Raw genomic sequence first — 64,223 nt, forward strand, 5'->3', positions numbered from 1 at the left:
CTTTTCTTTTCTCCTTTTTCTTTCTCCTTCTTCTTTCTTTCTCCCTTTCTTCTTTCTTCTTCCTTCCTCCTTCTCTCTCCTCCCCTTTCTTCCTCCTGGCACCCGGCGCCACCATCCCCTGGCGCCACACCTCCTGGCCGGCCAACACCATTTACTCCGGCGCCCCCATCCCCTGGCGCCATACCGCCCCGTCGCCCGGACCCGCGCCGCCCGCCTGGGGTCCCGCCAGGCACCTCCCGCCGGTCACCTCCGCCGGTCACCTCGGCCCCGGCCCTGCCGGCGCGCCTCGCGCCACGCCGCCTGGCCGCCTTGGCCCGCGCCCGGGGGGCACGTGCCGCCGCTCGACGCCAACTCCCCGGCCGGCCCGCCCGGCCCCTACCCCGCCGTACGCCGCCGCCACTCCACCCGGCGCCTGGTGCCACGCTGCGCCCCGACCCCGCACGCCACCGCCGGCGCCCTCCCCGCCGCCTATAAAAAGCCGCCCGGCCTCCCCACTCTCCACCCACCAGCACCACCATCGCACCCACTACAAGCCGCCGCCGCCGCCGTGAGCCCCGTCGCTGTCGTGAGCCGCCGCCGCCGCCTTCCTTCGCCCGAAGACCGGCGCCCGGTCCACTCCTCCCCAAGGTGAGGGGCAAAACGGGGCCCCCTCCTCTTCCTCCACCACCCGCCGCCCCCGGCTTGCCGCCGGCGACGCCCGGCCGGCCGGCCGCCGGCCACTTCTCTTCCTCCCTCTCTCTCTCCAAGTTCCTGGAGAAGAAGAAGAAAATTACCTTTGATTTTAGATCCGACCCCCAAGTTTCCCCAAATTACACATAGGCCCCTCCACCTCCGAAAGAAATTACAAATAGGTCCCTGGTTTATTATAAATCAGCCCTAAACCCCGTTTAAGCCCCTAATTCGTGTTTAACCCGTCATTTCATGCGCCAAACTTCCTCCAATTAACCCCAAATTTTACCACGTCATCCTCCAGCATACTTTCGCCGATCTATATCCAAATTTCCCAAAAATAATCCTTCCGCCTATTTTCCGTTCGCGTTTCCTGTTCGGAGCTCACGGTTAAAAATCATTTTCCCTTTTATTTATTTGTGTGCCTGTTTGTGTGTGTCGTAGATCGCGGATTGCCCGAGGAGGAGCCCGAGGAGGAGTTTGACCGCGAGCCCGAGCCCGAGGACCGGTACCGCGAGCAGGAACTCCCGGAAGGCTTTGAGGACGGCAAGTCCAATCTCACCCTTTGATGCATACTTAATACCTAGTTTTTCAAACACGACCTATTGGCCTGTTTTACAAAATGCATATTATTTTATCGCAAGACATGGTTGGATAGCCACCCCTTGATTGATATGAACGTTCCTTGATTGTCCTACGCTTATCTCTAAATATGACTCGCTCTGTTTAGTTGATAACCGCTGCTAGAACGCTTAGGAATTTGTTACTCAAATGCAATCATTATTACAATGGTGTATTCGGAAAATAAATGTGTGTGTGAGTCCAAGTAAGAGGAATGGCTTTTGGGTTCGGGGAAAAAGGATGTGTAGACGGGATGGATGGGTGTTCCTTGTGTGGGATGCCACGTTGTTGTGCTCGTACCTTGGTGGTTGAGCGATGTCGGGAGATATCCATCCTGTCGTAATTAAGGACCGAGTTGATGTGTCATCTTGCCTAATTCCACTATCGTGCAACCACTCGACCGTTGTATGGGCAACGGCTTAGCATAAATCCCACTAGCTGGACTGTTAGTCCTCAGGGGTGCTGGTGAGCAACGGGAACCCATGGAAAAGGAGTAAAGATCTTGGTGACTTAGGCCCCGGTTACGGTCTCATGGTTGAGCCGTGAACCCCTTGGGTGCTTCCGCGGGAACTAGCCAGTCCTAGCTAAGGTGGGTAATAGCTTTGTTAGGATCCGTACCGTCACCAAGGTGATCGTGCTACAGTACCCTACTTGTGGGAAAAGTGTACACTCTCTGCAGAGTTACAACCTATCCGGGTAGCCGTGTCCACGGTATTGGACGAGTTACGGCTTGGTCACATAACTAGTGTTTGGGCAAGAATGTCATGTGTGTGTGTGTGTGTGGAATTTCAGAAGAGTCCGGCAGTTGTGCCGTGCGCTATGACGGACGGGGAGTCCGATAGCGATAAAAGCTTGGATCCTTTGTGTAGGATCAACCCCACTCAATGTCCTGGGCACTAGAGGAAAGCTTTACAAAAACCCTTTCAAAACAACCCCCTGCATGTGTTAAAATTTAGCTTTTTCGCCAATAAGCTCTAGCCTATCCTTGTTATACTCGTGCATAAACTTGCTTGTATCCCCTCCGTGGATGGGGTTGGACTTGTGGAGTACGTTAGTACTCACCCTTGCTTCATTGCTACAGAGGAAGACCCCGATTTCATCGCCGAGGACCTCGAGTAGAGGTTGTGTCCGCACCCGACGCTGCCTGTGGTGTTGACCTGCCCAAGATGCTGCTACTGCCGTGTAGTCCCGAGTGCTGTCTTTTGGCAGTCGCTTGGTTAGCCGCCGTTATTTATTTACTGTTTATCGCTGCGTGGCTTTCACGCCCACTCCCTCGGGAGTTGTACGGTAACTGAATTATCTGTCGAATAAATGTGTTATCAGCCTCCTGGGACTGATATTTGTATCACATTTAGTCTCTACTTATGTGGGGACGCTTCAGTTCTCAACCACTTCCAAGGTTTATTATGTAACCAACAACTTGGCTGAGTGCTTCAACAATTGGATTAAGCACCACAAGTCCTTGAACTTGGATGATTTAATGGACAAATTAAGGCAAATGGTTATGATCAAGTGGAACCAAAGGAGAAAAATAGCAATGAAGTTAGATGGCTTGATTCTGCCCCACATAATTAAGAAGCTGAATGAAATGAGTAGAGAATTAAACTTGGAGATGCTTGAATGCTCAGAAGAAGTTGCTGAAGTTCCAGCATTGGGGGTACTGGCTTTAGGTTTGTTGTCAACTTGCAAGATAAGACATGTTCATGCAGATAGTGGCAAGTTTCTGGAATTCCTTGCAAACATGCAGTAGCATTTATCACATCACTTCACAATGCTCCTCTAGAGAAGTATGTAGACATGTATTACTCTATTGATAAGTTTAGGGCAGCATATCAACACTTAATCCCTGCTATGATTGACAAACGCCAGTGGCCTAAATCAACACATGGATTTTTCATGCATCCACCTCTATTGAAAGCAACTGCTGGTAGGCCAAAAACTGAGAGGTACAAAGGCTGTAGTGAGAATAAGAGGAAAAAAGGACAGTACCAGTGCCCTATTTGTACATGCTATGGGCATCATTGGTACAACTGCAAGAAAGGTAATCCAGAGGACATTACTGCTATGATGGCTGTGAGGTACTATACATACTAAGTACTTTATTTTTCATTACATTTTCCTTTTATCAAAATATAGATTCTAACTACTTCCTTCTTTATTATGCAGAGGACCACCTAAGAAAAAGGCAAAGAAAACCAAAACAGCTGAGTCATCTATTGTGCCTTTGGACAATGAAGCACCAGCTACTTCTATGTCTTTTCCACCAAGGTAAGCTCATGATTTTGTCACTTTTTCCAAAACAACCTGCCATGTTAGCTCACTATTTTCTCACTTTACTTTTGCTATGTTAGTCAAAATTTGACCTCCAATATGAACAGTAAGGATAACCAACTCGTTTCAAGTATTGGACCATCAAAAAGCGAGGAGATTACATCCAAGAAAATAGCAAATACGGGCAAATCTAGTTCTGGAGCATCAAAAAGGTAATACACATATTTTTAAAAATTGATCATACTACTGGTGCTATTTTGTTGCTACTGTCATATGTAAAAGTCTAGTTTTGGCATACACAGGTCAATTTTAGATTCAAATGAACCTCTGCCTACTGCTGCTCTAGTCAAGGCAAAGAGCAAAAGGAAAATGAAGACTACTAAAAAGAAAACCCCAACTCCTATGCTACCACTTGACAGCCCTGCAATGGGCACAAGAAGCAAAAGGGTGGATCCTGCTAGCCCTGCAATGAGCACAAGAAGCCTAAGCAAAAGAAGGCTAAGCTTATGATCCTCATGTATTTTGTGAATTTGGATGTGAATTTGAACTCCTGTGAACTTGGATGTGAATTTGAACTCCTGTTAACTTGCATGTGAATGTCAACTCCTGTGAACTTGCATGTGAATTTGAACTCCTGAATTTGAATTAATGTGGTGTCGGTATGTGAACTTTCTATATCATGTGTCATCATCATATTTTGTCAATGTTGAAAAAATATTGTATACATGTGTTACAAATCATGTAAAAATAATATGTTACAAATCATGCAAAAAATATTGTATTTGCAAACCAGCCAGCAGCAAAAATTTTAGAAAAAAAACCTACGCAAAAAACCTACGACAAAAAATCATGCAAATACCATCAGCCATGCACCCAGCCTATATGCATGCACCCCCCTAGTGCATGGCGCCAGCGCCAGCCACCCCCTGCATGCATGCATGGCGCCACCCAGCCTGCATGCATGCACCAGCAGCGCCTAGCCACCCCCTACATGCATGCATGGCGTCAGCATGCGCTTAGGGGCAAAAACATCTTCTTAACAGCGAGTTACACGTATGCATGTGACAGAGCATAGGTGACAAATAGGGAACGAAAGTTGAAGCGAGTGTCAAATAGGGAACGAAGAAAATTTCAGGGCCAAGAAAGGAATGACTCATTTTCCCAGTGTTAAATAAGGAATTTTCTCCTCCCTTATCTCCTCGACTTCATGCTGTTCGATTCGTCGAGGGCGTCGCCGCTCTTTTCCTCAGCGGCGAGGATGGAGGCCTCGCTTCCTTTGTCGGTGTCCGAGCAGCTCGGCAACGGCGGCCCTGTCTTTGCACCCACCTCTCGGATTGGTGAGACGCGCCCACGGCCGTCCAGGCAAATCCGCCTCTCCATCGCTGCCGGGCGCGGCCGCTGTGGGGCAGTGAGGACCTCACGGACTCGAGCAAGAAGAGCGAGAAGGAGGCGACATTGACGACCGCAACCACCTTCTTGCTCCAGACCACGAGGAGCGCGAGGGACACCACGCCGCTAACCGCGAGAAAGCCTAGGCCGAGGGCGAAGCCGCCGCCATGACCTTTGTCGTGGCGGGGGTGCGAGCCCGGTGGGAGGTCAGACCTCGGCCGATCCGACGGCGGCCGCCAGGGGAGGCGGAGGCGGAGAGGCAGGCGGTAGGGATGTCGAGGGCGAAGCAGAAACGGAAGAGGTAGGCGAAGCGGCGGCGGCGGCGGCGCCGCGCTTCCCACGCTTGGAGGACGAGAAAGACTGCTTCTTGAGACGGCCATGGTTCTTGACGACGAGGTCGGCGAGGGAGGTGGGGAAGCCGATCTGGACGCGGAGGGGCTCAGCTTGGGAGGGGCGGAGAGAGGTGAGGAGGCAGCCGTACGGGCATTCCTTCGGCGGGCTGGGCATCGGCGGCCGCGCCCGTCATCGGCGAGCATATGAGGCCGCCGCGCACGGGGGTCGGGGTGGGGCCGCGGGGGTGAGATTGGGAGGGGAGAGGGGGTTCGTGGCTTTCTGGTTGGGTTTGGTGCTCTGGTTTGCCAACTAGAGCTCACGGTACCACCGGAGATTGCGCCGGTATGTATATGCGGAGCGTAGGTCAACGAGCCTTAACAGCCGGGCCAAGTAACTGCCCAAATGGGCCGTGTCGTGCCGAGCCAGCATGATGGCTGAGGGAGCAGCTTAAGCACGACCCGTGGTATGAACCGGGCTGCACGGGCACGATGGACGCCGTGCCGTGCCGTGCCGTGCTTGGATCGGACAAAAACCCGTGCCGTAGATCGGCCCACGTGCCACGGGTCATATGGCCAGCTATAATTGCAGCACCTCGCCGGCCACGCCGCAGTTTTCTGCACCGATGAACTTGTTTTTTTTTCCAGTCTCCAAGCATGCTGAATTTTGCGGCTGGCATTCTGATTTCTGACAAGCACACGCAGTGGTCGCCAGCGAGGCGCGGACACCATGTCTACGTGTCCACCAATGCAAAGAACACCAGGGAAGAAATGACTCTGGCCCAACTGAAATTAACGACGGGCCCCGGAAACCACTATGACGTCCGTCCCAATCTAATGCCAATACGCAGAGGGTCCCAGAGATTCTGACGCCACGGGCCGGGCTTGAGATTCGGCCCACCTTCCCGCGTTCTGGTGGCTCACGCGTCCGGCGTCCTCCAACCGCACCGATATCTTCCTCTGCTAGGGTAAGGGAAGAGCGGCGATCCGTCGGCGGCGGCTAGGTGGAGGCGGTGGAGGAGCATGGCCGACGTGCAGGGCGACGAGGCGGGCCTGGAGGACGACCCTCCCCCCGAGGAAGGGCTTGTGGATCCGGATGAGGGAGTTGAAGCCGATGTCGGCGGCGGAGGCGACGAGGATGAGGAGGACGTCGACGGCCTCGCCAGCTTCCTCGAGTCGGAGATACTGTCCGGATCCAGCGCGGAGGATCCTATTGATGTGAGTGCTTTCTGTCTCTCCTCCCCCTTGATTGTTGCGCGCGAATCGAATCTGTTCATGGGAGTTGGGTTCATAAGAACGAATTGTTCGCCGCAGAAGCAGCAGCAGGAGGAAGGTGATGCGGTGAAGAATAAGCGGAAGCAGGAGTCGGGATCGGACGGAGATGGTGGTAACGGCAGTGGCAGCGGCAGCGGCAGCAGCAGCGATGGGGAGCAGAACAAGAGGGCGAGGAGGGAGGAGAAGAGAAGGCAGGCCAAAGGGAAATTCGTGGCGGTGGCGCCTCAGATCGACACGGGCATGTTCAGCAGTATCCCCCCGGAGCTGTTCCTGCAGATCTTCAAGTTCCTCTCCTCCGAGGACCTCATCTCCTGCGCGCTAGTTTGCCGCTTCATGAACGCTGCTGCATCCGACGAGACCCTCTGGCGCCGCCTGTAAGTTCGCTGATGAAGAGGCTGTGCCTATCGATTTAATTCTATAATTGATGCAATTCAACTCAATGCTTACATATCATGTGCCTTTCTTCTTCTTTTTTCAGGTATTGCATGAGGTGGGGACTGGCCTCCAATGCCAAATTCAGGGAGCGCGCTTGGAAGAACCTCTACATACAGGTAATTTCATCTGTTCATCGTTGCTACTTCTAATTCAATGTAGTCAGGGACATCAAAGATGACATTTTTATTTAGTTTTAGCGCACCCAGACGATTTGGGCACTAGATGCATGCTGTTAATGTGAACCAATGATTTGGGCACTAGGTGCATGCTGTTGAAGTGCAAAGATTGTTTCTTTTCTAGCCATACCCACAGAACAAAAATTATTCCTTTCCAATTTCGTTGCTTAACATTTTTGTTTGATGCTCCAGTTGTAGTGATTAACTCTTGCTAATGTTTTTTTTCGTTCTTAATCCCAGCGAGATAGAGAGGATATGGTTGAATTTGTGAGGAATACACCTACAGAGTTCAGGGAGTACTATATTCAGATGCAAGCGGCAAAAAGGAGTCAAGCTCCCCTTCCTTCAGAAGTAACTACTAAATTCAGGCTGCTGTTTAATCTTTTCTCACATGTCTTATGTCGACGGAGCTTAACTGTTCCACGTATGAATTTGCAGGTCAACGACGACAAGGTTATCCTTGATAAAACAGTAGCTGATCAGGTGTCTACTTGGAAAAGCAGCAGAGGGCTTACTGATGAATCAGTCAAGGGGCACTCTTGTTCTGGAAATACATGCTCTTACACCCAGATTGGTGATGCTTACATTTGTGAGAAGACTGGTCGTGTCCATGGTAATATCTATTTCCTCTCGCTATCTATACACAAATAATTTGCACAGTCCTGAAATATTTGGTTTATACTGTTTTCAGTTTGTGATGATGCTTGCCGTGAATTCGTCTTGGACCAGTCTAGTGGGCTGCTTCTTTGTACGATATCTGGGCACTGCTTTGAGAGGTGGCTGTGTCCTGATGATGAATGGGACGCTGATGATACTGTAAGTCCCATACAAAATGTGTTGCTTTCCTTTATCCATTTATGTACATGACATGGGAAATATCATCCATTGCCTGCATTATGCGATCCATTATTTTTCACCAGTTCAACTAACTTATTAGCAAATGCTACTGAACTTCTTTCTGGTTTTGTCCTCATTAAGAAGATTTGCTTATTTGGAATTTTCAGGATCAGCAACAAGGTGGTGTAGCTGATGAACCAGAGCCGTTCATGGGATCTGGACGATTCGGTAAGTCATTTTTTCTTGTTTGAAACTGAGAAAGACATAATATTGGTTTTTATCCTAGCATCATAGGCCTATTAGAAATTATGAACAATTGGGGTGTTTGGTTTGAGGAATGAGCGGATCCATCGCCATCTCACTCCTTATGTTCTTGTTTGCTTAGGAATGGTGGGTTGATCCATTAGCACTTCATTTGTCATAAGCACATAATTAGTATAGGATGGAATCATCCCACCAAAAATCAGTTTCAACTCATGATGGACCACCCCATTTAGTATGGGTGCATCTATCAACCAAACAGCCCAAAGTAGTCCTTTTACACCTTATGCAGTATATAGTGTCTATTCAATATTCATATTAAGATGCTGACAGGTTAAAATTTGAAATTCCTTATTTCTGAAATGTTGCATAGTGAAAGTGAGGATAGTAGTGTGGGTTACTGGGCCTTGGTCCTGTTTTCTTGAAAGCAACTGCCTTGCACTGTAACCTTCTACATACTTATTATCGTTGTACTCCCTTCGTCCCAGAATATAGCTACGTTTAGACTTTTTCAAAGTCAAATCTTCTCAACTTTGACTGCGAATAGAGAAATAATCATAGAGACTAATGACATAAAAATAATGTTAGTTGATTTATCATGAAACCAACTATTATAATATGTAACCTTTTCTATTTGAAATAAATTATTTTTAGAGATATTGTTGGTCAAAGTTAAAAAGATTTGACTTTTGAAAAAGCTAAACGTAGCTATATTTTGGGACGGAGGGAGTAATTTTCTTTTTTGTGAGCATTGATTTCTTGTAATGAACTGTATAGAAGGCTGTGTGTTGAATTTTTTTTTGCAGTAAAGTGGCCTATTTCATTACACTGACTTACTGACCATGATCATGCTTTGATGTTATGAACAGCCCGGGCGATTATGTTGGGTTACAACTGCAGTGATGAGAAGGAACTCGAGCATGCCTTGCGTTTCTGTTGATATGCCTTTTGTTTCTGTCGGAATGCCCTCCCCTCTTAGGTACTACATGAGGTCAGAGACTTCTACTTGTGAAGAGGAAATAAGCAGAATGCAGCCCTGTGCTGTGCGTTATCATGTTTACCCTCCAGAATGTATCTAAGAATGGAACTCCTGCGCTAGTACCAGTACTTGAGCTAGATTGCTGATCTGTTTTGATCAGCTGAGGGAGCTGTAATGTTGTTGTATAGTTTCCCTTTCCTAAGCTATCGAGATGTATGTCTGTAATAAAATAATGGTTGCAGTAATGAGCCTTTTATTTGTATGATATTGGTATATCGGCATATGCGTGAAGCATACTGGTGCTTCATGAGTTTAACTTCTCACTGGTGATGTGGGAGGGCATGACTTGCTGAAAAATAGCTAAAATGTAGTACATCAAGCACGAATGGCTTCATTTTCCATGACAAAAACCTACGTCTTTCCGTCTCTGTTTGTTTATGTATTGCTGCTAGATGCACGGAGAAGACGAGACCAATCACGTACCGTTCTGAAATTTGTGGTACAAGCAGATCAATTGAGATTCCCGGTGTAATTTTCCCCCGACTAATTTAAACGTAGAAGGAATTGCAAACCGGAGACGCCGAATAATTTGAAAGTGACGGTCACAGCAGAAAGAGCAGCTCACAAAGGTGATTTCTGGAGCTCAATTTTCAATGTGCACAAAATGAGTATAGTTCCGGATGGTTGTTTACAACATCAGACGGCCTATCTAGCAGACTAGCCCTGTTAAGTGTTAATCCTCCCATTCTGGTACAAGGACTCACTGCAGAGCTACTTCTTTGATGGTGCCTGCTTCGCCTGAATCTTGGGCAGAGGCATTCTGAGCTGAAGCATATTCTGGTGCTCGAAACGATTCTCCAGCTCACTCATTTGCTGATTTTTGGCGGACACAACTTCAGCAAATGCCTTCTAAAGCGCAACCATGGTAGCCTTTTACACATCGGGGAACACGGCACCTCTCATTGCGGATGTCAAACCAGTCTGACAAAGATCATTGTACCAAGCAGCTTGAAGCTCAGCGGAGCTAACGCCGGGCTCCAATGACCGATTTACCGCAATACTACCCTCTGAATTCATGGTCCATCGCTTCAATATGTACTCCTCCAATAGATACCAAACCCCATCCATGAAGAAGATCCTAAGCACATGCCTGCACAGCACCCCAGCATACTCAAGCATGCAGCATGTGCATTTCGCTTGCTGGTCTGACCGGTTGAAGGTCACCGTATAGCTCCGGCCATTGTCTTCCTCTCTCGACACAACAAACTTGAAGACCATTCCTTCCTCAAATTTATCGGCGTTATAGCCCAGTGATTCGATGAACTCCTCCTGAAGCACCTCGAAAACGGCTCTTGGTAGACGTTTGCGGCCTGCCTTTCCATTACAGAAGGAGTCTTCAAGTTAGGCTTCAGGTATAGTGTCCCAAAGTCAGCTTCAGCCTCCTCCTTAGAGCGCAATGCCATCTCTTGCTCAAACCTGGAGATGAAGGCAAGCAATGTGATCTTCGTGTTGAAATGTGCCTTGAAGAAGGTTCTCGGATTGTTGTGACTTGAACAGCTCAAGGAAGAAGAACCCCTTTTGATACACCAAGCCCATTACTGCCTGGAATCATACAGTGACTGAAGCCAAGCATTCTCCCGGAGACTGTACTTGTCAAGAACATAATTGTGATGACCCGATAAGCTAGTGGGCTGAGTAATAGACTAGATGGGCCTACATACCGTCACTAGGTAGAGAAAGCCTATGTACTGGTCGGCCTTTGAGGCAGACTATGTAAGCACTACAGTCACTCATGAACGGGTATCGAAGAACAACGTAACTAAAATCCCTAAACCTATCATGTTCATCTTCGTCCTCCCCAAGCCGCCGCTACTGCCGGCGTCGCGATTCCGTCTAAGGCTCACCGGTGCACCACCAGCGTAGTCAAGGATCGTGACGCTTGGTATCAGAGCAGTCGATCTGGCACCTTCCCAAATACCTACCACCTCAAATCGCCGCCAAATTCGCCCGCCACCACACCAAGCACACCACCACCACCACCACCGCCGCCACCGCCACCACAACCTCAACCACAAGGGAAGAAGCCCCGCTCACCAACGCTAACCTAGTGGATGATGACAGCCGAGGAAAAGCTCGACCTCCTGGTCACGGAAGTGAAGAACCTCCAACTGGATCAAGTGAAGCTCCTCACCAAGGTTGACTCCATCAACACCTGGAGCATTACTGCGGAAAAGGGGAGCGGGCCAGCAGCCACAGCTTCGACAAGAGTCACTAGGGTGCCGATCCTGGTACATCCACACCCGATCCCATCCTGATCAAGGGTGCGTACCATAATCCCAAAAACATGAACCTGAATTTTGATTTCTCCTATCCGAATGATAGGAAGTATGGTTTTCATGCTAGTCAAAATGCACCGAGAGAATTCAAACTACCCATAATAGATTTTCCTATATTTGAGGGAGAGCATCCTAAAGTTTGGAGAGAGAAGTGTCAAAAATATTTTGCTATGTATGGTGTCCCTGTCCATCTGTGGGTTCCTTTTGCCACCATAAACTTCACAATGCAGCTCTTTAGCTCCTAACCTATGAAGCTCAACACACAGTTGATAGTTGGCCTGAATTATGCATTGCTGTAGAGCAAAAGTTTGGGAGAGATCTCTACCACAATTATATGAGTGATCTTCTATCTATTAGGCAAATTAGAGATGTGTCAGAATACTCTGAGAGATTTGAACAGGCTAAACATAGAGTGTTGGTCCATAATAGAGAGATTGGAGAAATGTTTTTTTCAAAAAATCATAGATGGCCTTAAATGCAGCATTAGCAATGCCATAACACTGCATAAACCAAGAACAGCTGATGCCACTTTGTCATTGGCTCTAATGCAGGAGGAATTACTGGAAGCATCCAGTAAACAATTCTCCAACAGATCTCGAGAATACAGCAAGAGCACTATCAAGACCTCAAGTCCATACACTGCTGGAAATTCATCTTCTCCAGGGGTGCTTAGGCCTGTTCCTGGAAATGATAAGGCACAAGGGGATAACAGAAGCTATGAACTATATGAAGCTCTCAGGGCAAAGAGACGAGCTAGTGGTTTATGCATGAAGTGCGGGGAACCATAAAGCCCACAACACAGATGTCTGAAGCAGGTGGGTCTTCATCTGGTAGAAGAACTCAGGGAGCTACTTCAACATCAAAATGCTGACAGTGATCATGGCAGCGACAACAGCAGCCAAGATAGTGAGGAAGAACTTCTCACAATATCCATGTGTGCAGTCAATGGGACCTAAGGTGAGAAGACCATACGACTACAAGATCTCATTCAGAATCAAGAAATACTCATCCTAGTGGATTCTGGCAGCTCAGGGACATTCATCAATGGTGATCTAGTTCAAAGGCTAAAGTTGCATACAAAGGCTGTAGATAGAGTACAGGTCACAATAGCTGGGGGCATATGACATGATACTGGGCATGGACTGGTTGGAAGACCACATCCCCATGATACTGGGCATATGACAGATGCTGGAGTATTACCACTGGGGGCATATGACATGATACTGGGCATGGACTGGTTGGAAGACCACATCCCCATGTGGGTACACTGGAAGAGAAAAAGGCTCATATTCACTCATAATGGCAGGAGAATCACACTAAAAGGGGTGAAAGATTGCTTAACACACTACAAGAAAGTAACTATTAAGAAGCTCATATTCACTCATAATGGCAGGAGAATCACACTAAAAGGGGTGAAAGATTGCTTAACACACTACAAGAAAGTAACTATTGCAGTACAATAAGTATTGAGCAAGAACGAAGACCTCTTCAAAGAACCATAACAGCTTCCACCACAAAGGTCCTTTGATCACACAATTCCGCTATTACAAGGTGTTAAACTAGTGAACATCAAGCCATACAGATATTCACTATCACAGAAGGATGAAATAGAGAGATAGATCAAAGAAATGCTTCAACATGGGATCATTTAGCCTATCACAAGTCCCTTTGCATCACTAGTCCTCTTAGTGAAGAAGAAGGACAGAACATGGAGATTTTGTATGGATTCCAGATATTTGAATGATATTGCAGTGAAGAACAAGTCTCCACTATCCATTGTAGATAAGCTGCTGGATGAACTTCATGGAGCATAATGGTTCACAAAGTTAGATCTCAGGTCGGGATATCACCAGATAAGGGTCCTACCAACAGATGAGATTGAAACAACATTCAAGACACACAATGGTCACTGGCAATTCAAAGTCATGCCTTTCTGGATTACCAATGCACCAGCAATGTTCCAGGTCATCATGAATACTATATTTGCTGAACAACTACGAAAATTTGTATGGTGTTTGTAGATGACATACTGATCTACAACAAAAACTTAGAAGAGCATCAACAACACTTGGAAGTGGTGTTTGATATATTGAGGGACAACAAGCTGTATATTAAGAAGTCCAAATGTACATTTGCACAATAGCAGCTTGAGTACTTGGGGCATATAATTGGGGCTGATGGTGTTCAAATAGACCCCACAAAGATCCAGGCAGTACAAAATTGGCCTTCACCAATTGATCAGAAGCAACTTCGAGGATTTCTTAGTCTATCAAGCTATTACAGGAAATTTATCAAGAACTATGGCCTCATCAGCAGGCTACTAATAGATCTGTTAAAGAAGAATACCCCATATATATGGACACCGAAGTTACATGCCAGCTTTGACACACTAAAGAAAGCATTAGTGGAAGCTCCTGTGTTAGCATTACCCAACTTCAAAAAGCAGCTTGTCTTAGAAACAGATGCTTCTGATAAAGGAATCGGTGTTGTCCTGATGCAAGACAATCACCCAATAGCCTATCTTAGTAAGGCATTGGGTAGAAAGCGCAAGCAATGTCAGCTTATGAAAAGGAGTGTTTGGCATTATTGATGGCAGTAAACAAGTGGAAATCATACCTTCAACACCAAGAGTTCACAATTGCCACAAATCACAAAAGTTTAGTCCATCTTGGGGAGCAAAAACTGCAACAAGGGCTATAGCAAAAGGCATTCATCAAGTTGCTAGACCTTAAGTACAAGATTGTGTATAAGAAAGGCAAGGAAAATAAAGCAGCATATGCTTTATCCCAGCAATAAATGACCTCAGAGCAGAAGTTGTTGGCTATCCCTACCTCTACACCAAAATGGCCGGAAATAGTAGTGGAGGGCTATCAACAAGAACCTCAAAGTAAAGCACTACTAACTGAGCTTAGCTTAACAGGAACAAATGACAAAGGGTTTTCTCTCACCGATGGAGTCATCAGATATAAGAATAAAGTATGGCTAGGCAATCATACAGCAACACATAATGCAGTATTACAAGCCTTCCATTCAAGTGGACCGGGAGGCCACAGTGGCATCACCGCAACTTATCACAAGGTGAAGGGCCTATTTGCCTGGCTTGGAATGAAGCAAGGCATCAAGGATTATGTATCAAAGTGCCAAGTATGTCAACAACCCAAAAGCAAGCATTTCAAATTACCTAGTTTATTACAACCATTACCTGTACCTTCACAAGCCCGGCATACCATCAGCATGGATTTCATAGAAGGTCTTCCTAAATCCCAAAAATATGACACCATATTAGTTGTCATTGACAAGTTTACCAGGTATGGCCATTTCCTACCTCTGTCACACCCATTCACAGCACATACTGTAGCTCAAGCATTCTTCAGTAATGTGTACAAATTACATGGTCTACCTATAGTCATCATATCTGATAAAGATATGATTTTCTCAAGCACATTATGGCAAGAATTGTTTAAACTCACCGAAACAACACTCAATATGAGCTCTAGTTACCACCCCAAACTGATGGGCAAACTGAATGCCTTAATTAATCCCTGGAAACATACTTGAGGTGTTTGACTCATGCTTGCCCTACCAAGTGGTCATCTTGGATCAGTCTAGCTGAGTTCTGGTACAGCACAAACTATCACCCTGCTCATAATAAGACACCATTTGAAGTATTATATGGGCACCTACCTTGACACTTTGGAATTGCACATGAAAGCAAATGTACTATGCCAAATCTGGAATAGTGGCTCACTGAAAGAGCTAATATGGGAAAACTAATTCAACAAAATCTGCTAAGAGCATAGGCCAGAATGAAGGCTCAAGCTGATAAGCATCGTCAAGAAAGAGAGTTTAATGTAGGTGACTGGGTGTACTTGAAACTTCAACCTTATGCTCAGCTCTAGACGTTCAAGTCGGAAATTAAGCTACAAGATCTTTGGTCCATATCTCATCATCCAGAAAATTTTACAAGTGGCATTTAAATTGCAATTGTCAGCATCTAGTCAAATACACCCAGTGGTGCATGTCTCCCAGCTAAAGAGGGCATTGCCTCCAACTGTTGAGGTAAGTTCTGACCATGATCTCTAATGCATTTATGAGAATATTACTCCTGTGCCAGATACAATCCTTGACAGTTGTGTGCGCAAAGTGGGCAACACTGCTATACCATATGCATTCATATCTTGGAAAGAGTTACCTACTGCCTAGACAACATGGGAAAACCTTCACTATCTTCATCAGAAGTATCCAGCACTAGCAGCTTGAGGACAAGCTGTTGCTCATGGAGGGGGGCATGTGACGACCCGATAAGCCAATGGACTGAGTAATAGACTAGATGGGCCTACGTGCCATCACTAGGTAGAGAAAGCCGATGCACTATTCAACCTTTGAGGCAGACTATGTAAGCGCTACAGGCACTCGTGAACGCATATCGAAGAACAACGTAACTAAAATACCTAAATCTATCATGTTCATCTTCTTCCTCCCTAAGCCACCGCCGCCACCTGCGTCGCGATTCCGTCCAAGACTCACCGGTACGCCACTAGTGTAGTCAAGGATCGTGACTTATTCAGGTTCTCGGATTGTTGTGACTACAGCTCAGGGAAGAAGAACCCCTTCTGATACACCCAAGCCCATTGCTGCCTGGAATCATACAGTGACTGAAGCCAAGCATTCTCCCAAAGACTGTACTTATCAAGAACATACCCCCACCGGGCCTCAAACTCCTCAACTGTGTCAGCGCCGCAGACACATTCCTTGAGATCAGCTTTCAGACTGGCATGCTTAGCATATAGCTCAGACAACCTCAACTTGCACCGGCATGGCCTAGTCCTAGTCCGTCACCAGCAGGTCGGGGTGGCGACAACTGTCGCCATCCATCACTGCGAGCCATGTGTTGAGTAGCCAGAGGTGGGTGGTCTTGTTCTCGTCCATGAGCAGGCAACAACCGAAGGTGACCCCCTGCAGGTGGTGATTCACACCCCAGAACACCATGAGCGGTGGCATGTACCTTGTCCTCCGATACGTGGTGTCAAGTGCCACAGCGTCGTCGAAGCTGCCGTACGCCGCGCGCGCCCTAGCATCGGCCCAGAACACCGCGGAGATGCGGTTGCCGCTGTCGACCTGCAACACGTGGAAGAACCCGAGGCTATCAACCTGCCGCATCCATAGATGCTCAAGTACACCCTGCACCTCATCGAATTCATCGGAAGGTTCCACTCCAGCAACCTCTCCATTGGGTATTCCGTCGACTGCTCTGGTGGGCATCCTGTTCGGTACTCCCCCTCAAAGGGAACAAATCGCAGAAGGGGACAGATTGCAGAGCATGAAAGATTTGGATTTGGTTGTTCCCTAGCCAACAAAACAAGAAACCAATCCTAGGCCTGATGGATCTGAAGTTCTGAACCCTCTAGGGCGGCAGAGGAGGAGAATTGAGCTGACATGCTTCAGTGGAAGGTGGCTTCGAGATCGGCGGCGCAGTTAGGAGAATAGGGTAGTCGGGTAGTCGTAAGGTGACGAATCGGCTGCAGGCCGTGGCGAGGCACTAGACAAGGGTGAGGTGAAATTGTTTTTTTTTCTGTGGGGGGAGGGGGGTGGAACAGGAGGAAGCCACTTTGCAGTGGAAGAGAAAATGAATTGAATTTCTACCTTTGTTACTGCTTTGCAAAATTAAAATCCGCCCACTAAATTTGTTGGAAATATAGAATCTCGACAACTCTAATTTTATAAAGAAAAATGTTATTTGGATGTGACCAAGTCAAGAATTTTTTTGCAAAAAAAAGTCAAAGGCTTTTTTTTGGACAATGAGTTATGAACAATATCTAAGTAGGAATTTTCAGAATAGCGTATCTCAGGATAACTGGGATATTTTTAGTGGTGAATATGATCCTTAGATGAGTGGTATAATTTTTAGATAAAGATATTGTTAGGTCCATGGCTATAATTACACATTATTAAAGTAGAATACTAAACCGGGAAGCAAAAGGATATAACAATCGGGACTACGACTAGTCTCGAGAAATTAGCTTTCTAAATATTGTTGACAACTGCATATTCAACTATATATGCATAGAGGAACTAGAGGCATCTTGACCTTATATATTTAGCAATATGTATGGATAGATGTGCAATTTACTATTCAATCATACTATGAAAGGGATGTCAACATTTTTAAAGACTTCACACTCATAGCATTCATTGTATTATACGAGAGCAGTGAATAGAGATACACATACAACTTAGAGGTACATCTAGTGTCGGACTACGTGTATTCTTTTAGGTGGCCTGTCTAAGTGTCTGTAGTACATATGTTGTAGTCGTTCTCATTATGCGATTAAGGTAAAAAAAACTCTCTTAATTTGTTCATACAAGTGTTCATAAATATAAGGAAATATCTAGCGAATGGTATCAATATGAAATGGTTTGTTTTGCCAAGACTTGAGCATTTATTGATATACTAGTATCTTGTAATATTAGCAAGACCTATGTCATAAAATCCTTAAAGCAAAGATGTATGCTTTTGTCGTGATTCGCATAGTTATAACTTTTGGCGGTATATTGTAAGTAACGGTGCTTAGAATGACGCCATCGTAGGATCCTTAATTAGGTCGTGTAACACATACAAGACTTTACATTTCACATAATCCGATGTCCTATTTAATAGAGATAACGCCTCTATCATAGGATCCTATGCATGATGTACGGAACGTTACAAGTAGCCATCATCTTATTTAACGGCGATGACGCTATCATAATAGCTATATCTTTCCTTGCTCCCTAAGGTTATTAGCACATGCAATTTACTTTTGTGTTTCTCTTATTAGGTTTTATGTGTGACTGTTGTGAGGCCTCCTGTTCTTCAGAGTTGGTGTAATGCAATCCATTGCACATTATTAGCTCACTATTTCATTTTTGAAGGATAAGTTTAAGACATCTTTACTTTGTATATGATGCAAATCGATCTTATTCTTCCACAGATTTTGTTAGACATTCTTTCATTTGTTTTCAATAAGGGAAGTTTTTATCAATTCAAGTTATTCAATACATCGAGTTGATACAGAGATCTTGAAGCCATTGGGTTGAAGGAGGCAAGGAACTAGCTACCCAGTATGTTGTTTCAGTAGTTCTGTATGTCTGCTCGTGCTTGTTTTGTTATGTGTAGTGTGGGCGTGCATCTCAGTGGATAATGGTTGGTCCCAATCATGTATCAGATTACCTGACATTCTCACTTTCTCAGCTCTGTGTAGATCAGTTCTGGACTTCCGTGCACTGCGAGTTCAAAACAACCGGGACCAACCAGCAATATAACCATCTCAGATCACCTGAGCAGCAAATGTATACGAAACTCTCCCTGAAAACACCTCCAAAACACCAATAGGAAACTGCATAGTCCGATCACCTGTCTGCCTTTTTAAACAGTACATACTCATCTCCTACGCCGATGGTTCTTAGGTCTCTTCTTCAGGAGCAGATCGGAAGGTAGCTTAGCAAGATGTCACTCATCAGGTACTCACGTAGAGTACCAAAGAAAATTGTTCTCCCACAAAAACAGCACATCAACTCAGAACAAACTTAGAGAGATACCACAAGAAGAAATCAATCTTCAGAATGCATTCATTATTAGGGAAACGCTTCCATTCTCCACTGGAAAGAAAATTTAGTAGATCTTACATAGAGCTCACACTAGAGCTAGCCAGCTAGGCGACTAGCTCATAGAAATACATTAACACAAACTCACAGACGCCATGAATCCACGCAAATTCCTTTCTAACAGGGGAAGGAATCACTGCTCGTAGAGAGACGAAGTCGATAGCTAGCTAAAGTCCTTGAGATAGATCTCTGCCCTCCTCAAGGCACCCTCTTTTTGCCGGGACAAGCAAGAACCCACCGCCCGAGGCCGCGTCACGGGCCCTCGACGAGGCGGCGGCCGTCGATGCCGCTCGACGACGACGGCTTCTCGCCGCTCACATCGCCGTTGAACTGGTCGGACGGCCCGGACGGAGGGACGGGCGGCCTCTGATCGGCCTCCTCCAAGAACGGCTGCGCGGGTGAGCTGATCATCTCCGGCACCGGAGTGGCAGTGATGAACAGGCCGGCGGCTGCCTCCGCCTGGCCATGGTTCACGTGATCCTGGGCTCCCAGAACCAGGAAGGCCAGGCCGGCGACGAGGACGAGCTAGACAAGCGAGGCCATGCGAGCACGCCGCGAGCAAGCTCTTCAGCCGCGGTAGACGAAGAGAGGACGAAAAACCCCAAGCTAGCAGGCAGTGATGTGAAGAACTGATAGATGCGCGCAGGCAAGCCGGGGCTTCCAGTGAGCCCTTTCATGGCATTTACTCCGCTTCTTGGATGCTTGTTGCACCAGCATCTCTTTCTCCGATCCAGAGAGAGTGACGAGAGATCGAAGGCTCAGCTCCATCGCCACCGCACAGCTATCTAGCTCCATGGTCAAAAAGGTTCAGGAGCGGACGAAACGGTTGGAAGAGCCATTGATGATTACTGACGCCATGCAAAGCCATCAAATTTAAGCGCTCTCGATCAATGGTCGGCACCTGAAATCATCCAAGTATTGATTGCGGCAGTGAGGGCGTTGGATGTTGGATGTGCAATGAGATGTGTAGACATGTAGTGAGGAGGTGATCTTGGCTTCTTTGCTTGGACAAGCATAAGAGGGTTTCATCATCAGCGAGGGGGCAAAGGGGGCATGGATGAGTGTATGTTGGATTATTCATTCATGGAGGGTCGAGGAGATAGCTGTTGAAGCAGTGGAGATTACTGGCACTAGCATTCAATTGCAACAAACTTGTCATGGCAGTTACTTCGAGATTTCCAAGACTTTGGTTCCCTTAGCCTGGTCAATTTTCTCCTCTTTTCAAAATATAAGCTAGGCTCCATTTGACATGGGTATGGCCTTGAAAACTAACTTTGACCCCAGCAATAATAAATACATAACACTAAGATATGACAGTTTAATTTGTACACATGCAATCTATAGCTCATAACAATATACATATAGCGTTCAAGACAATTTGTTCCTCTTCTTTTTCAGTCATGATTGTTACTGGGAAGTACTTTAACTTCAAACATAAACTAAATGACAATCTTTAATTTTTATATAAAAAATCCACATAATCCAGACTACTTGCAGATCAAAGATTGAGAAGTATGAATAATCTTGAAATGCATGTGCATCTTAAAAAGGGACACAGCACTCCTGCATGAAATAGTCTGCAGATATTTGAAAGAAAAAATGACATGCTCCTCAAAGGTATATATTCTGTTTTTTTATATAACAAAATAAAAAGAAAACCAAAAGAAATGGCCCATAGATAGCTGGCTAGCATTTTGAATTCCAGACAGGACAATCAAAGACGGTTTGCTTGGTTGTAGTGGTCAGTGTAGTGCAAACAAGATGATGTCAAAACTAAGAGGTACTTCTCCTCTATGAATTCTAATGCATGCCTCTGTTTTCAAGAATACAAAACTCTCAAGATGATGTAGATGGAGATCATGCGATCCACGATCGATGCATCGTGCCTCATAAAGCATAGTGCGTACGAACAAGTTTATAAAACTGATGGATAAGATAGCCCACAGTGAGGTAAGCTGCTGCACACATCGATCTTTTCAGGTGTGATCAAGCCAAATATCTGAATCCTCAAAGTTGAAAAGGTTTATTATCAGATTCATAAGTCATGAACCCCAAATTTGTGCCACGTTACCCAATGACATCGATATGATCCAATGATAAAGCACTGCTACTACTCCCTTCATTTCGTTTACCAATGACTGTATTTGTAAAATAAATGTGCGAAACAGATATAATGATATGAAATTAAAGTATGCCACAGGAAAATTCTATACCGATAACATCATAAAATATGATCAATTTTAACATTTCGTGTATATGTTAGTGGTCAAAGTTTTCCCCATTAATATAAGCCAAGCAGAGATCCTGCCCATTTTAAAAGCTTCAAAAAAAAAAAAGCTCGAGTGCACCCATTTTAAAACTAAATGACATATTTTAGGATGAATAGTTTTTTTAAAATTTGAGAGTTTTTAAAAACTTGTCATTCCAAAACAAAATCTATCTAAATATTGAGAGAATATTTGATAGCATGTACTTGATGAACTACTCTGGCTTATACCTGCTAGTTCAGCATGCACACAGAGATGTGCAGCAGCAAACAAAAAAAAAGTAGCTTTACATCGAGACAGGGCAAGCTAGCTAACTTTGTTGCCACACTAAGCCTGTATTATATTGCTTAATGCAAGCTAGTGGTGATTACTTCACACACTTGCGAAAACAATAATATATCGCTGCTTAGCCGCATGCCGCATTTGGATAAGAGCTCTGTCAAGCACTAGCTGCTGCTGGTCAGGTTTTGGAAACCACGAGGTTATCTTTGTTGTAAAGGAGATGCATTGCGGCATTAGGGTTGAGATGCTGAGTCATACAGATGCTCTATTGTTTTTGTCGGTTTGACCTGAGGTCGCCACTCGCCTACGTACAGCTGGAGAGCGATGGTGAAAACTGAAAACGTGTCGTTGCTGATTATTCGAGTTAACGGTAAAACACATTTTCACCCATTAACTCCAATCAGCAACGACATTTTAAAAGTATTTTATTAGACACATCTACTGAGTCACGTAATCACTATATTGTAGCCTTCTAAAAATTCATAATAATTTATTAGGCTAAAAATGGTGCAATTGCATCCATTTACGATAAAATTACTTGGTTTATTATTAGGTATGTAGTTGACCATCATTACCATGATAGTAATGCATACAGTTGTCATCAGGACATGGAGCACTGGTTTGTCTAGCAACGCATACAAAAAGGATATATGTATGGGAATGATATGTGGCAAGTGGCATCATTAATTATTCGGTTGGCATACAACGTGTCTAGCAAACCTTGGAGCATTTCATGCAGCCGCTAAAGAAAAAGCATAAGTGCCTCACACAAGCTATACACCAAAACAAATGGCACTAAAACCTTTATTATCACTCCGTACCTCCTCAAATTTTCATGAAATTAGGATGGCCATCCCAATATTTTATCATTAGCTTAGTACATGACACACTATATAACTTTCCAACACTAAAGTTACTTCTTTTCCTTTTTTACATCGCACAACACACAGTTAATGGACATTATATTCCTATCATCAGTCAAAAAAACATTAAACAACAAACGAGATGCGGTAGAGATAACCAATAACAACTCCCACATGCCTTAATTCGGAAATATCTTTGTCACTACCTATTGCTGGTCAATTCTTAGAAACAAATAACTAGGTTTCCTTTCTCAAAAGGAGATGCACTAACGTACATGAACGCAGCTGCTACCTAGGACGGTGTGATTTGTTTGGAGACTGGGACCAAACGATCACTGGTGTGTAGTGGTGTGTACTGCCTCCCTGCCTGTCTTGATATTTTTATCATCGCCTAGTACAACTCCTACCGCATGCTTTGCTTTGGCCCTCACAGAACATAGATGTCTTTGCGGCGTGGTACGGATCATCACTGGACAGCTCGTTGTTTAGGAGATTGATACGATCTTTGATGCAAATCTATTTTTTCCGATTACAGTGACCTTGAAGTTTTCTTTTATAATCTTGCTGTATCACTTTCATGTGTGGTACCTCTTTTGAAAAGTCGGTACTTCCTCCGTTCCAAAATAACTATAATTCTAACTATACATATGGACAAACACTTATTTAGGTGCATAAAACCGTTTTGGACGGATGACGACTGGAGGCATGTAACAATCTCATTCCACCTGTCCCATGAAAGAATGCCTCCAGCCGTTTTGGACGGATGACGGCTGGAGGCATGTAACAATCTCATTCCACCTGTCTCATGAAAGAACGGAACAAAGTCTCGTGCTTTACTCAATGAAATTAGCACTATCTTGTGTAGTCGTTCAAAAAGGAATGCAACAAAAGTAAGTGGGAAAACAAACCTATCTCTTCTTTTCTTTTGCCAGGCTTACAACAAGATTGTTGTGCAGACATCAGCAACTTACTTTGGAGAACATGCAGGTTGCTAAAACATGGAGGCAGATGCCACTAAGGAGTAAGGACGAAGGCATAACATAATGTGGCATAAATCAGGAAAGAGCTCTTTTACGGTACACAATACTAACTTATACTACTATTCGAAAAGGACTCATATGTAAGGATCCGACGGTTGAGATTAATTGTATACTACTAAAACCTTAAGCTATAATATATGTAGTATGCATGAGTAGTATGGGTAGTATAGAGGTATGATTGAAAATATGTAAAATGGCATTGTTGGGAGATCGACGGGCGCCGCGGCGTGCGGGCAGTGGCGGCAGCCAAGCGTTGTCAGATCAACGGGCGTGCGGGCGGTGGCAGCGGCCGAGCGGGAAAATGTTGTGCGGAAAAAAATCCCAAAATAATATATGTTGTGCTAATTACAATTTTACCCATACCAAAAAACAGCCTATACTCTATACTACCACGTGGTAGTATTGTGCACCGTAAAAGAACTCTCAGGAAAAGGCATGCTGACCTGTAAATTGTTCCAGGTGTTCTCATTTTTGAAATTACACAGATTTGGTGTTTATTGCAACGAAGGATACACAAAGATGGATCAGATTTCGTACAGATATATACAAGCAGAGCTATTTCAACTACGCCAGTAAGTGGAGAAACCGACTCTTATGGACTTACTGACCCTCTTCAAGTCCATATCACTGTGGCAGGAATACTTTAAACAAGGTCAGGTTATAGTACATATCCTCAAGTTTACAGCATCCAGTAACAACTTTCAATGGCTACAGCCGACAGACCCGTGCAGCTCCACCGTACCGGTGACAATGTTTAGTACAAGTCTTTCACACAAGAGTGGCTAAATGAAGCATGACAGCATGCATCAAGTTTCACTGGTGATAAATCTAAAAAGAAGTAAACAAAAACTCCACTAGCCTCCATCGCATGTCTTATGCCGTTCAAGTTTCAACAAACACATAGAATAATCCTCAAGAAAACACCAAATAAGCTTCAGATACTCGGGGTACAAATTTAAGATACAGATGAAGGTATGTAGCAACCAGCAGACCATTTCAATTTGGAGGACTGTTATGGCCAATGCTGGGGCTATGACCTGGAGTGGTAGAATCGGTCTGAGTAGCAGGCGCCTGCAGAACACTCCTTCCGGTGCATGATGAACGCACGCTGATGATAGGTGCCCTCACTTGCAGCTTCCTTGCATGAGTTGGCGCAGAGAGCTGCACGAAGAAGATAGTACTGAGAAGCAACATGAACAGAGCAATGCTTTTCACTGAAATGGCCATGGTGTTTACAAGGAAAAAGATGGTGGTAGCTAGTTTGGAGTGGGAAGAGGATGAGAACCCGGTTGACAAGTTACTCAGAGATAACACGGCTCACCGCTTGAGCCAGCTCCCTTCTTTATATATGCAGATGGTATCACTAATTTAGTTCCAAAGGTGTACTTTTAAAGGAGTTGAGTAATGGGAGGACCACAGCAATCGCCAGCCCATTGTTTAGCATTTGGATGTCTCAGTATTTTTTTTTACAAATCCTATGCCAAAGGAAACAGTTTTATTCTAAGAAACATCTGAGATTGACCTGCCTGAATATATACCATGTACTGTGAGATTTATAATATAAAAGAAATACCATGGGAACATGCCTCAAGAATGAGTGGACCCAGTGACAGCGTGACAGGTATGCTTTCATGTAAATTCATTATTCTCACAAGCATTATTATTTTGTAGATTTCTCCACCATCAATTAATCAACCATACTGCTTTACCCTAAATTACCGAGAATTACCAAGGCTTGGAGACGCAGTTTTGGACAATCTGCTTATCTTGAGAACCAGTTATTATACTAAAACATCTGCTCGACACACTAGTTGATCCACTTGTACTAAAATAGGAGTAACACTCTGACGAGGATATCACTTACTCGGATACAACTACATTAGCAACTATTGATTCAAAGGTGAAATAAATCTTTATCATGATTTTATTTGACACATTTGATGAATTAATGTTGCACCATAATATGTGTTTATTGTCATTTTCAGAAATACATACATGAATAAAAAAAGAGTGTTAAATACCCATGGAAGGTATGGAGGACCAAAGAAGTGGATTGGGGACCAAGTCTAAGAATTCCCAGCGTCCCCCACCGGGCCACGTCACTTTTGGCTAAAAAAAGAAAGAGATCAAATTCAACACATTTTTAAGTTGGATTCGGACTACAGGACAGAAGCAACTTCTAACGGCCACCACAACTTCATCTGGGCTCCGTTTTGAGCGTTCAAGTACTTGATGAAAACCTTATCAAGTCTAATTTCATATGGATCAAAACTCATATCCATATCTGCTCCGAGGCAACCGCAATCGTCGATTCACTACAGAGATCTTTTCTGTCCACGGTGCTGCGTCACCTGATTTTGACCCGATGGGCCGTGTATCAAGTAGGGCCCAATAGGAGCGCGTCCTAGGGTTGTGGGACAACCCCCACCACGTCTTGGTCGTCCTCTAGCCTCTCATATACTACCATAGCCGCCACAAACAGATTATGTTTTTATTTAAGATGTAAGTTTAGCCATTGCTACTTCCCTCTCATATACTACCATAGCCGCCACAAACAGATTATGTTTTTATTTAGATGTAAGTTAGCCATTGCTACTTCCTTATAGACGCGTGTGTCGACTAGACCATCCGCTCTACTCGATTCAGAACCCAAACTTTGTGATTTCAGATTGATTTTTATCTCCATATTGACAATTGAGTTGCTTATTCTACTTGTTCTCGCTTGTTCCTTGATTGCTTGCAGAAATTATCCTAGTGGTTTGGTTGATCGTGCTCCACAAGATCGCGGCAATTATTGGAGATGGTGTATCGGTTGGTAAGACGCATCATCCTTGGTTGTAGTCGGGCCGTGAACGTCGTCTCCATCCCCAAATCGAGTTATCCATCTTCTCTCATCGAAAGATCGGGATTCAACCCCACGGGTTCAAATCACACTCCATGGTCCACATTTTTGCTGTGAGAAGTTAGCAAGTGCTAAATATATCACGGAAGCCTCATTTAAGTATGCAAGTTGCAAACTAGAAATATAAAGTGCAACACTTTCGTGTAGCGTAGATATACTTGTACTAAAATTAGCAAATAACACTCTACCGTCCACATTTTGGCAGCACAAAGTTAAGAAGGAACATATCATGGAAGCCTCATTAAGCACGCAAGTTGCAAACTCGAAATATCTAATACAATAATTTTAATGTTCCAATCAACTTCACGCGACCATGACCTATCAGAACTTATCAGACGATTCGGTGGAGGAAGCAACTCCAGCTTCTAATTTTGTTGCTCCTCACTGCATATGGAAAAGAGTCTGTAACAGCTAATGTTCAAAGCAGAAAAATTATATGTAAGGCATTGAGCCACCAAATATTGTTCCATCTCTGTGGGGTCCTATTTTTCTAGGATTCCTGGAACTTTGATTTGATTTGGAAAAAGGCACTTTGAAGTCTTTTTTTGTTTTGGAACATTGCCTCCCATTGGTTGGCTGGAACCGATGTACAAATTAGCGGGTTAGGGATTTAATGTATAGCTGTGCTCAACCGCTATAGCGCCGCTATAGCCCGCTAATTAGTACAACGTTGTTGTAGCGGCAGCTAGCATCAACCGCTATAGCGCGATTCTAACCCGCTATTTTGTACATAGGTTGGAACTCATCGACATAATTTATTTGAGGTCCCATCATCCTTTGTGGCACAATACAACTAATCTACGTTTATTCCTGTCCTTTAATTCAATCACCCCAAAAGAAAAAAAAGTGTTGTGAACTTGACCAAAGCTCACGAAGCACAAAGTTTTCATCATTCTGCCACGACAGTCTAGTTCCTAAGTGATTTTACTTTTTGAGGGAAAGGTAAATGCTAAATACGCAGTCATGTTGGAGTTGGACAAAGCGTACCAACAGAGTCTTCAAGCGCATATCGGTGCATCCAACTAGAAATTATTGAATGGTCATAAAAGTTGTAAATAAGTACTTGAGATCAGAAGCATACCTCAAAAGCAAGCATTCGGCACCCATATATAATAGATATGAGTGGAAACTTGGTCAGAAAGAAGTTGCAGAACTGGAGCATCAGCTGGAATAGTAGTTTCTCATCAAACTGTTATTAAAAATATTATTACCGAATAAACAAATATAGGCTCCTTCTTAATCTTATTTACTGTAAGAACATCTACACAGCTGTACTTCATAATGTTGTCTTGAGTAAATACAGGCGCGAATTTATCACTTAATAAGTGAAATGGTTAGCATGTACCATAAGATTCTGTGTGTTCATCCTCAAGCTAGCTGCTGCACAAGAAACCTCATGTACTACAATCAGGCAAGGTATCACTATACCACTGCCATATTGACAAGGTTCAACTAGGGCATGTGCTTAAATTACTACCTACTCCATACCAGAGGGATGATGTACGAGCATTTCTATATCCCCAAATTAATAGGAATGGGAAATACATGATGCTTGCCTAATGATTTGTAAATTAAAGCAATAAGAATGAGAAGATATAGACATGTTAATCGCTTAAAATCTGTTTATAAAACAGATCAGAAGCTACACATATATATGAAGTAGTGAAGCCCTCTTCAAAAGCACTCGTACTAAAAACGAAAATACGAAATTGTGGCAACACTATTAATCAGTTCATCGCAGAAAATGGCAGGTATTGATTGCATAGACATCAAGTTACATACACATGATGATACCATCTCATTATCCTACTATGTAGATTGGTTGTGCCTCACTGCAACTGTCGACCCATACATGGGAAATATTTACCTCCCCATTCCCTAATTATTTGACTCTGCAAACATAACCTGAGGTGTTGCTCAGCAACAGAACAGACCTATCGCTTATATACAAAGACACTTCTTTCAGGTATGGCTCCCTCCTTTGGTGTTACTGAGCCTGGAAAGTAGGTAGAGGCAACCTGAGGAGAGGAAGATTGATGCAGCGAAGCAAAGGAGGTCAGTACAGGATGTAATGGTCACTCTCCAGCTCTTCTCAAAGATGCCAACCAGTAGACTCATGACAATGACATGGCCCAGCTTTGTCTTAAGATCATTCACCGACTGGATTACCAGCCACTTGGGTCGTTCCTACAGACAGAACCAGAGATGTCAAGAAACTGAAACCGACAGTGATGCTTTGCTAGCTGAGAACCGCTGAGAGGGATGTGCAAGTGAACCAACCGGAAGACTGAACAAGCCAAACAAGTTGGAGCCATAAGACATGTCCATTTCACTGATGAACAGCTCATACAAGCCCGTCCCGAATACAAACATGACCGTTCCAATGAGAAACATGTCTGCAGGTGAAAGAGCCAAAGAGGTAATGCACAATGGTAAGCCATCACTAACGATTTGAACAATTAGAGACGATAATCATAGTTGAATTGTACTTAAGTGGCACGAATTTGAATATTGAACGGTTGATTTGGAACAAGCATGAGGAGAGTCTGTTTGGTTACCAATGGCTTCAAGCAACATTAGGATGAGCATTCCACCGCCGTGCAGGTAGTACTCGACGAAGGCGTCCATCACATAAACGCATCCCTGCAGAATCCCATGCTCCAGTCACAAATTGGGAGGAAATAAAGCCCTGAATCTTTGGTGAACCAATCAATGAAACGAGTGAGCGAGCGAGCACCTTGAGGAAGCAGGGGACGCAGCCGGCGAGCAAGCCGCCGATGCCGAGGAAGGTCATGAAGCGGCAGGCGCAGATGACCTTCTCGATCCGATCCTCCAGCCCCGCCCCGAACTTCGTCTCGGTGGGCAGCCCCACCGGGCGGAAGAGCACCTCGCGCATGCCGCCGCGGCGGTGCTCCTCCGAATGAACCGCGCCCGCCGCCGCCGCTGCCGCGTGGGAACGCTTGGGTGACACCGCCTCTGACCGCACGCGCGACCTCGGCCTCCACGCCCACCCGGCGCACCCCGCCGCCACGCAAGTGAGAGGCCTGAGCTTCATTGCCGCCGCAAGATGATTCAAACCGCTTCCTCCACCAGTAACTTAAGTCGCCGCTTTGCTCCCGCACCCTGCTCCGCTCCCCGCCGCACGCGGCCGGGGGATGGTTAAGTAGCCGGCGCACCGAGCAGCCCCCGCTCGACTGACCGCACCCGTGTCGCGCTTCCCCTCGGCCCGCGGATGGCGACGAAGATAATTCCTCGGCGGATGGCGATGATTGACGCGTGCCGGCCATTCCTTTCGGGAACCACCAGGGCCACACACGAACGCCCGCGGAACAGGACGGCCCGTGCGTCGGACGGTGGGAGTCGTGTGAAGGAAGTCTGACTGATTGATTGGTTGACTGGGCTTGCCATCTTGCCCAAGTTGACGGTTTTTCAGAAACAGGGTTGGATTTCCTTACCTTACATCCACCCCTTAAAAAGGTGCCTCCGGTGAAAAGTTCAGAACAGGAGCATCCGCTGCCGACCGCCTTTGCCGCTAGCGGAGCCTTCTCCGTCTCCCGCGACGAAGATAAGATTGGACAAATTTTACCGAGAATCCAGAACCGAACCGAACTTATCGGAACCGAGGTACCAAAATTTCGGTTAGCTGTTCGGTTAGCGGTTCCTAGGAACTGAACTTTAACGGTTAAATCGGTTCCATACCTTGGTTAACCTAGATAACCAAAGTACCAAGAATAACCCTAGCCAGTAGCTAACACCCACGCCCGCCTGCCCGTCTGCCCGTCCGCCACCGGCCCGGCCTCTGCTCACGCCCGTCCCACTCCAACTCCCCTGCGCGCCCCCTCCGCGCTTGGCCTCCGCCTCCACCTCCCTCACGTGCCACGCGCCCGCGCCCGACGCTCGTCCTGCTCCGCCGGCGCCACTCCCCCGTATTGTGTACTGTTCGATTTTTCGGTTATAACCGGAACCGAAAGTACCGAAACCGAAACCGAATTTACTCAGTTCTCATTTCTGAAAAGAACCGTTCGGCTCCTGTTTTTTAGGAACCGGAGTTATGTAGGAACCGAGGAACCGATCCGATCGGTTCGGTTAGAACCGAATGCCCAGGCCTAAATGAAGAAGAACTCAAGGTGAAATTCATAGTGGAACCGAACAACAACGCAGAAAATAAAACCGATGACTTACCCGTCGAGGTTGAAACCCCCGCAGATATCACCATCGAGCACCGTTTGCACCTCAGACACCACCAGAATTCGCTCACCACGAACAAAGGCAATAGTAGAGAAGCTCCAGGAGGGACAAAAGCTTACCAACGAGATCTTTACCGTCAAAAAATCCAACCCTAATCTAACTAGAACTACTCTATTTCTCTATTAGAAGGGGATATGTATATCACCCACCGAATCCACCGTTCCCAAGCACATCAGCGCCAAAAACGCCACCGACGGTGAGGAAAAATAGCGAATGTGCCGGGGAGCCAAGACATCGCCTCGGAATCGCCTCTCTCGACCGTTCCCGGGGAACGGACGCTTCGAGAGGAAGGGTTGCCCAAGTTGACGTGGTGGATTGTTCTTTCGCCGCGAGCCGTTGGGCTTTCGTTCTCGAATGTTCGAAGAAGGCCGGCCCAGCCCAACGGCAGAAAGGAGAGGCCCGAGTTCGCTCCAACAGGAACGCAGAACAGAGAGAGCTTGATGCTGCCAGCAGAGTCATTGGCCGCCGTGGCAAAATTTGAGCAGTGTGCCAGTGTCCTATCGTAGATCAAACTTCGACTCCCCATTATTGGATTATGACAGCGGCAGTCACGAAATTACGGCATTTTGGAGCTCGTTCCTGATTTACTGAGATTTGGAATCCACCCATTACAGTTCAGTAATTCACAACTCAACCTCACTGAACTGCACCTAATTCAACAGTAAATGGAAAGAAGGAAAAAAAAAAGAATGAATTACAGATTACAAATGAGTGTGTGTTCCTGACTTCCTGCACTTGGGGATTATATGTACCAGCATTATTCGCCTGTACAAGTATGGCGCATTGACGTATGTATCTGCCAATTGTTGCTGTGGAATGAACGAACGAATGAATGGCACAATGGAGAGAGAGCAGTTGACTTGGAGCTACGGCGACTTGGATCGGCAGTCGATGGGCATGGCGGTGCCGTTGCCGGGGTAGTTGAAGAGGAAGCGGCAGGAGATGCGCGTCCAGAACTGGAGCGAGGCGAAGATGCCCACCTTCCAAGTCGTGCGCGCCTTGCCGAAGAGGTCGAGCGGCACGATGCCGGCCTTGAGCGCGCCGTCCATGTACTGCATCCCTTCGGGGCTGAGCTGCCGCCCCACCGAGATGATCTGGTACCGCAGCGGCACGGCGCTCCGGCGCGCCACGGCGAAGGTCCCGGCGCGCAGCAACGCGACGTCGGCGCCGTGGAAGCCGACGGCGAGGTTGACGCCGGAGAAGGTGGCGTCGGTCTTGGAGTTGGTGTTCTCGGCTTGGATGGTGAGCGCCAGCTGCAGGTCGAGGATGGTCCCCGACTGGCCGTACTCGAGGCGCTCCAGCCGCGCGTCGGAGACCAGCAGGTACGGCATCTTGGGCTTGTACAGCAGGTAGACTGCGAACACGGTGGCGCCGGCGACGATGACGCCGATGGCCAGCAGCGTGCACAGGATCACCAGCGCCCACACCAGCCGGGAGCTCTCGCGCCGCTCCGGCTCCCGGATCTGCTGCACCCGCCGCTTCTTGCGCTCGTGCTGCTGCTCGTGGCCGTGAGACGCCTCCACCTCGCCGGCGCCGGCGCCGCTGGGAGCAGCGGCCTGGTGGTGGTGGGGTCCCGCCTCTCTGTCCATGGTTCCTCCTCCCTCCCTATCGGCTGTCCGTGCCGGCGGGGACGGAATCGGAGGGAGGGATTAATACATTAGTGGAGGAGTGGCATTGGGGCAAAGCAGAGGAGGGAATGAGGGAAGCATGGTGTTAAGGTTGGGGACGGGGAGGGTTTGGTATCTCTCGCCTCATTCCTTGCTCTCTCCCCCAGCTTCTCCTCCTTTTCGGTTGGAGCTAGTTTGGTAATCTGCAAGCTCAAGGTGCCTCCTTGCTTGCCTGCTGCTGCTTCTGCTTGCTTTTACAATCTCATCATCCAGTCTAGTGTGGCAGTATTTAAATTCTAAATCCACATCACATCCGGGCCCTTTTCGGTGTCGGAAAGTAAAGAATGGCATGGGCTGGCATTTTGCATTTGCAAAGCCCAGCTAGCTACTGCCATAGTGTCATCTGACTGAGCCTGTTGCATTATTTTTTTTTTTGAAACATTGAGCCTGTTGCATTGTAAGACTTTCACATTTTTTTAAAAAAAAAAGGCAGTGTAAAAATTAGCTACAGTCTTAACTGTATCGTGCCACTGTCATCACATGGAAAGGAAAGGAGAAGAAAAAGAAAACTGAAACGGTGTGCGTGGAAAAGGAAAAGGCAGCGGCAAAGGCGACGGGCAGGTACATCGATAGCTCCACTTTGATCGCAGCATTCGTGTGGGACCATGACCCCACCATGCATGCATCCAGTATAACAAGCGCTGAAAAAATTACGAGGTCAGGTTCGGGTCCAAAAGGAAGCATGAGGTCAAATCAAACGGTCAGCTTGTTCGTCGTGGACCTTCCACTCCCAGCCCGTGAGCTGGCACCAGTTCGAAACTGAATGACGCTGGATCACCGACGGCTTGTGACGAGGGCGGCGGCGGGACAGTACTGCGCGGTGGCTGGCTGTTCTCCTCTCGGCCGCCGCCGTTGGTCATCGGGCATAACTCGGGCCGGCAGCGGCGAGTTGAAAGGACGGCGGCCATTGATGGGCTGCCTTGCACTACACCGCTCAGATCGAAGATGTGCCTGCCGGAGTTCGGTGACGGTTGATGTCCCAATCTAACCAGTCGCATTGCATGTGCTGCCTACCCACAAAGGAACGATAAGATCATGGATTCATTCATGGTTGCATTGCATGATCATCAATTGGTCCGGCCGGCCGTGCTCGATTAGAGCCAGTCCCATCGACGTCGTGTGCCGGCCCGCCTTCCCGTACTTGTGAAACAACGGTCGCCGGCTAATAATTCGGCGTGGACACCCAAGTTGTAAAATGGCAGACCTCACATGTACCCTAGTCAAAGACGGGCGAAATGCACACAAGTCAGTGCACGTGGAGTTGATTTCCCCCACTCATGCGCGGGAGAAGCATTCTTTCTACCCCTGGAATTAATTCTTCCTGCGACGTAAGGTGAAAATTCACTCTGGTTTATTTTGCAAAAAAAGGGTATTTTCAAAAAAAATTTGCAAAAGGGGAAATGTCTTCGGTCCCTGATGACACTTATGACTTTGTGTCATTGCGTGTGCGCGCGCCAAATCCACTTGTGACTTGTCTCTCCCAAACGCACTGGGCGGATTGGGCGCTGCCTACGTGGACTTGGATGTCCATGCAAGTGCATGCATTTGCATGTGCCACGGTGGCTGGCACCAACTAACCCCAGCTGGCCAGCTTCCTTTCCCGGGCGCAAGCTATAAAACCAACCCAAACACAACCGATCAACCCGCAACACTTCTCGCCGCGCCACCACAACCAACACAGAGCTCGCGCTTGTACGCACGGACGAGCTCGCACCCAATCAACGTAACCGCGCGCTGATGGCATCGTCGTCGCTGCCGGCGTTCACGGTGCGCCGGGCCGGGGAGCCGGTGCTGGTGGTGCCGGCGGAGCCGACGCCGCGGGAGACGAAGCCGCTGTCGGACATCGACGACGCCGAGGGCATGCGGTTCTACAGCTCGGGGATCCACCTGTACCGCGCCGACCAGGCCAGGGCGGGGCAGGACCCCGCCAGGGTCGTCCGGGAGGCGCTGGCCAGGGCGCTCGTCCCGTACTACCCGCTCGCCGGCCGCCTCCGCGAGGAGGAAGGGAGGAAGCTCGTAGTCGACTGCGCTGCGCAGGGCGTCATGTTCGCCGAGGCCGACGCCGACCTCACCGCCGACGACTTCGGCGACGTCAAGAGCCCGCCGTTCCCGTGCTTCGAGCGGTTCATCCTCGAGAGCACCACCATCGCCGGCGTCGAGCCCGTCGTCGACCGGCCCCTGTTGTACGTTCAGGTACTAACAAGTAACGGCGGTGTCTTGCCGGCTTGCCGTACAGATGGTGTCACGCATTCACGCTTACTGATATGAACTAAGCACAGCAAGTAATGACGTGCAGGTGACGAGGCTCAAGTGTGGTGGCTTCATCTTCGGGCGGCGGATCTGCCACTGCCTGGTGGACGCGCCGGGAGCGATGCAGTTCGAGAAGGCCGTCTGCGAGTTCGCGCGGGGCGCCGACGCGCCGTCGCTGGCGCCGGCGTGGGGCAGGGAGACGTTCATGGCGCGGCAGGCCCCGCGGCCGTCGTACCCGCACGTCGAGTACCGCGAGCCGGCGGGCGGGCCGGATAGGATGATGTCGACGCCCCCCGGCGACATGGCGCGCGTCCCCTTCTTCTTCGGGCCGCGGGAGATCGCGGGGCTGCGCCAGCGCGCGGCACCGGGCATCCGCGGGAGCTGCTCCCGGTTCGAGCTCGTCGCCGCCGGCATCTGGCGCAGCCGCACGGCGGCGCTCGGGTACGCGCCGGACGAGGAGGTGCGCCTGTCCTTCATCGTGAACGCGCGCGGCCGCGCCGGCATCCCGCTCCCGGAGGGCTTCTACGGGAACGCGTTCGCCTACTCCGTGGCGGCGACCACCGCCGGCGAGCTCTGCGGGAGGGACCTCGGGTACGCGCTGGAGCTGGTGAAGAAGGCCAAGTCGGCGGTGACGTACGACTACCTGCTGTCGGTGGCGGACCTGATGGTGCTCACGGGGCGGCCGCTGTTCGTGCTGTCGCGGACGTACATTGTGTCCGACGTCAGCCACGCCGGGTTCAAGAGCGTCGACTTCGGGTGGGGGGAGGCCGTCTACGGCGGGCCGGCCAAGGGCGGCGAAGGGCCGTTTCCCGGCGTGACCAACTACTTCTCGCGGGCCAAGAACGGCAAGGGGGAGGAGTGCACGGTGGTGCCCGTCTGCCTGCCCAAGGACGCCATGGAGAAGTTCCAGCTCGAGGTCCAAGGACTCACCGCCGAGCTCTAGCTATGTTTCGCGCCTTCCGGTGTGTGCAGCCTTCGCACAAGCACAACTAGTTAATCGCGACACATGCAGCGTATGAATGCATTGTTCATCCCGAAATATACAAGGCATGGTGTTGTTCTAAAAGTCAAAGTTTTTAAGGGTACGTGGGTACATTTGGTAGTACGAAGCATTTTAGATGGATCTGTCTATTTGTCACCCGAGTGTTTTTGACCCTTAAAACACACGATTCTGAGGCAGGAAAAAATAGGGTGTTTTAGGCTGGTCTGGCACCCGATTTTCTAAACCATCAGATTAACATCTGACGGTACTGCGCATTTCAGGTGAGAACATCAGATTAATATCTCTGCTTTTTTTTCGATCATAGATTAATATCTCTGCTGATTGCACGAACAGAAGGACACCACCAATAGTTAGACAACTCTGCTGCACACCGATTGCACGCTACTACTTCTGTACCCCAAAAAACCCAAACAACATAAACAGCGACAGCTTTTAGGGGACAAATCGATCCCCAAATCAAACCCTAGTATAGTATGATCCCCAAATCATATCTTAGTACGAGGCAAGTCAAACCTAACCATGTCACAAATCGAAGCAAAACAATTTAAAAAAAATCCTTGTCAAGAGCACGAACTATGGTCATGAACATTAGTAGCTGACCAAACTAAAACAAGACATTCCAGAACACCTTCTTGGATACTGAGATAAGTCATATTATCCCCAATCATCTGAACATCATGCCTAACAAAGGCCTTCTAACAAAAACGGCGTTTCTGCAGTCAATAAGAAAAAAAAAATTGAACACAATATAGAACAAGCATCTAGCAGGATAAACAAAAGATGAAACTGTAAGAATTAATTCAAACAAAAGGTAAAGAATAACCTTAAAGAACAAACTCATAAGAGATAACTCAGCTCAAAAAATAATGCAAAAATGTCCAAAATAAACAGGTGCACATATTTTTTCTATAGTTAGTAAAATAACAAATATTTTAGGCAAGTGTGCAACCCCTCAAATTCAAATCTAACCTACAGATTTTTTTTCTATAGTTAGTAAGATAACAAATATTTTGGGCAAGTGTGCAACCCCTCAAATGCAAAACCAACCTACAGATTTTTTCTACAGTTAGTAAAATTACAAATATTTTTAGGTAAGTGTGCAACCCCTCAAATGCAAACAGATATTTACATAACAAAGTTATACATTTTACAGTAATTAAAGCATTGTAAACAAATGCATTTTGTACTATAAATGATGTAGCACACATATTATAGATGATATGGTACGTGATATTTAAATAAATTAGGTTATCATTCAGAACAGGAACGATTTAGTGATAACTACCTTCATAGTTGCATATATTTTATCATAATTATGGGTCATGTTCTTAGTGGAAAATATCAAGATACATAGTAAGGAAAATACTTTATGTACAGAAATCATAACAATTTTTCTATGAGAAAAATAACCATTTGAATCAGTAATGATAGTGTTGACGCCGGATTTCGTCATCAGTAGAATCGGCGTCAAAGAAGAAAGAAATCGAAGGAATACAGATGGGAATCGGTCAAAAGGTGCTACAGTGTGGAATCGGTCAAGTGGATTTTACTTCGCTTCAGGTTCCCAATCGGCAACCCTTTGCTGATAAGAAATCGGCCGATCAGGAAGGAGGACTAAAGTGGGCCTGTATGGGCTTGGTTAGGTGGAAAGATGAGGTGGAGTTCAGCCCACGAAGCGTGGGGTAGTTAGTTTAACACGGATTGTGCTTGTAGATATTTGTTTTCTGTTTGAATTAGAGATAGAGTCCTACTCTGTTAAGAAAGATTATTTGTACGGGGCTATAAATAGCTACCTTTGTAAATCTGTAAAACAACAATCAATCAATACAACAAGTTACTTTATTCTTCATACTTACTTTCGAGCAGGCGACTTCGCCATCACTTTTCTTTCTCACGAGTTCGTGCGGGTTGGTAGGGCTGCATCATCTTGATCTCCGGCCGATTCTGTAAGTTCCGTTTATCGAGTAATATCTAAGCTTTAACTTCCGGCGCATCGCTGTTGTTTCGTTTAGATTTATTCATCAGTTATCGATATCGACTAGATTCATAGGTTTTTACCTGTTTTCCTAGTTTTTATCACCAGTTATCCTACTAGGAATCGGTAATATCGGCTTTCATTACTTTCTGTTGCCAGATCTATTCATTGCCGATTAGATCTTTTCCTAGTACTGTCACTACGTACCTTGTACCGATTACTTTAATATTTTTCTATCTACAAGGCTACAGGGATCGTGCTATCTTATAGCCGATTTCTTTACCACAGTAAATCGGCCGATCTGCCGATAAGCTCTTTCGATCGGAAACTTAGCCGATCGTAGTTACTGAATTTGACACGTATTCTTCCTTGCCAATCAACAGGTCAGATTGGCTGGCACGCCGCGCGAACCGCACCAGGGCATTCACCCGAACAGGAGCTAAGCAGATTCTCCCGGGTCGTGTGTCGGCCGCTGGGATTTGGTTGACCGATTTCTAGCACCAACACACTTTTGGCACGCCCGGTGGGACCATTACAACCGCTGTCATGTCGAAAACTGCCGAAGTCTCCGAAGATAACGTCATCGAAGTGACGGAAGCAGATCTAAAGGACGACCAAAGAGAAGATCTGAATCAGTATTTGGAGCAAGTCCGGAAAACTTGCTTGAAATCCTTCAGTCGTTCCAGGAGCGGGGAAACTGTCAAAAAGTCTCCTTTCTCTACTCCCCGTCAGATCACGATTTCAGAAGATTCGGACAAAATGTCCGATATGATTCAGCAATCTCTTCATCACGCCTTCATCAACCAGTCCCCGGTACTTTCAAACATGGTGCACAATGCTGTTGTCAACTCCTTCGCCGGAGGTATACCACAAGGGTACAGGGGACCTACGTATTTTCAGCCGATTCCACCAAATCAGGCTTATCAGGCTTCTCAGCCGATCCAATCCTCTATCGGAGGAATCGGTGCCTCTACGTCATCAACTCCTTTGAGATACGGCTCCACCCAGCCGTCCACTGCACCACTCCCTCCAGTCATTCCTTTACCCTGGGGGGCACCCTTAAACACGACCGGTTTGAACCAATCGGTCAGCCAAGGAAATCCTCCGTTCCAGATACCTTCCCAAACGGCCACTCGGCCGATCGTACCGCCATACCAGCCTACCGCTCCGGAGGTCAACAAGACGTCAGAGCTCATGCTATATGATGAAACGAGTGGTGCCTACAAGCAGCCGTCCTTCACTACACCGCCGGCTTATACTCAGATACCACCTTTTCACCAATCCTCTTTTATTCAACCTCCGATTTATCAACATGTGCCGATTCCGCCGCCAACTGTTCCCCAGCAACAACCGGATTGGACGGCGCAAATTGCGGAGGTAATGCAAGAACAATTCGGCCTGAAGCCGAAGGTGCAAACCTATACCTACAGGACACCATACCCGTCTACGTATGACTTGTTGCCGTTTCCCCATCGGTACAAAGTTCCGGATTTCACTAAATTTTCCGGAATGGATGATACTTCTACCGTGGAACATGTGAATAGATTCATCATCCAATGCGGAGAAGCCGCTACGCAAGACGCCCTGCGGGTACGGCTGTTCTCGTCATCTTTGTCTGGATCGGCTTTCCAATGGTTCACCACTTTACCACCAAACTCGATCATCACATGGGCCGATCTAGAGAGGCAATTTCACAAGTATTTCTATGCTGGAGTCCACGAAATGAAGCTGTCTGATTTGACTAGCCTCCGGCAACGAAGTGATGAGCCGATACCCTCGTACATACAGAGGTTTCGGGAAATCAGGAACAAGTGCTACTCCTTGGCTCTAACCGATGCGCAGTTGGCCGATATAGCTTTCCAAGGCCTGCTGCCACACATTAAGGAAAAATATGCTTCACAAGAGTTCGAGAGCCTGAGCCAGATTGTCCACCGATTGTCCGGACAGGAGGTGCGTCCATTTGACCCAAGGAGGAATTTCCAGAAGAAAGTAGCATTCCTGGAAGAAGTAGAGGATGAAGAAGACGCCGAAATCGGACTTGCGGAGTGGATTAAGGGAAAGAAGCCAATATCATGCCCATTCGGCAAAAAGGAGCCGGAAGCATTCGGTTTCGATACTACTAAAGCTGACAAAATATTTGACCTTCTACTCCAGGAAGGACAGATTAAACTTTCGCCTTACCACACGATTCCCTCTGCCGAACAGTTGAAGAAGATGAAGTATTGCAAATGGCACAATGCCACGTCACATGATACCAATGAGTGCAAAATCTTCAGACAACAAATACAGTCGGCCATTGAACAGGGCAGACTCAAGTTTGAAGTGCCGGCAAAATCGGCCAAACCAATGAAGATTGATCAGCATCCGTTTCCTACCAACATGGTGGATACGGGCAAGAATCCCCTCCAAACAAAAGTGCTGACGTCCGATTCGGCAAAAAGGAGTGGCGCTGTCGATCCCAGGAATCAAGTCACATCTGAAGACATCAAGGGGAAGCGACGGATGGAGGCCGACGACGGTGAGCCAGAAGGACCACGCATTACTTCCCAGTTCCTGCTCCAGAAGTACCAGCGTCAACATGAACGATCGAGGTCCCGAGAGGAAGCAATGCGTCGGCACGAAGAACATTGGAGATGCCCATTCTTCATCCACTGTTGGGAAAATAACCTCAGACTTCCATCAGCCGATACTTGCCCAGAGTGCAACGGCCCCTATCGAAACAATCGGCCGTTCACAAGGTCTCGTTCTAGAGACGGAAGGCCAGAACCGATCAGCAGGAATCGGCGAAATTCAGATGATCAACGCCCTTCCATGCGTGATCGGCTGGGGGGCAGAAGCGACCGATATGATCGGTCAGAAGGAAGAAGCCATAATAGGCAGGGGGGCAGGACCGATCACCGCGATCAATCAAATAGCAAAGCCAGCGTTCACAGCCGGCTCGAAGACATGGCCGATGCGCGGGTAACAGACGAGAACCCGTTAGGACGCGAACCAGAATGGGAACGCGCCGGGAAAGAAGGGAGGCCAATAAACCCCAGATGGTGCCCCGACGGTTTAACCAAATCTCAAAAACGGAGAATCCAACGCCTCCGCCAATGGGAACAGCGAGAAGAAGAGGGCACGTCGGACAAAAAGCAAGAAAGGCCTCAGATGTGGCGCCCCAAAAGGAACAACAAGGGCAACGATGAGTCGACGGGCGACGAATCGGCAGCTGAAATCGGTATGGTTTTCATATTGCCGATGGAGTTCATGACCCCCGCCGATCAACAGGATGTGTCGGCGATAGAGGAACAAACAGCAAGGTTGGCTTTAGAACCGATGATGGCCACGTTCGAAAAACCCGAAGATGACGAACGACAACATATGAAGGCGTTGTTCCTTAAAGGGCATGTTGACGGTCGCCCCCTCACTAAATTGATGGTCGACGGGGGAGCTGCCGTCAACATCATGCCATATGCTGTCCTCCGAAAGCTGGGAAAAAGCGACGACGACCTGACCAGGACGGACATGATGCTCAAGGACTTCGAAGGCAAGGTGTCAAACGCTCGCGGTGCCCTCTGCGTCGACCTCACCATCGGAAGTAAGACCCTTCCTACCACGTTTTTCGTCATTAATGGCAAAGGGTCCTATAATATGCTTCTTGGAAGAGACTGGATACACGCAAACTGCTGCATACCGTCAACTATGCATCAGTGCCTAGTACAATGGGTCGGCGACAACATCGAAGTGGTCAAAGCCGACTCCGCGTAGAGCATCGCAGCAGCCGACGCACAGCAGTGGAGCTGCGAAACTGTCAGGTGCATATCAGGTAGGGTATGGGAAACCGATTTCCTGAAGGTCACCGATTTTGGCCTACAGCCGATCCGAGCAGTCGGCTCCGAAGAAGCGCAATAAATGGATCAGTCCGCCCGAGAAGACGGGAAGCTGGGGCACGGATTCACGTCGGCCGATTCATTAGAGATGGTAGATTTAGGCGACGGAACCAAACCAAGGCCGACTTTCATTAGTGCAAATTTAGATCCAGAGTACAAGTGTAAATTGACAAACTTATTAAGAGAATTCAAGGATTGTTTTGCGTGGGAGTATCACGAGATGCCCGGATTAGACCGATCTATTGTTGAACATCGGCTACCCATAAAACCAGGATATCGGCCGTACCAACAACCCGCACGACGATGCAATCCTAAAATTTTACCAGACATAAAAGCCGAAATAACTCGGCTAATTGAAGCAAAATTTATTCGGCAATGTCGTTACGCCGAGTGGATTTCCAATATCGTACCGGTGTATAAGAAAAACGGGAAGCTGCGCGTTTGCGTCGATTTTAGAAATCTTAATCAGGCCACTCCGATGGATGGCTACCCCATGCCTACGGCCGATGTACTGATCGACGCTGCCGCGGGGCACAAAATTATTAGCTTCATGGATGGGAACACCGGATATAATCAAATACTTATGGCCGAAGAGGATATACCCAAAACGGCCTTCAGGTGTCCAGGACATCTTGGTCTATTCGAGTGGGTGGTGATGACCTTTGGTTTGAAGAATGCTGGTGCTACATATCAGAGAGCTATGAACTATATCTTCCACAAACTCATCAGCCTCTTGGTGGAAATCTACATTGATGACGTTGTGGTCAAGTCCAAGAGCCACGAAGAACACCTAGCCGATTTACGGCAGGTGCTAGAGTGTACCAAAAAGCATGGCCTCAAGATGAATCCCAACAAATGCGCTTTCGGCGTCTCCGCCGGACAGTTCTTGGGATTTATGGTGCACGAACAAGGTATAGAAGTCAACCAGAAGACCATAGCGGCTATCAACAAAGTCGTCGCTCCACAGAACAAAACTGAATTACAGTCTCTAATCGGCAAGGTAAACTTCATCAGAAGGTTTATATCTAATCTATCTGGACGGATTCAGGCGTTCACACCACTTCTGAAGTTGAAGCCAGACCAGGAATTTATATGGGGAGAAGAACAACGCAAGGCGTTAGAAGATATCAAGCGGTACTTGGTCTCACCCCCAGTCCTGGCTCCCCCTCGAACGGGTAAGCCGTTTAAACTATATTTATCAGCCGATGAAAAAGCTATTGGGTCGGCTCTAGTCCAAGAGTTTGAAGGCAAAGAACGGGTGATTTATTACGTTAGTAGAAGACTCCTGGATGCCGAAACAAGATATCCTCCAGTAGAGCGTTTGTGTTTGTGTCTTTACTTCTCGTGCACCAAACTCAGACACTATCTACTGTCGGCAGAATGTATAGTCGTATGCAAAGATGATGTAGTGAAATACATGCTGTCACTGCCGATATTGAAAGGGCGAATCGGTAAGTGGATTTTGGCCTTATCAGAATTTGACCTACGATACGAATCGGCAAAAGCCATCAAGGGTCAAGTCATGGCCGATTTCGTTGCCCAGCACTGTGGGCCGGAGATCGCTTTCGCGGAACTGGCGCCTTGGCAGTTATTTTTTGATGGGTCATCATGCGGAGCCGGATCGGGAATCGGCATCGTCCTCATATCGCCTCGGGGGGCAAGATATGATTTTTCTCTGCCGATAGAAACCGCCGCCACAAACAATCAAGCAGAATACAGAGCTGTATTAAAAGGCTTACGATTATTGAGAGAAATCAAGGCCGATTCTGTCGAGGTCTTCGGAGATTCGATGCTAATTGTGGATCAGCTAACCGGAAGAGCTGAGTGCAAAGATGACATATTGCGACTCCATCACGAAGATTGCTTACAACTGTTGAAAGAATTCAGATCGGCAGTAATCGAGCACGTCCCAAGAGACCGCAACGAAGAAGCAAACAAACTCGCTCAACATGCATCTGGGTATCGGCCAATTCCGGGCGCCATGGCCTTAGAGCTTGCAGCTGATGATTGGCGTAAGGAAATTGCCGATTACCTAAAAGATCCTTCCAAAAAGGTGGAGCGACGAGTGCGTTTTCATGCTACCAAATACGTGCTGCTCGAAGATGATCTGTTCTACCGAACGATCGATGGTGTTCTTCTTAAATGCCTTGGGACAGAAGAAGCCAAGACTCTAATGGGAGAAATCCATGAAGGGGTGTGCGGAGCTCATCAATCAGCACATAAGATGAAGTGGATGATCAGAAACAATGGGTACTATTGGCCTACGATCCTTGAAGATTGTTTCAAATATTATAAGGGTTGTCAGGAGTGTCAAAAGTTTGGAGATGTCCAGCGTGCACCCGCATCGGCCATGAATCCCATCATCAAACCATGGCCGTTCAGAGGGTGGGGAATAGACCTTATCGGCCAAATTTATCCGCCATCGAGCAAGGGGCACAAATTTATTCTGGTCGCCACCGATTATTTCACCAAATGGGTGGAGGCAATCCCACTAAGAAATGTGACTTCGGCTATCATGGCCGATTTCGTAAGGGATCACATCGTCTACCGATTCGGTATCCCTCAAACTATAACGACCGATCAAGGAACAATGTTCACATCGGGAGAATTTGAGGAATTTACGACCGATATGGGCATCAAGTTGCTGAATTCGTCTCCGTATTACGCTCAAGCCAATGGTCAAGCAGAATCCTCCAACAAAGGAATAATCAAGTTGATCAAGAGGAAGATTGAAGAATGCCCTAAGAAGTGGCACCTATGTTTGACCGAGGCCCTGTGGGCATACAGAATGGCCTGTCACGGGGCTACCAAGTTATCCCCCTACCAGTTGGTATACGGTCACGATGCAGTACTTCCATGGGAGTCAAGGGCAGGATCAAGGCGCATTTCACTGCAAGACCAGTTGTCGGCCGATGACTACTCGGCTCTGATGAAGGAAGAACTTGATGACTTGGCCGGCCAACGACTGAGAGCTCTAATAAGCATCGAAGAGAATAAGAAAAGAGTGGCCAGGTGGTATGATAAAAAGGTCAAAGTCAAACAGTTCTCCCCTAGAGATTTGGTATGGAAGTTGGTACTACCGATCGGGTCGAAAGATCCTAAATTCGGCAAATGGTCTCCTACCTGGGAAGGGCCGTATAGAATCGGCAGATGCGCTCCAGGGAATGCGTATATTTTGGAAACAACAGAGGGGGAAGAATTCACTAGGGCTCTGAATGGGAGATATTTAAAAAGATATTACCCGAGTATATGGGTTGGGGCTTAAAGGAATAAACACAGTCAAATATGACCGACACAACTCGGTTTTGAGATTCATATGAAATCGACCAGAATGGCCGATTACGTTCATAATGGCCGATTACATTCATTCGGGCCGATTACATTCGGTACGGGCGACCGATTACATGGCCGACAAAACACTAAGTCGCCCTTAGAATAAAAAATACAGCAACTAATTATTCTTGTTCTTACGCTCCCTCTCAGCCCGACCCAACTCTATCATGAGTCGAATGTATTCTTCTTCCATGGCCTTCATTGAACTCTCTGCTTCGACTTGACGAGGGAGATCCACGGGAAGACGCGGGGCCTCCGCCGCCGCCAGAGCGACGGGCCGAGGAAGCATGCGGGCCTTGTCAGTGGAAGGCCGCAGGTTCCGAGGGAACGGACGAGCCCTATCGGCAGGAAGCCGCGGATTGCCGTTCCTTTCCAGGAAATCTAGGATCGTGCAGGTCGATGAGGTGATGTCACCACCAAGAACGTTGCGGCGACGACCCCTCATGGCTCGAAGCATATGATGGTGCTCGTTCACCACGGCCTCCAGGACCACTCGAGCGTCTGCGGTGATATGATCTTTAAGCTCCGCCCGATGAGCTAAGATCAAAGCCTTGTCCTCCGGGGTCAGAGGGTCTTCGGAATGTAGGCACTCGATGGCGCGCACAAGTTCTGGGCTAAGGCGTTGAGGCTGAAACAGAGAGGAAACGAGTTAGCACATTCACTTCCTAAGATCTGAGAGGAGAAGGCAAAGCGTCACCTGGTTGACGGAAGAAGACGACGAGGAAGCCATAACGAAGTGGTTGTGCCGATGAGAGGAAGAGGAGAGATGAGATAGAAGCCAAATCAGTGTTATCGGAGAGGAAGCGCCGGGGTCGATATTTATGGAGGAATACAGTAAAATCTGATGAGGCCACGTCCCATCGGTAATAAGGAAGGCAGTAAATAGAAGGGATCACGAAGGGTCAGTCAAAGGCGGCAGTAAATGTTCGTACAAATCGGTCAGTGTGTTACAGATTACCCAAAAGGGTATCGATAGCCGTGACGGCCCGACGTCGGATCTGATCGGCAGAGTCAAGAACCCGTTGGTCTTCTTCTGCCGATCCAGGGACTTCCGATGCGGTGCGGTGGAGCCTCAGAGCCTCCTGAGCAAGACGCTGCCTCTCCCGTGTCAAATCGGCAATAGCCGAAGGTAATTCTTGAAGTCTGCTCTCTTCGGCGCTGATGGCCTTGGTCACTTGTTCCATCTCTTTGGCAAGGTCCGCCCTCCGTCGTTTGAGGCGATCTATTTCACTAATAATCGCCGGCCGTGAATCTTCCAAGACATGGATCCGCCGATTTGCTTCTTGAGCCTGGTGCTTGAAAGCATTTTCATCTTCACGGATCTTGGCCAGTTTCGCGCGATCGGCCATATGACGAAGGGCTCTAAAAACGGGAATCCTCATGGACTCAATAAAAGCCGCCGGTGCCAACGCCTCTTCCGCTTCCTCTGGTACGCGTCCGCTGACGTCACTAAAAAGCTGCCGAATCGGCGAAGCATCTTCTACCAATCGGCCGATATCCCCTTGAAGGAGGGATCGGATATTGATAAGCTTAGCCCGGACGTCGTCAGGGACGGAGCTTAAGGCGACTTGGCGAGAAGAAGTCTCCTCATCATCAGAGAGAGCGACCGCGAAAGAGAAGAGACTGTTGTTGGGAGAGTCCTGTTCCTGAAAAGAATAAAGAAAAAAGGGTAAATCGGCAGGGGGGCAGAGTAAATCGGCTGGTGAGGCTGGTTCAAAAACTTACCATCTTAAAACGGATTTCCTCGTGCTGCGCTTGTAGAGCCGTTGTACCTTGTTCAGTGACCTGAGTCGTGGGTTCATCCGATGAAGAAGACTCTACGACAATCGGCACGGTGCTCGGACCGGCTCCCTGGGAAGGAATCGGTTGTCGAGAAACGCTTGGTGTGCCGATGGTCTGCGTCGAAGGATCGGTTAAATATGTTATGCAAATGCCCGAAGGAAGTCCATAAGACAAGTACCGTACCTCAATGGATGAAGGCAGGGGCGTGTTGGCCTCCGGTCGAGTTGTTGCTGACCGTGGTATTTCCATAGAAGAGCCCTAAGAAGCACAAAAAGTTAACAAGAGTTAATACCGAGTTGACAAATCGGAAGTGATAAAGCTTGAACTCACTTGTAAAGCTTCCGGCAATAGTGAGGCGGCAGCCGCTCCGGCTTGTGTAATGGCTTGAGTATCAGTACTTTGCGTGGCCGGGAGCGGTGCAGTCAGGATTTCTGCCGATGCGGGTACAAGAGGGTCCGCCGACTCCGTACGAGCCCGAACTCGGCGACTGGTTTCTTGACGATCTTCTTCTGAACTCTCTTCGATCGGCCAGCAATCACATCAACCGATGGAGCGTCATAGCCGATGAGAGGGTAAGTGGTGTACGGATAACTTTCTATTAGCCGGCCACTGCGGCTGTGCGTAGGAGGAGCTTGATTCCCAGCCTAAAGGAAAAATGAAATCATTAAGTGCTCAATTATGGTGAAAAGAGTACAGTCGGTAATCAGAAATACCTCGGCGTTGGGGTCAAAGTTGGATGGATCCAGAAGGTTGCAGTACGCCGATGCTGAATTGCAGAATAAGAATTGCTTCCATTCGGCCCACCAAAGCTTGAAAGGCTGGGTTGCAAATGGATATAATAGCCATTCATTCAAGTTGATCGTACTGGAATCCGGAATTCGGTCTCGCAGCCGACAATAGTCCAGGCCAGATTTGAGCGCTTCTCTGAACTTGATTTGGCCAGCGAAATACACCCGTATCGGCAGTTGACCCATACCGAATTGTCGAGCAGCAGTAGATGGGTTGTAGAACTCATATGTAGGGGCATTTTTCCCCGAAAAGAAGTTGGCCGGTAAGATTCCTGGTTTGATCAATTCTTCATAAAGACCTTCATCAAATCGGCCAGAAATCGAGTCAAAGCAGGAGGGGAGCTCAAAGACTGGGATGTCTCGCTGGTATGGGAACCAGATAGTGGCGTCCTCATTAAATCCGTTGTAAAAGCACCGAAAGTATTCGGCTACCTTTGTAGCAGAATATGCACAACCTGGAAAAGCTGACGCTGCCTCGCCATAAGACATACATCGGCGACGCTCTGTAGGGTCTTCTGCCGATTCAATATTGGGAAATGACATGCGGTCCACTGGCTGCCGAGTGATTCTGCTCATATAGAGGTTCAACCATAAATTGACAAACCACCAAGGCCCACCTGGGTTGCCGATTGGTTCTCCTTTGGAAAGTTTTGTGCCGATTTGGTGGAGCATGTGGTACACGGCACCCAGAAGATGTTTCCCGAGAGGAATGCGGCTTCCTTTGGACAGTGCCTCGGCTAAAGGTTGGGTGTTGGTTGTTGGGCCGGCGGCTCTTCCACAGAAGAAGTGTTTTTCGAGCCACATTAACAGGAAAGCGGTGTGCTCCCTGTTATCAACAGTACCGGTCTTCTTGTTATCACTAAGAAAGCCCTTCCAGCCGCCGATTCCTCTTGTGTCCAGCCGATGCGACGGGACGTTCAGAAGTTGATAAGGCGTGTCAGGGGAGGATACATCTAAGCCAGTCAAGAGGACCACATCGGCCAGAGTGGGGGTCATAGGACCATGACCAAATAAAAATGCATTAAGGGCATCAGACCAGAAATAGGAAGCTGCCATCACTAGCGGCTCATTTTTCTCCATTTGCGACAGAGAAAGGTTGATGCATTGGCCGATTTTAAGCTCATCCCATGAAACGCTCCTTGATGCGGCCATCCGTTGGTACCATTCCCTCCAACCAGGGGTTTCATTCGGCCAGGATCTAAAAGTACTTGCCCATTGATTCAAGTTCATATCGGACCGTTTGAAAGGTATCCGGTCAGTTTCCGAATCTATAAGAATCGCCGGATCTGGGTTTCCCATAGGACCGAGACAAACAAGGCCGGGACTATCCGTGAGGTGAATGGTAATTCTATCTCTAACCGCCTAAAAAAGGGAAAAGAGGGCATAGGAATATAAGGAGTAGATCTAAAATATTGCCGATAAGGAGAGGATTCGGTATTTACCTCCGGGATAAAGTTCTGAGTAATCGGCGTAGCCGCCGATGTTGGCGCAGATGATGGGGCTGTGAGGGGAACCGCCATTGGGATTTCTGATGAAGCCCTTGCATCTGTTGAAGAAGTGACGACCGTCGCTACCTCCACCGGAGGAGTTGTCCCTGCAGCATCGCGTGCTGGGGAGTTGCCGGAAGGGGTCGCCATTGAAGGGAAAGGGGGAGAAGTGATTGGAGCTGAAACTGGAAGACTTCGATGGCAAGATTGAAGAAAGAAGGGGGTGCGCGCGTTGGAAAAGAGATGTGAGCTTGAAGATGAGTTGCGGTGAAATGATATTTATAGGGTGCCTGAAAGAAGGGTAAAAATGGAATTTTCACCGCGCCGGCGCGTCGAGTTTTTCGGAGGTAGTGGCCGTCGTGGGCGCCCGTTTCAAAAAATTGCAATGATCAGCCGGGAGACCGCGAAACGGAAGGATATTTTCACTGCGGCCGTTTCGGAGGAGAAGTTATAGAAGAATTTCGAAGTAAAAGACTATGTTTTACTCCGAAACTGGGGGGCATGTGTTGACGCCGGATTTCGTCATCAGTAGAATCGGCGTCAAAGAAGAAAGAAATCGAAGGAATACAGATGGGAATCGGTCAAAAGGTGCTACAGTGTGGAATCGGTCAAGTGGATTTTACTTCGCTTCAGGTTCCCAATCGGCAACCCTTTGCTGATAAGAAATCGGCCGATCAGGAAGGAGGACTAAAGTGGGCCTGTATGGGCTTGGTTAGGTGGAAAGATGAGGTGGAGTTCAGCCCACGAAGCGTGGGGTAGTTAGTTTAACACGGATTGTGCTTATAGATATTTGTTTTCTGTTTGAATTAGAGATAGAGTCCTACTCTGTTAAGAAAGATTATTTGTACGGGGCTATAAATAGCTACCTTTGTAAATCTGTAAAACAACAATCAATCAATACAACAAGTTACTTTATTCTTCATACTTACTTTCGAGCAGGCGACTTCGCCATCACTTTTCTTTCTCACGAGTTCGTGCGGGTTGGCAGGGCTGCATCATCTTGATCTCCGGCCGATTCTGTAAGTTCCGTTTATCGAGTAATATCTAAGCTTTAACTTCCGGCGCATCGCTGTTGTTTCGACTAGATTCATAGGTTTTTACCTGTTTTCCTAGTTTTTATCACCAGTTATCCTACTAGGAATCGGTAATATCGGCTTTCATTACTTTCTGTTGCCAGATCTATTCATTGCCGATTAGATCTTTTCCTAGTACTGTCACTACGTACCTTGTACCGATTACTTTAATATTTTTCTATCTACAAGGCTACAGGGATCGTGCTATCTTATAGCCGATTTTTTTACCACAGTAAATCGGCCGATCTGCCGATAAGCTCTTTCGATCGGAAACTTAGCCGATCGTAGTTACTGAATTTGACACGTATTCTTCCTTGCCAATCAACAGGTCAGATTGGCTGGCACGCCGCGCGAACCGCACCAGGGCATTCACCCGAACAGGAGCTAAGCAGATTCTCCCGGGTCGTGTGTCGGCCGCTGGGATTTGGTTGACCGATTTCTAGCACCAACAGATAGTACCTTGGAGATCACATCCATCTTGCAGTCACGGTACCTGGAAAATTGAACAAATAATGCAGATTTAGAATTTAGAAAGAAAGAACAAGAAATGGCGCTGAAAAATAAGGGGAAAACTATATATCATGTTGCTAGAACTAACTGTTTTAGTAGAGAAAATCTATAGGTGATGAATATGAATAAACATGGAAGTCAATGAGAAAAAGGCATGGCAAATTGTGCAGTTCATGGCAAGAATCGAAACAAACAAGATGATCCAATGAAGAAACTGAGTTTCCAGGGTTGTCAAAATAAAATGAATATTCAGTTCAACATACGAAAGAAGAGAAATGAATCGAGACCATACCTCGAGTTCTCCGACCTCTGCATTTTCTCCTCTCTGGCTTCTACCAACAGCAAAAATATCAAATGTAGAAATGAGAAAGTGGAGAAGCAATTAAGATAACAGAGGGAAGAGGAGGTAGAAATACAGATGGAGGCAGTAAAGTAGCCCATCAATAGAGGAGGTGGAGATGTTCATCCGATTTCACACCAGGAAATACGCTGGAAGATACAAGAAATGGGTCAGAAACTAGGCCTAATTAACTAAGATCTGTATCGATGATGGACCTCCAATTGAAACTGAAACAAAATAAATAAACCAATGTCATAAGACATGCCCAAATTGAACTCTTAACATTAAAGGCACATGTTGAAAAGAATATTATGTACCAGACAAATCAAGCCAAAAAAGCAATGGGAAAATAGGACATATGACTAGATGAAGTGATGATGAGATATGCTAACAGAGAACTCACGTGAAATAAGGCAGGAGGGCATAAATAGGAAAAAAAAGCCAAACTTGGCTGCCAAGAAGAAGGACGGCACAGCTCCAGAATTGAAAAGCAGATCGGCTCAGCGACAAAGAAAAGCATCTTAATCCTAGTCATGTGGATATCTACATACATGAACACAAATTACATATGTATGCAATACAAATGACAATGAGGATGTCCATGTAAATTTAGCACACTTGAACTATATATGAATTCTACCTACTTTAGATAATGCATTTAGACACAAATAATGCTAAAAAATGGATGCAGGGAACAAATCAAAGCAAAGAGTTGCCAGATGATGAGATGAACATATATGAACTGAATTGTATGTGTAATATGCCATTTTCATAATTACCTATCCAGCATAGAAAGTAGAAATACCTAACCAGATATTCTATGGTCAGTTAAATTGAAAATGAGCGGGCTCCTAGCGAACCTCAGCACATGCAAAGGATTATGTAAAAAATCATAGAAAATACCAGATTTGGTAGATGTTTTCTATGGTCAGTCAAATTGCAAATTTAGTGGCCTCATGACGAACCCTCCATATGCAAAGAAACATGAAAATCAAAGAGAGAAAATACCAAATTGCAAATGTCAAATGTTCAAATTATTTCTATGGCCTGTCAAATGGCAGATAGTTTGCGTGATGAATGAAACTCCTCAGATGCAAATGACAAATATGCATATGAAAATACATAGTGAACTGTTACATGTATATTATATATGAATTATAGTGAAATTATCACTGTAATTATGATTAATCTAAATTGTAACTATAGAAAATAATAGTGTAGCGTAGTCAGAAATATGGATAATCTAAGATAACAGAACTATACAAGTATATCCAAATAAAATGTGATGACTTGAACTATATAGTAGAACTATCACTAGAAGTAGGATTACCTAAGATGACATATACATGGTAAATGTACAAGATGTATCTAATGTGAGTAATGGTTAAACCTTGGGAAATCATACAATTGGCATCACAAGTAAATCTGACAGTAATTCCAGATGTATGGCTAATCTTCATAAGCTTTTGCTGAAGTGTTCATGTCAACAATGGTAATGAATTAAGTCTAAACTTGCATAAATGCTTAAACATATATAAAAGACCAAGGGAACTCTAACACAGTGAGATTTCAAGAAAAATTATTAAAAGATTAAACTTGTAATAGAAAGATACATCCTCTGATACACGAAAGATACATAGAAGCTATTCGATTTAACTACAAAGGACAAACTAAAAGATATCATGGATTTATATGCATAGACGTCTACTTCAATCACACGGCAGTAAATACGATGCATATGATTTACCAGATAAGATTTTTAAGAATGTACCTTAAACCCGATAGACTGTTCATGCCAAGCAAAATCTATATGAAAAAGGTCATAGGGAGAAAAAAAAGATTTGTTAGTTAAGAATTAAGATTTTATTTTATAAGGTATAATGAAATAAACTGATGTAGCACTTAATATGAAAATTTTCTATATTGCATTAGAGGACGAAAAGGAAGATTAAATGATTTGTACTAAGAGATGTAGGAGGAGGGTAAAATCGCATGACCTAAACGTAACTATGATTCCACAGCCTAAAATTGCAAGCCACACAAAATTATCGATTAAATTGACATCATACAGAGCCAGCCAAACTCATAGTGGAGATCTAGAAGGGGAATAAGATGAAACATAAAATTGCCAAGCATAATCAATGAAACAATGACCTAAAATGGAATTAGAAATTAAACACATTAAATTACAATCTGGGAATACCATATTGACATCAACAAATTCATTGTAAAAATAATTCATCTGGACTGCGTTGGAGCCTAAATGTATATAATAGTGAATTATGATTAGGGGGAGTTATAGATCAGACTAGGTTGCAAAATACTACCAATTCAAGAACTATTAAAAAAATATAAAATGCTAAATACAAAGAAGCAGTGTAGGAATACAGGTTGCAAAATACTACCAATTCAAGAACTATTAAAAATATATAAAGTGCTAAACACATAGAAGCAGTGGAGGAATACAACACTAGCTCATAACATACAGGAGGAACATAATATGTAAGCCCGAATACACCACAAAAAATCATGTACTACTTGCTACCCCTATCAGCATACGATGCATTTCTCGCTTCAAAAATTCTGAGATAAGCAAGTGATACACTAGCAAATAGGTTTAGGTAAATTCTATAGATGTTGAGCCAAAATATGAAAAATAAATCGAAATAGCTGTTTGGTACTAAAGATTTTCAAAGTTTTGGGTGTACGGTGAGATGTCGTACATGATAGATGTAAATTCAGAAAAAAATTCTACGGATTATAAAAGCTCAAAGTTTTGGGGAATATTACAAACCCACAAAAGATAAAGGTGGAGATGAAAATAACTAGTATTAACTTGTGTTCATGTGAAAAATTAGCTAAATTAAGTGGAGTATAAATAAGAAACTGAAGCACCTGACCATATACACACTACAGTTCCAATACATAAGAAACCTGAGAAACAAACTTAGGATTTTAACTTACAAATGGCACCAATTTTGGACACGCTAATTTGGTCAGCATTAGAACCTACAACCAGTCATGCATTTTACTTACCTAAACAAGTAAAGCAAAATTTACATCTTATATCCAACTATGTATTACCTAAATTAGTAGTTCGATACTGACCAATCAGGTAGGTGGACTTGGTTCACTAGATATATCTTTCCAACAACTTAATTAGCTAATGAATCAACTAGCCATCACTCCAAAGTAAAGAGTAAGTCATAAGAAGTAATAAAAAATGAAGCATCTATCTGTGATGAGAAACATGGGATATTGTTTTACTGATGCGTTGGTTCTATGAGAACTCCTATATGTGTGCATACTTCAGAAGGAAGATCAAACTCTAGTTTCCAACTACTTGGAAACACATCTTCAGGGGGACTATTGTTCACAAATGAGAATGAAACAAGAATGAAATGGTTGGAAGAGAAGAAAAAAATCAGCAGATTTCTTATGAAACAAAACAAAATATCAAACCCTAATCCGACAAATCAAATTGTGAACCAAGCAGATCTAGTCATATAGAACTGAGAACAAGCAAATCAAAACCTAAAAAAAAATTAGTTATTTAGCTACTCCTCCAAAATGCCATAGAACAACATTCCAGTGAACCCCCAAAATCCCCTACCAAAATGTTCTGTGACCCTACTATACAGATATCCAATCACAACATCAGCCACATTTGAAACAAAAACATGAGGAAAAGAGTAAATCAAAGGGCTAGACACACGAATGATGCAAAAATCTTCACGATTCCACCTACTGTAACATCGCTCCTTAGGAAAATCCTATGCAAAAAAATCAGATCTACCGGGGCTGATAAGGGAGGACAAGCGATTCGGTGGCAAATCAACTAAGAATACACAGATTGAGTGGAGGAATCGATGAACCCTAAGAGCGCCTTGCTTCTTCCCTCTAGCGACAACGATGAGGAAAATGAAGAAAGAAGCTCCAGAGTCCAGACTGAAGCCATCGAATAGTCTGTCCCGAACTGTCAACAGCAAAAAGAATACGAAGAGCCATGGAGACAAAGCAGATAACAGAGCATCACACGGACATAGCTGACAGACAGAAACGATCGGATGGATAGAAATTCAAGTGCCGAGGATGGAAGAAATACTTGAGTGACCTTTAGATTTTTCCTTTTAGATTCTTAGTGAAATCACTAGAATCGCTGCCAAATGCCACTTCAAGAGAAACGGTTCGAAGAGAATCACTTGGAACCGATTCTCCTTTTTGAGCTATGCTAGAGAAAAAGCAATAAATTGGTCTTGCCCAATTTCAGTTCGCATTTTAAAAAATCTACCAGCCAGCCAAAGGGTGTTGCAAAGTGATTATGTTTCATTATAGAAGTGTACAGAGACAATTTGTATCAAAAATATTTTTGTGAGAATTTGAAACCTTAGCTACCAAATACACTCTAAGTTTGGCTAAGTTTGCAGAGGACGAAAGAGAAAGACCACATGTCGGATTCTACTTTTTTATAAAAAGAAAAAGAAAGGAAAAAGGAACTAGAATATTATATATCCTATAAATTAAGATGTTGTCCCTGCTGATGGATTGGAGATCGGAGGCAGTGGTGGGTGTCAGCTCGATGCAAGATCGATGGGTAGTGGGGTGCACTTCAATTCATGCGTTTTGGGTCTCCGGCATGCGTGCTCATCGATCAGTTCCATGTGTTGCTCTCTGTTTTTCTACCGTGGAGGCCGGGTGCATCGATCGACCTGCGGGACATGTGATTATATATCCTGCGTTTTTTTTAGTAGCATTTTGTTTGGATGAAGAGTCCTAGATTCATGTAATGCAGGCAAGTAGTTTGGCCGCTAAGCATTTTTTCTTTTATGATTTCAACGACCTGTCATTAAAATTTCTGTCAGAGAGAGTATGATCAAGCTCCTGCACGTCATGAGCAATGCATCAATCTGATGATAGGGAGGTTGGGTCTAGGTGTTTAATTAGTGAGATGATAATGGACTACATATGGTGGCATGATGAGTGTGTAGGCCTTTTTTACTGCTAGTCATTACCATTAGTTGCATTTATGTAGGGAGGCATTTTTTGATCTTCTTATCATCATGACTCTAGTTTCAACTGCTCTTAAGTCATACAGTTGAAAGAGAAAAGAAAGAGAATATAAAGAGTAGGCTCATTGGGGAATAGGGACAATGCGAAGCGCGCGACCGCATGTATAGGGATTGGGAACTTACCCTCCCTCTATCACATCCAACCCCTGACGCGCCACTACCCATCGAGCAGGACAACCACCACGCTGGTGAACCCCGTGACACCAACGAGGCCAACAACTGTGTGCTTCACCACGGTGCTTAGAGCCATCTTTCCTCTCTCTTTTTTCTTTTTTCTTTTTGCGGTGCTACGCTCTTTGCTTTTTTTACTCCTTGATCTTGTTTGCTACTTAGGCTGGCACTTGGGGTGCTTAACTCTTCGGGCAAGGGGGTTTTTATAATGTCTTTGCACTCCACTTGTCCACTCCACCCATCCACCAAGTGGGGTGGTGCCAAAAAGCAAGGTACATCATTCTTTATTAGTTGGGTGAGATAATGCGATAACCTAAGGCGCTAATTGGGGGTAGGGGTAGGGGGCTCCCCTGCGAACTAGTGGAGCCCCCTTGATTTTTTGCGCTATGGAGAGTTGGAGATAGAAGTTGGAGGTGGCTGTAGGTTGAAGAAGAGTAGTAGTTCGTGAAATTGGGCCAGCCAGCATCTATAGGGCCAGTAAGGGGTATGCAATTTTCTATTGGGCTTCATTTCTCATCCACATAGTCACAGAACTAGCCTAATTACCAAGCCCAACAACCTTACCTCTTATAATGTTCACCTCCCTTACAAAAATTTCCTAGATCCGCCCCTGCCCTGAGAGATATCGATTCCTTAGTATTCCCCCTGGATCCCATAAAAGATATTGTCATATTCCTTTTTGCCTAAGAGCAACTCTAAAGACACATCCATCAGTAGACCTTCTTTTTTATTTATTTAAAAAAATGGCCAAAAAATTTGTAGAAAAAATGTCTTTTCTGCGAGGAAAAAACATCCAAAGTCATAAATGTCTGGGAATAAAAAACCTCGTTAGCCTGGCTTGTTTCAAAATTTGCAAGTTACTTTCGCTTTCTTCTATCTCCTCCGTCCCTAGATTCTCTTCTTTCCTGTCTCTCCCGTCACGACGCCGGTTAATTTGTAAGCCTATGGCAGGCCAGACACCAGTCCCAGTGATCCGTGACTTATATTCCATTTATTAAAAAGAATTGGAAGGATTAAGAGAGAATTGGATCAAAGAATTGAAAGGAGAAAAAATTCGTCCATCGGAACTCGAGAAAGGAGGGATCATGAAAGTCCAAGACCCTAGAAAGACTTTAGTTTTCCTCCATCACTAAGAGCTTCAGCAAGCCTTCTAGCTCATTGAGGTACACAAGCTGCTACCATCACATTCAATGTGTGCATGCGTTCCTCCTTTCCCTTCTCTCATCTCTGGTGCCATCTCACTTATTTAAGTTGTCCAAAATCGTGAAAATAGAAAGAGGGAGTAGAGGTCAAAAGGCAGGCAACAAAGCAATCTCTGGATGCATTATGAGAAAAGTGGAAGCATGTGGAAAAGCATATGCAGCGTCACTGACAGCCCTAGCTAACTGATATATAAGGCAAGCAATTGCCAGTATATATTAGTACCTTTTTATTGTGGGAAATTAGTGTGCGTAGTAAGTTATTAGCGTCCAATCGTGAAAACGGAAGATCAAACAGAAAGAGAGAACAGGGCTCAAAAGGCAGGCAACAAAAGTTCATCTTGTGTATCTCGCAATAAAATAGACTATCTTCACTAACTGATGAGGCAATCAATTGCCTGGTACGTGACAATATAGGAAAGAAACCATCTGATTGAGGGGAGAGCGAAGAGTTGAGTTGTGCAGTGAGGATGGGAGGCATTGGGGAAAATATTCACATCAAGTTCGATAGAGTGTGCTCAACATGAGGTATTCTTCCGGTCCTGGAGCCTGCTTCAAGTGTTTAGCTAGCGTTGAGGGATGCAGAGCAAGGAGTTTGTGTTGCGGCCACACCCTGATCGGTTCCACCACCTAGGGCACCGGAGCGGCAGTAGCCAGCATCAAAGATGCTCCTTCTGGTGCACTTTGTTGTGCGAACGACCGAGCGCCACGCATTGTTGTTCACCAGCTTTTGCAACTGTGTGCACATCGAGCATGAAATACAACTTCGATTGACCTATAAGGTATTTTGAGGCATGCTTCTGTGAAATTTAAAATATTTTTGTTCCAAGTGCACATAGCTGCTTGTCTATCTACTTTGGATAGTTCACTGTGATTGACGCACTCGTGTGTATAAGTATGCAATTGCACTGATCGAATGTCAGTAATACAACCAACCGCTCGTTCACTCATCATCAAGGGGTTGTAGCTTGTACCTGTCATTATTTCTTAAATGCAACTAAGCTCAAATCCTAGAGCACTCACAAGTTTGAAGCATGGTGATAGTGACAGTGTGATACATCGCACCACCCAGAAAAAAAGCTCAACCACGAGGAGAAGGCGTTAAAAAGTTTTAAGATAATAGAGTATGAAACTCTTTAAATCGATAATTAACTGCACGGACCTATGAGCACCAGGGTTAGAGCCCAGTGAACAACCTTTAATTTGGGGACTCTATCAACTTAAACTATATTGCTCAGTTCTTCACCACACCACAAAATATATGCACTAGACAGCTAGCTGCCAGGAAAAGGTCGTTTACCATGCCTAGAAAAACAAAAGTATAATGACCATCGATTGCTTGCATCACTTTACTTTGCTTCCTGTCCTATCTCCAGTAGAAACTTGACTTTCATTGCTTGGCAGTTGAGAGCATTATAGCTGCTGCCACAAACTTGTCAATACATCACCTGCTTATAGCTCTTCTCCCATCTAGTTTCTTCATATATAGAAATGCGACAATGCAAATGTTGCAACCGCAAGGTAGGAAGAAAACAAACAAAGAGTGGAGAGAAAAGAGTTCATGCTTAGAAAAATACAGGAAAAAAGAGAGCATGTGCATTTACATATAGGCGTGTTGTTGACGACCAAAATTGACACAGTGTTCGTTGGTTTTCCGGAACAAACAAATGTGCCGGTTCGAGCTCGGCGGGGCTGCATACAGATAGGGAAGGAGGGAGATTAGGGATGATGAGTGGGGCCTGGCTGTCATAGGGAAGGAGGGAGATTAGGGATGATGAGTGGGGCCTGGTTGTCATAGGGAGAGTGAGGTGGCAGTGGGGTGGCCTAGTGAGAGCAAACGGCTCATTTCGGCTAGTCCATCCAAGCTGGATATCCGTGTGGAGCCTGGACATCTGCGAAATAGGTAAATATGTAAAAATATTTCTCCCTCTTATCGTAGAAATTGTAGGAGCAATCCTAAAACTCCCATATGAATGCCATTCATTCTTAGAAATATTCCCTTTTTCTAAGGCCAGGATCGTCTGCAGTCACACCCATGGTGACTTTGTCACCGACGTGTGGCCCCATGGTGCCAGGACCCAGCAAACATGAGATGTGTCCCTCCCATTCACCACGAGGCCTACAGTGCCGTGGTGAGGCCTCGTCGGAGTCTCTTCTCGTCCACGACGACGGTTCGACCCAAACAGATTGCGTACGTAGTTGATCTTCTGAAATTATTCGACAATCTGTTTGCATCGCTGACTGGTATGTAGTATGTACGACTAGTACGTAGCAAGTACCTTATAGCATACAAAAGTCAAGCAGCTTACGATTAGTTTGCCCAGAACACAAACTAAAAGGTAGATGATGGCTATTGTTATTAATTCATTTGAGAGCAGTGTGTGGCGTGATTTGTAAAACACAACTTGTGGTATGATCAATCGTCTCACGTGTGGGCCTAGCTTTCTTCTCCTAATGTATGGCTTGCTTCAACTACTACGGAGCTTCTTAATAAACTACTACTCCATCCCGTCGTTTTGGATTTATTACATTTAGGCCCCATTTGGATCATTGGAATTGAATTCCATCCTAATAATCATAATTTAGACACAAATTAATTAAGCTAATATAATTGTATGTGGAATATAGTTGTATATTATAGTTGGTGATATGGGAGAGATACTTATATGCTGCACTTCTACTATAGAGAAGCGAGTCTAAGAGCGTGCTATAAGAATTGAATTCCATTCTAATAACCATAATCTAGAGAATCAATTTCCATCTCCCACCCCATGAATTTAAGATAGGCTTATATCTAAACTTTGGAAAGTTGTGGAATGCCACATTCCAACATAAATTAGCCTACTCCATTAAATAGATTCCAATTCCTTCAAAATGAAGGGACCCAAACAGGGCCTTATAGATTTTGTTATGTACTTAGATATACCCCATGTCTAGATGCATAATAATATCTATGCATCTAAAAAAGCCAAAACGATATATAATTTGGAACGGAGAGAGTACCTCCGTTTTTGTTTATTTGACGTCGGTGGTGGTAACCGAAGGCTAATTAACGCTGAAGAAACGACATATAAATAAAAATGGAGGTGGTAGTAAACAAGAGTGGTTATTTGGTCAGTATGGTTTAGGATTACTCAAAACTATTCGGAATATCCAGAGATACTCCACTTGCATATATGGGATTGTTCCGTGTTAAACCTCACACAAACAAGATCACATTTCCTTGCGCACGTCCAGTACAGGTGTGTGTGTAGAGTATAAGAATAACATAGTATCTACCGCCCAGTGCAATATATCACCAGCTATATCATCCACGAGACGAGCCCGACTCATGAACGCATTTATGGTGTACGTGTACGTGTACGTGACGTTTTACTAGTTGTGTTACGCCATTGACACACCGTACCGCTAGAGCTCGGCGGTGAGTCCTTCGACCTCGAGCTGGAACTTCTCCATGGCGTCCTTGGGCAGGCAGATGGGCACCACGGTGCCCTCCTCCCCCTTTCCGTTCTTGGCCCGCGAGAAGTAGTTGGTGACGCCGGGGAGCGGCCCTTCGCCTCCCTTGGCCGGCCCGCCGTAGACGGCCTCCCCCCATCCGAAGTCGACGCTCTTGAACCCGGCGTGGCTCACGTCCGACACGATGTACGTCCTCGACAGCGCGAACAGCGGCCGCCCCTCGAGCACCATCAGGTCCGCCACCGACAGCAGGTAGTCGTACGTCACCGCCGACTTGGCCTTCTTCACCAGCTCCAGCGCGTACCCGAGGTCCTTCCCGCAGAGCTCCCCGGCGGTGGTCGCCGCCACGGAGTAGGCGAACGCGTTCCCGTAGAAGCCCTCGGGGAGCGGGATCTCGGGGCGGCCGCGCGCGTTCACGATGAAGGACAGCCGCACCTCGTCGCCGGGCGCGTACCCGAGCGCCGCCGCGCGGCTGCGCCAGATGCAGGCCGCGACGAGCTCGAACCGGGAGCACCGCATGCCCGGCGGCGCGCGCTGGCGCAGCCCCGCGATCTCCCGCGTCCCGAAGAAGAAGGGGACGCGCGCCATGTCGGCGGGGGGCGTCGACAGCATCCTGTCCGGCCCGCCCGCCGGCTCCCGGTACTCGAGGTGCGGGTACGACGGCCGCGGGGGCCGCCGCGCCATGAACAACTCCCTGCCCCACGCCGGCGCGACCGACGGCGCCGCGGCGCCGCACGCGAGCTCGCAGACGGCCTTCTCGAACTGCATCCCGCCCGGCGCGTCCACGACGCAGTGGCAGAACCGCTGCCCGAAGATGAAGCCGCCGCACCTGAGCCGCGTCACCTGGATGTAGAGCAGGGGCCGGTCGACGACGGGCTCGACGCCGGCGATGCTGGTGCTCTCGAGGATGAAGCGCTCGAAGCACGGGAACGGCGGGCTCTGCACGTCCCCGAAGTCGTCGGCGGTGAGGTCGGCGTCGGCCTCCGCGAACATGACGCCCTGCGCGGCGCAGTCGACCACGAGCTTCCTCCCTCCCTCCTCGCGGAGCCGCCCCGCGAGCGGGTAGTAGGGGACGAGCGCCCTGGCCAGCGCGTCCCGGATGACCCGCGCCGGGTCCTGCCCGGCCTTGGCTGGGTTAGCGCGGTACAGGTGGATGCCCGAGCTGTAGAACCGCATGCCCTCCCCGTCGTCGATGTCCGACAGCGGCTTCGTCTCCCGCGGCGTCGGCTCCGCCGGCGACACCAGCACCGGCTCCCCGCGCCGCACCGTGAACGCCGGAAGCAACGACGCCATTGTTGCTTACTGATCGATCAAATGCAACTGCAAGTGCGAGCTCTGGTGTTCGTTCGTGGCGCGGTGGAGTGGGTTGGGAGGTTTGGTTCGTTTTATAGTAGCGCGGGAAGGCAACGGAGCCGAGCCGGGGGTTGGTGCCATCTGCCATGGTGGCGCTGATGCTTGGTCAGCAAAGTCAGGGCGCAGGTGGCTGGGCGCCAGTAGGTACGGTGCCTGGAAATTCTTGCAGCGGGCAGCAGGGCAGGGAGGGCACAAAAGTGGTTCTGGGTTTGGCCACAGAGAGACGCACACAACACAAAAACCCGGCAGGTCCTACGCAGTCAGCGAGAGTAACATGATTCACATGCCGTGGCTAAGCTTTTCTCGTTTCACATTGGGTTCTTGAATCACCTTTTTCCATGGTCAAATAATTCTGAACGAGATGTAATGCAAGGATGCCGTTTTCTCACTGGTGCACTCAAGTCGTTTCCAGCAGTGGGGTTTGGTGGCGAGCGCTGAATAATGATGATGAACTGAGGCGGTAGCTCTCGGTCAGTTCAGTTCAGATACGCAAAATCGGAGGCCTTTTTGACCGGGGGTGCGCGCAGGGCAGGGATGATCGTCGGATTCGCAGCGCAGTGCGGAGGAAGAGAGATCGTTGTGCGGTCGCTGTTTCCCTGCGACGTCGCCGACGTGGGCTCAAACGCGGCGGTGGCGACGCGTCATTGCGGGGTGAGTCGACCGAAACGACACGAGGTAATAGGGAGTGGTAAGTCAAGCCTGTCAGTCAGACCATGGGCAGCAGTGTGTGTGAATTAACGTGCCGAAGCTGCTTTAACGCTAGCTTGTTACTACTATATACATATATTACCGATAACGGCGATGCATGCGCTCGAATTCAAAAGCAGGTGTTACAGGATAAGCTTAGTGGTTGCACCAATACCTTCAGACCCTCCCGTTGAAACGACGCAGGAGTAGCTAGCTCGTACACGTGGCCGTCCCTCCTTGATCGCACCGTACCCGTCGACCTGATGTGATGGGATAACGCTGGTTTCGTTGACTTAGTCTTTACCTGTAGCATTATATATCGTGCATGCATGCCTACCGGATCACCATACATACATACATACATACATACATACATACATATATATATATATATATATATATATATATATATATACAGTTCCAGCATTTTTTTTCGAAGCAACAATATACAGTTTGAGTATGAAATGCGCATGCATTCCGGTGGAGCAGATCAACGGCGGCGAGCCAGCCAACCGGCCCGAAGCGACAGGCCGGGCCGCCGCCGCCGCCGGGGAACTGGGGAAGCATGGCCGGCAGGCAGGTTGGTGCACCAACTCCTGGATCGCTATTTGCTTTGCACACCCTTGGACCTTTGCAGTTCACGCGTGTCTGCTATAGCCACTCGATCTAGCTAGCCGGCCCTGTAGCGGTCTACAAGCACGATCGCATCAGGTTACTAAATGCACATCAAAACTGGGTCTCATCAATCGATCGAGCGGATAGGTTTAGGCGTGCCTTGACCTGTCTACACTGCACAAGACAAGGCACATCAAATTGCCACCTAACTTGGGGCGTATGTGGGAATTATTAGGATGTACTACTACTACTACTATACAATGTAGAGTGATCAATGGACCTACCGCATGGGTGCGCGTGTGTGTATACAAAGAATGTGTCACAGATTGGAGTCATTGCGCCTAACCAGAGTATCAAACCCACGTCCAACCCCACAGCATTCAAAATGTAATGTACTAGTAGGTGCCACGCATCCAAAACGTTCAAAACGGCGGCAGAGAGCACCGTATCCGTGGCATGTTGCGTTAAGGACATGGAGGGGGGGGGGGGGGGGGGGGGGGGGTTTACTACCTGATGAATCATACATTTGAACATAAAACATTAGAACCATCTTTTTTTTTCCTCCCCAGGAATATTGGACAAGATAGATAAATTTGACTACGGAACAAGTGGATAAAGAATATACCAATGCCACCCGGAGTTTGTAAAAAGACCCTGGCATTTAAATGATTGCATCAGTGCGCTCAATATAGCAAGCATTGGGTGGCCAGCCCCGATAATCACAGCGGCCACTGTATCCTCATCATGATAATGGCCTAGAGCTAATGTC

At 46.6% G+C, this 64,223-nt stretch overlaps 5 protein-coding genes and 1 pseudogene across 6 annotated transcripts; 2 read left to right on the forward strand and 4 right to left on the reverse strand.

Moving 5' to 3' along the window:
- Positions 1 to 4,752: 4,752 nt before the first annotated feature.
- On the reverse strand, positions 4,753 to 5,486 carry LOC101777866 (annotated as a pseudogene).
- Positions 5,487 to 6,191: 705 nt separating this feature from the next.
- LOC101770020 (F-box protein SKIP31) lies at positions 6,192 to 9,515 on the forward strand. 2 transcript variants are annotated; one of them, XM_004966341.3, is made up of 8 exons: positions 6,192 to 6,497; positions 6,600 to 6,928; positions 7,033 to 7,105; positions 7,406 to 7,516; positions 7,604 to 7,778; positions 7,857 to 7,981; positions 8,170 to 8,230; positions 9,133 to 9,515. In XM_004966341.3, exons 1-8 carry the CDS (start codon positions 6,303 to 6,305, stop codon positions 9,201 to 9,203), a joined length of 1,140 nt encoding a protein of 379 aa, XP_004966398.1. In that variant the 5' UTR covers positions 6,192 to 6,302; the 3' UTR covers positions 9,204 to 9,515. The 2 variants fall into 2 exon arrangements, with proteins under 2 accessions (XP_004966398.1, XP_004966397.1); XM_004966340.4 differs by having other exon boundaries at positions 6,196 to 6,497; positions 6,594 to 6,928.
- Positions 9,516 to 28,278: 18,763 nt separating this feature from the next.
- LOC101770961 lies at positions 28,279 to 29,795 on the reverse strand. The gene is made up of 4 exons (XM_004966342.3): positions 29,314 to 29,795; positions 29,135 to 29,219; positions 28,857 to 28,972; positions 28,279 to 28,763 (listed from the first exon to the last, which is right to left on the reverse strand). Exons 1-4 carry the CDS (start codon positions 29,629 to 29,631, stop codon positions 28,539 to 28,541), a joined length of 744 nt encoding a protein of 247 aa, XP_004966399.1. The 5' UTR covers positions 29,632 to 29,795; the 3' UTR covers positions 28,279 to 28,538.
- Positions 29,796 to 31,371: 1,576 nt separating this feature from the next.
- LOC101771357 lies at positions 31,372 to 32,638 on the reverse strand. The gene has a single exon (XM_004966343.3). The coding sequence runs from the start codon at positions 32,411 to 32,413 to the stop codon at positions 31,691 to 31,693; it is 723 nt and encodes a 240-aa protein (XP_004966400.1). The 5' UTR covers positions 32,414 to 32,638; the 3' UTR covers positions 31,372 to 31,690.
- A 1,532-nt stretch (positions 32,639 to 34,170) lies between these two features.
- LOC101771750 (benzyl alcohol O-benzoyltransferase) lies at positions 34,171 to 35,911 on the forward strand. Its single transcript, XM_004966344.2, has 2 exons — positions 34,171 to 34,684; positions 34,788 to 35,911. The coding sequence occupies exons 1-2, from the start codon at positions 34,229 to 34,231 to the stop codon at positions 35,682 to 35,684; spliced, it is 1,353 nt and encodes a 450-aa protein (XP_004966401.1). The 5' UTR covers positions 34,171 to 34,228; the 3' UTR covers positions 35,685 to 35,911.
- A 24,555-nt stretch (positions 35,912 to 60,466) lies between these two features.
- LOC101772151 (benzyl alcohol O-benzoyltransferase) lies at positions 60,467 to 62,175 on the reverse strand. The gene has a single exon (XM_004966345.2). It carries the CDS (start codon positions 62,090 to 62,092, stop codon positions 60,752 to 60,754), a length of 1,341 nt encoding a protein of 446 aa, XP_004966402.1. The 5' UTR covers positions 62,093 to 62,175; the 3' UTR covers positions 60,467 to 60,751.
- Positions 62,176 to 64,223: the final 2,048 nt, after the last annotated feature.

The sequence above is a fragment of the Setaria italica genome, chromosome IV, assembly GCF_000263155.2.
Source record: "Setaria italica strain Yugu1 chromosome IV, Setaria_italica_v2.0, whole genome shotgun sequence".
In the NCBI taxonomy this organism is placed as follows: Eukaryota; Viridiplantae; Streptophyta; class Magnoliopsida; order Poales; family Poaceae; genus Setaria; species Setaria italica.

Excerpts from the sequence above, each read along its gene's own strand:
- LOC101770020 (XM_004966340.4), top strand. The coding sequence starts at position 6,303 with ATGGCCGACGTGCAGGGCGACGAGGCGGGCCTGGAGGACGACCCTCCC. Across the intron at positions 6,498-6,593 it reads GCGCGGAGGATCCTATTGAT|AAGCAGCAGCAGGAGGAAGG; the intron begins GTGAGTGCTTTC and ends TGTTCGCCGCAG. Across the intron at positions 6,929-7,032 it reads GAGACCCTCTGGCGCCGCCT|GTATTGCATGAGGTGGGGAC; the intron begins GTAAGTTCGCTG and ends TTCTTTTTTCAG.
- LOC101770961 (XM_004966342.3), bottom strand. The coding sequence starts at position 29,631 with ATGAAGCTCAGGCCTCTCACTTGCGTGGCGGCGGGGTGCGCCGGGTGG. Across the intron at positions 28,973-29,134 it reads AATGTTGCTTGAAGCCATTG|ACATGTTTCTCATTGGAACG; the intron begins GTAACCAAACAG and ends TTTCACCTGCAG. Across the intron at positions 28,764-28,856 it reads TTGGCTTGTTCAGTCTTCCG|GAACGACCCAAGTGGCTGGT; the intron begins GTTGGTTCACTT and ends TTCTGTCTGTAG.
- LOC101771357 (XM_004966343.3), bottom strand. The coding sequence starts at position 32,413 with ATGGACAGAGAGGCGGGACCCCACCACCACCAGGCCGCTGCTCCCAGC.
- LOC101771750 (XM_004966344.2), top strand. The coding sequence starts at position 34,229 with ATGGCATCGTCGTCGCTGCCGGCGTTCACGGTGCGCCGGGCCGGGGAG. Across the intron at positions 34,685-34,787 it reads GGCCCCTGTTGTACGTTCAG|GTGACGAGGCTCAAGTGTGG; the intron begins GTACTAACAAGT and ends AATGACGTGCAG.
- LOC101772151 (XM_004966345.2), bottom strand. The coding sequence starts at position 62,092 with ATGGCGTCGTTGCTTCCGGCGTTCACGGTGCGGCGCGGGGAGCCGGTG.